A 72,089-nucleotide genomic window follows, 5' to 3' on the forward strand; every position below is an offset into this window, starting at 1 on the left:
TCAGCCACATTGTAGAATGTATTCAGAAGAAAGGAACTTCATTCCTTTCTTTCCAAGGCTGAATGATATATCGTATGAATATACCAATGTTACTTCTCCTGAGCTTATGGACTTTTGGTCTATTTTCCCTTTTTTTGCTATGTAAATAAGGCTGTGATAAAATTCTGTTGATGTGTATTTTGATTTCACTTGAGTATTTCTCCAGGAAGGAATGTTGTAGCATTTGGTAACTCTGTTTCATATTATAAGGAAATACCAGATTATTCTCCAAAATGCCTGCACCATGTCACATTCCTGCCAATGATATGAGTGTTTCAATTTCTCCACAGCCTCATCAGACTTGCTCTTGTCTGTCTTTTTGTTATAGCCTGTCCTAGTGAATGTGGGTCTGGTTCACAGGTGGAATTTCTTCTTCCAGGAAACCTCAGTTCTGCTTTTAGAGCCTTTTAACTGATAGTCCTTTCTGTCTTTCACCATTAGTATGCTGTTAGCTCTGAGTTTTGTTCTTGCTTATGCAGATATATTTTATAAAGACAGGATATTTGTTTCAGATTTACTGAGTGTGTGTGTGTCCATCTATCTATATATGTTTATCATAAAAAATGTTGGGGTTTTTTTCTTCATCTACTGAAAAGATCATACAATTCTTGTCCTTTATTCAATCATCAATAGATGGTCAGTTCTACATGCCAACAGCTTGGCTAGGGTGCAGTCCTCAGTTAGTCCATCAAACACTAATCCAGGTGCTGCTGTGAGGGTTATTTCACAGATGTGATTAAAATCTACAATCAGTTGACTTTAAGTAAAGGAGATTATCCTGAATAATTTGGATGAGCCTGATCCAATCAGTTAAAAGACTAAAAGTAGAAGTGAGGTTTCCCTGAAGAAGAAATTTCACCTGTGAACTACAGACAGCCTACTCTACAGATTTCAGACTTGCCTAGTTAATTCCCACAATCACATAAGCCAATCAATATCTTGAAATAAATATTAATAAACAAGGTTTGGGATAAGAGGCCTTGTGTTGGTCTTACTCTTTTTTTCCCCCTAGTATTTTTTTTTTTTTGGTTGGTCTTACTCTTCCATTTAATTTAGATGTAATCCAGCCTATCACACTGCAGCTAAGGGGATTTCCCATTTCTGATACCTGACATGGATCTTTGCATATTTATTTAGCTGAGTTCCTTACAAGAAGAGTGGCAGAGTATATTTGGTGTATGGAGATGTGATAATTCCCCATAACTGTTTATTGGCATTCTGTCTTGCCACAAATTACAAAGATGTTTCTTTTGTTAGAAAAATGAACAAACCTTAGAGGTGGGAAGTTTTGTTTTTGCTCTATCTTTGCTCATAAACAATGAATTCAACTATTCATCTAAAAACATGCAAAACAATTATTCTCCCACAAAACTTTACTGAATTGACTTTGAAGGTCTAAATTGCTTTAATTTCTTTGTCTAATTTCCTTTTTCTGTGATACCCATTTATGTCACATTTGAAATAGTTCAAAATAGGATTACTGAGTTCCTGTTTGGTGCAGAGCTTCTGTTTATGGCGAACAGTCGACTGATATCTGCTATGCAAACTGCTAGGGAAAAGGGGGGTCTAGGATTGCAGCCACACCTCTGAAACCCAAAGAAATTTGAAGATCTACATTCACTGTAAAATTCCTCATGATTTCCACAAATGTGAAATATAATACTTGTTGATTTAATTCGATCACTTTTTTGCTGTATGATTTGAGGAAAATAGCTTCTGAAATCTGAGAATTGTTTTTTTTTTTAACATTTTTATTGATTTATAATCATTTTACAATGTTGTGTCAAATTCCAGTGTTCAGCACAATTTTTCAATTATACATGAACATATAAATATTCATTGTCACATTTTTTACTCTGTGAGCTACCATAAGATCTTGTGTACATTTCCCTGTGCTATACAGTATAATCTTGTTTATCTATTCTACAATTTTGAAATCCCAGTATATCTCTTCCCACCCCCCCACCCCCTTGGCAACCACAAGTTTGTATTCTACGTCTATGAGTCTATTTCTGTTTTGTATTTATACTTTGTTTGTTTTTTGTTTGTTTGTTTGTTTTAGATTCCACATATGAGCGATCTCACATGGTATTTTTCTTTCTCTTTCTGGCTTACTTCACTTAGAATGGCATTCTCCAGGAGTATCCATGTTGCTGCAAATGGTGTTATATTCTCGGTTTTTATGGCTGAGTAGTATTCCATTGTATAAATATACCACTTCTTCTTTATCCAGTGATCTGTTGATGGACATTTAGGCTGTTTCCATGTTTTGGCTATTGTAAATAATGCTGCTGTGAACATTGGGGTGCAGGTGTCATTTTGAAGGAGGGTTCCTTCCGGATATATGCCCAGGAGCAGGATTCCTGGGTCATACGATAAGTGTATTCCTAGTCTTTTGAGGAATCTCCATACTGTTTTCCACAGTGGCTGCACCAAACTGCATCCCCACCATCAGTGAAGGAGGGTTCCCTTTTCTCGACAGCCTCTCCAGAATGAAATCTGAGAATTGTTATATAAGATTGTTTTGAAGGTGAATCAAAAAGCTTCCAGCTCCTTTTTTTACATTTTTGCTTTATTTTTATCTTCATTGACATCAAGTTTACACCTTGTAAAATCAATTTAAATAATTGTAATTTCAAGTTAATAAATTTCAAATCCCTCTTGCATAGGTGGTATATCCATTCCTCACTGCCCTCCACTGCCCTAGACACACCAGCAGATTGTCATCTGCCAAGGATTTTAGATTCTGAATTTATGCACGATATGAATTAAGCCTTTAAGGGACTGGACAATTTAACAACACTCCGCTGTAGTGAACACACATCACCTGAATGCACTTTTTCTTTCTGTTTTCTTTTTTTAAAGGTAACAGCCTAGAACCAGCTTTGGGCTTGCAGATTGCTAATTTGTTATAGCAGAGGCCTGTTTGTGCTGTCTCTTGGTTCACCAGATTGCATCTGGGATAGAAACTGTGGAACTCAGTCATTCTTAATGCTCCAAATAGAAAGAGAAGTTTGATAAACACTGATGTGCTGTATCAATGACTTTGCCAAATTAGGGTCATAGGATATGTCACAAACGGACTAATCATTTTCTGGCACTTATGGCATTTACAATTTCAAATCCTACTTACAGGTTTAATTATTTGATTTGGTCTTTATAGTTATTAATACTGACTACCCTTATGGTCCTCTGATCGGTCAGACAGATGACCCCAAGAATAAGGCTCCTTCTGTGTGTTCTAAGTCTTGGCAAGGCTCAGTCACTTAGAGCCCACAGAAGGACATCCTCCGTTTAATAGGAACATTGATTCAGGAAGGTGGGGGTGGATGGCTGCACAGTAGTTAGACTGAGAGCTAATGAACAGATGTGTTATAGTCTTGGCTTCCCAGGCTTTCGAAAAGTCTTTTCAAATTACCTCCCACATAAATTGATGTTAATGATTGTGCAAGACTCTCTTTAAGGATCACTATGCTTAGACTAAAAGGCATTTTCAATACGTTGGGGGAAACACTGTTCATCTATATTAAGAATAATTCTTTTCCTACCTATGCTGTAGCTGCCTTTCTGCAAAAGAGAATAAGCTGCTCTACATTTGTTTCTTGGTGCAAAGAGAGACATTTAATTTCTTAGGCAACGCGTGGTAACTTAGAGCAATGAGTAGACTCTAAAACGGAAAATGCGTGCAAATACAAGATGAGTGGACTGCCTCATCCGCAGACAATAACGCGTCCCTAATACTCATTTCCCTCTATATGAATTGAGAAATGTGACAAGGGTGTGGAATGCTTTTTTCTCACAAGAGAAAAAAAATTACCTGCAAAGATATGCTAATCATATTAGGCTGATGTATCCATTCCGCAGCATATCATTCTTTTTTCTCTATATTAGGAATCTGCCTTCCCATTGCGACTGTGCAACTAAGAGAAAGAAATAAAGAACAATTTTTTAATATGAATGTTTTATCATTGCTTTGCTGGAAGGGAGTGGAGTGAGAGCTCTGTAACTGCAAATTCAAACCTAAATGTCAAAAGTGTAAATCAGAATTAAGAAATGGCTATGTAGACTAACTTTCAATTATTAATGCTTTTATTAGGCTGTTAGAAGATAACCACTAGCTGGAACTCACATTAAGAACGAAGAGATTTTTTTTCAAGCCCTACATTTATGGAATTCTCTTATTTTGTATGTGAGTCGAGCTTTAATCTTTTATCTCTTTTCTTAAAACGCTTGCCCTTGAGAATCAGGGATTAAATACAAGATACTCTTCTCTGTTTCTCTTCATTCTCATCTGCACAGTATTTGGTGTGGACTCGGAAGCTGATTCCTTTCATTATGTTTTAGGCTCCCGGTCTACACTCTAATCAGGTTTTAAAACCATACTCCTGCATCAATATTATGTATGCGTGCACCAGGGCTGAGCTAATGGGCTAGGATGAGTCAGATCTCCATAGATTTTTATGGTATTTTTCCCCTTAGTTTGTCTTCATTTCAGATTGAAAACTCCCTTTACTTCGCCAATTTTTTTAAATGAACTTCATAAATCTCCTCACGTAAAGCACAAGCAGCAGAATTTATTTAAAGTGGAAAACTTTTTTTCTCCCAATACACTTTTGTAGATTTTGCTGTAAAGGGAAATCATTCTTAAACAGGCAGGACTGCTTTACAGTGAAAGAAAATTCAATTCTCGCATCCCTGTACATCCTGCACGCCTGATACGTTTTCCCTATGATTTCTACCTACGCGATCATCACTCAGCACTGAAGAAGCTTAGGGGCAAAGGAAGGTCAGGAAGGTATGAGGAGAGGAACAAAAATCAAGATGAACTGCAAATGACTTCATTTCCATACAAATTTCATCCGAAGGGTAGGCTCAAAAAAGAAAAGTGCTCACTCATCTCCCTTGTCACCGAAGCCTTCCCTGCAGCCACGCTTTAGGTAAATGAGGGCAAAATAGGCTTTGGCATTGAGTTCAGTTGACTTTCTCAGATCTGTTATCATAAAGAATTCTGTTTGCCGATGGCTCACTTGTCAATCGGAGATATCTAACAATTATAGTAATAGATAAATGAAGAGCATTTTACATTTATCAGGGCACATTACTAACTTGTGTAATTTAACTCTTGAAAAAAAAAACCACCACTAAAAAATACTAGTTTTTTTTATAGTTAAGGAATAAATAGTGACTCGAGTTAGCTAATTTGAACACAATCTAGTCAAGATTGATCAGTAGTAGACAAGGTTGGTTTTCAGATTCCAGATCCGTATTATCCCCAACACACCAACTGCTTTGAAAGATGCCCTTGCATATATTTGTACGTGTCAGTACTCATCTGTGGACTGAAAGATGTGTCTTTCCTGAAGCCCTTACACATTGCCGGGAGTCTTTGTTAATGAGACAACTCTTTGGCAGCTCTTGTCTACTTGGGTACTTCTGGCAGGAATATTGTGTACCTGTGGTTGAGGGTCCTTGTTTTTTCAACTTTAACTTCTTTATTTAACTAAAAAAGTAATATATTCTTAATCATCATAGAAAAAATGTAGAAAAATGAAAAAGAAAATTAGAATTATCTGTAACCCTACACAGGCACTTTTTCTGGGTTAACTTAAAAAAATAACTTTAGTCTTAGAGAAAAGTAGCAAAAATAGTACAGAGAGGGCTCTGCTAGAACCTTCAGCCTACTTTTCCCTAATGTTAACGAACATCTGATACCATAACTGTATCATTAACAAAATCAGAGAATCAACACTGGCGCAATGTTATTTACCTGTCTGCAGACCTTATTTCACCAATTTTTCAACTAATCGCTTTTCTGTTGCCCCAGATTCTGATCAGAGATCCCACGTGGCATCACTGTCATGTCCCCCTGGTCTCTTTCAGGCCTGTGTTCCTGGATCTTTCCTTGTCTTCTGTGAATCGAACACCAGGACCTGGATTGATCAAGTACCTCAGTTTTAGTTTGTCCGATGTTTTCTCATGATTAGGAGGAGGTAATACGTTTTTGGCAGAAACAGTGGTGGAAATGACATGCCCTTCTCAGTGTGTCATATCAGGGCATGTACGATGGGGACACATCCTACTGCTGGGAAATTAATCATGATCCACTGCTTAAGGTGGTGTCTGCTTCGGTTTCCCACTATAAAGTAACTCTTTTCCCTTGGTTTTATTTTTTATAACTTTATTTGGGGGGTGGGCAGGGGAGAAGTAATTAGGTTTATTTATTTATTTATTATTACTTTTTAAAAAAATTTAATGGAGGTACTGGGGATTGAACCCAGGATCTTATACACGCTAAGCATGCGCTCTACCACTGAGCTATACCCACCCCCTCCTTTTGTAATTAACGTATATGTTGAAGATTATTTTGAGACTATGCAAATATCATTTTCTCTTAAAAACTGGCTCACTAATTTTAACACCCATTGATAGATCTTGCATAAACATATATAATTTTTTAAATTTAAGTTATCTTATCAGCATATTATGAGAGGAAATGAAAAATAAAACACAATGTTTGCATATGAAGTATTATAACACACAGATAATATATACATATATATATGAATGAATCATCTCATTAATATTAAGAAAGAATACAGGAAAGTAAAAAGAATAAAAATAAAATTCAACAGGGAAAGAGACACCTTTTCCAGACCTTTCACTCTGAGAAAATAAAGTAGATGTCAGATGATTAATAAAATTTGATACCATAAGCACCACATAAAAACAATTTATGCAAATTTGATGATGGTAAAAATGCTGTATATGGTCATTTTCATTTGTTAGTGGCTTAAAGAAAGTCTTATCTGAAAGGTTCAGTTAAATCTCTGGATTCAGCAGTTGATTAATGGTTGGGTATTTCTTTTCACTGAATATCTTTTTTCCTCAATCTTATTCTTTTTCTCTTTCTTTTTATTAAGCTATTTTTCTTGTCAACAGATTCCACAGAAGGTGTTTAAGAGAAAGCATCCATAAATATATTTGCTTTGTTTGGCCTTCCACGTATTTTTAAGAATTTAAATGGGGGAAAGACATCACTTTAAAGCAAAAATCTGAGCTGGACAATACTTCTCACTGTCAGTATTGTTTTCAGGGGATTATTGGACATGTCTTGATCCCAAAACAGTCATCTCATTTCAATACTGTGTTCCAAAAGCAAGTCATCAGTAACTAGTAGTTTACTCTGCTATTTTGTGTTTGGCTCAGAGACAAGTAGAGTCACGTCCCTCAGTAACCACGGGGAACTTGGTCAGGGACCACACCTGCCCCAAGACAACTAAAATCCACAGGTGTTCAAGTCCTTGGTGAGTGCCCTCCCTGACCCAGTTGCCAGCAGATACTAGTGACAACTGTACATTAAGTCCCCAGAACTTATTCATCTTGTAACTGGAAGTTTTTATTCTTTGACCAGCATCTCACCTTTCCCCACATCTTCTCAGCTTCAATAACCACCATCCTAGTCACTGCTTCTGTGAGTTTGGCTTTTTCAGATTCCGCATATAAGCTGATATCATACAGTATTTGTTCTCTGTCGACTTATTTCTCTTTGCATAATGCCCTCATGTTCCATCCACAATGGTGAAAATGACAGAATGTCCTTTTTTCTCATGGATGAATAATATTCTATTATTCATCTTTTTTAATCCATTCATCCATAGAGGAGCATTTACATTGTTTTCACATCTTGGCTATCATGAATAATGCTACAGTGAAGATGTGGAGTGCAGATATCTCTATGAGATTCTGTTTTCATTTCTTTTGGAAGTACCCAGAAATGAGGTTGCTGGAGCATATGGTAGTTCTATTTTTAATTTTCTGAGTAATCTCCATATACAAATACAGTTGGGTGACCAGTTGGGGGTGGGGGGTTAACCCCTGCAATGATAACAGAATCCAACAGAAAGGAGAAAAACTCCTCTTCCTTCCTGGCAAAGACTCAGCCAATGAAAAGCCATAGTCTCTGTTTTCTGTCACCCTCCAAACTTCCCTTTCTTTTCTATAAAGACATTCTCCATCCCTTGGGGTGTGGGGACTTGCACATGGCTCACCATGTTTGCAGACCCTGAATTGCAATTCTTTGCCGATTCCAAATAAATCCATCTTTGCTAGAGACATATCTGGCAGTCTATTTCCGGTCAACATATGGAACTCTGCTGTTCTCCTACTAACATTTTACCTCCAGGCTACAATTTTCTCTCACCTAGACTCTTGTTCTATATGGTTACTCTGAATTGCTTGCTACTGGCTTCCTCCAATCTATTTTCCACAAAGGTGCTAAATGGACCATTCATTTCAAATTTAGCCATGTCACCCCTGTACTTTGAAGCCCCAATGGCTTCTCTTTACCTCTAAGTGAAGTCCAGAATCCTAACATGGTTTGCAAAGGTCCTTCCTGATCAAGTCTTATGCTGTGCCATCATTCTTTTGATTTCTTCTTTGCCAGGCATCGTAGGTTCTTTTCAGTATATGAAACTAACTCCCAGTTTTTCCAGCATAGTATGGTGGATACTGTGAGGTGTTGCCCAGATCCCATACCAGAATTAAAGATTTATTACTTCAGCCTCAGCTGTCAGCCTTTTTAGAGATTACATCAACTGAAAATCATTGCCTCACCCAAAGCCATGCCCCGTTTTGCTTGCACCCAATTACTCAATAACAACGGATATAAATGTTTGACTTTCTATGTGCTTCTCAACAATTCTGAAAGGTCTTTTTATTTCAGATTCCCCAGAAGGACCAGACAAGGCTTCTGTTGAAACTGCATCACAGCTTGACATCTTCTGCTTTTTCCAGTTTCTGTCCCCTCAACAGGTGTTAATGCCAAGAGCACTTCCTAATACTCTACTGCAGGCAGAATCTATTTCTCAGGGACGCAACCTGTGACATACGGTGTCACCCCTACTTAGAACGGTATATTCCACTTCCTTATTGTCTTCACTGACTTCTCACTGCATGTATCATGCTTTGGTGGACACATTTCCTCACTCCTAGGATTGGGGTAAATTCTTTTATGCTAGATTGTTTATAGCACCCTACACCTCCCAGCTCACAATACCCATCTTATGTTGAATTATTTGTTAGTTCTGCATTCTCAACTGGGTTTAACCTCCATCTCTCTCCACCTTCCATGCTGACCTTTCTCAGCTTTGTTTAGTTTGTAGTTCATGCCACCACCTGCTTCCAGTCCTCACATGACTGTCATGAGCTTCTAGCCCGCAGGAAGGGTTTCAGGTCCTTTCTTATAAAACTTTTTTCCGCCTCACTCCACTTAGCTAACTCTCACTCATCCTTTATATCTTTGCTTTAAAAAGGCCACGCTAGAGTTTCCTCCATCCCACTTGCATATGTTTATGTATTCTGACTATCAACAGCGTCTCTGAATACCCAAGAATGCAGGACCTATATAAACTTTTCCTTCCACTTTATCCTTAAGTCTTAGTACAGGCCTTTACACTTGGTGGATGTGAGTGACTGATCGGCTTGGCACCCACATATATATTACTTTACTTTAGGGTATGCACCTCTCAGAATGAACCATCTTTTGGTCCTTCAAACCAATTTATACCCAGGCCTGTACAGTTTCTATACTGATGATTAAAAAGTGGAAGTGGGGTAGAGATGAGGATTAGGGGCAGAGGCCACTGCTTACTGCCACTTCTCAAATAGATCTTCTGTCCAGGTCTCTCATGGAGTTAACACAAGCAGTTTGCCTCTCAGGACAGAGTAATGGTAGGGATGGTACAAAACCATTTCCTGCCATTTGTCAGGTAATCACTATTTTGTGCTGTGAAGCTATTTATGTCACAGTTATTTCTTACTTTAATTGGACTAAAGTAACTGTCACAAAATTAATTCAATACACTTCCTATTAACATAACTTAGATTTAATAGTAGATGAAGTTCTTTCTGAAACTTCATCAGTTAGTAAGAAATTGAGACAGTCCCCAAACTCCCTACAATTTCTAGAATTTGGTGGTATAATTGAGGATTTTATAATGGGTATAATAACCTCCATTTATTTACATATGTATGTTTTCTTTGGAAAAAAATAGTTTTATTTCTGTTTTTCAACCACATTTAATCACTTCTATAAATTGAGGCATTGAGGACTTTTGAATATAGAATGCTTGATTCAATTTTTTTAACCTAAAAACTATGCATCTGTCACCAAATTATATACTTTAATTCCTGTTTGACAGAGACTGTATTTTTTTTTTGTATTTGGTTACTGCAATTTGCTTGGAAGATAATTATACTTTTCTGCCCCAATGATGCCAGGCTGGGCCATGTGACTTACTATGGCCAATGCAATGTTAGGGAAACTGAAGATTCAACATGTGATTTGTTCTGTTCTTTTTTTTTTTTCTTGCCTTAATCTTGGAGTAGAGGGTGATTTCTGATCTATCAATCTACCTATCTAGAGAGTGAGAAACAGATGTGTGTATATAAATATATAATATAAATATAAATCGACACATTCATATTGTATAAGTACTATGTACACATACATACGCAAAACGAGCTCATTTTCACATGTCATGGAACGAAATATATTGGAACAGAAAGCAACATAAACAGAGCTTGTTATTCTCTCTACATGTTTTATTATTTTTTCAGCCTTTAAGCTTGTGATCTTCTCTAAAGTGTAGAATGACTGTCCCATTCACAGACTTAGAGAGGATCAGCCCTGGACAGGCTCTTACAGAACGGAGCAGGACCATCCCATGTGGCAGCAATGGAAATCACTGGCAAGGATTCTGCGGTCCCTCTGCCCATCCCCTGCCAGTCGCTCTTGTTGCCTTTTTTCCAGGTTATGTTTTAGAAAATGCAGAGGGAGAGACTTTAATCTTTGGAATAACTATTCCTAGGCACCATTCTTTCAGTTTGCCTGGAATATTCAAATTGCACCAAAATATCATTAACAGGGTCATTTTGATTTTTGTTAGCATAACTCTGTACAGCTTAGGTTTTGATAGTAATTTTTGGTTAGAGGAAAGATAAAATCAATTTCAAATTCTACTTACTATGGCAGTATTGAATATACTTCAGGAGAATAAATTTTAATATTAGCTAGATGTGTTGGCAAAATTATTGAGCCCTTTCCCAATACATGGTTTCTTGCTGGTTGCTTTTCCTCTCCTTGAATCTCCTTCCTTCACCAGAGACAATGTTCTGTGCCCCCAAATCCCATCCTTCTGTTGCAAAGAGAGCTCTTTAGCCATCCCCCCCCCTTTTTTTTTACAAGAAGTTAAATATTCATCTCAAATATGCATTCTCAACACCTACTAAGCTCTCCCACTTCCTACTAAGCACCTCTGCTAAAGAAAATAGACACCTTTGTGTGTTTTCAACCCTTGAGTAACACCAAGGACTGGAGCAGAGTTGAATTCAAATTTTTCCCTTAAATGATCAAATACTAGCGAGGGATCCCCCAAAATGCTACTCTCTATGAACAGAAGGGACACCATAGAAAAATATATTCCCTTCATCCAGAGAAAGCTCAAGAAGTCCTTGGTTTACACTTTTTCTTTCAATTGTATGGAGATTTAAAACTTGCTAAGGTCACATAAATAACCATCAGTAGTAATAACGTCTACCAATTTTCATTATCTACCATACAACTACGCATTTTAAAACACTCATCAGCCCTTCTCATATTTTTTCATCCTTTACAAACGAGGAAACCTTGGTCCTGTTTTAGACAAATTGCCCAAGGTCCCTGGAATATTGGATGATACACATAGGATTCTAAACTAAGTCTTTGTGGCTAGGAAAACACACTGGAAATGGAAGAGTGGGTTAGCATTTCTGGTGCTGTTACTATCTAGATTTGTGACCATTGGTATTTCTAGCACCTCTGAACTTCAGTTTAATCATCTAGAAAATAAAGGAATTAAAATAATCCTCAAAAATGAGTTTAAACTTCAAAATCTGTGCTTCTTCAGAAACTTGATTTAAGTATTACCATTGTAATAAACACGAAATTTTATCTATTGCTTAATATTTCTGAGCCATACTTGTTGCTTATCAATATTTACTAGACTATTTAAGTATGCTAATTTAATCAGCTCATAATACTGAGGGGAACTCACGAACATGTATCTGTCATCACTCTTTCTCAGACTACATTATGACGCTACTCAGACTTTAATCTTCTTTAAGTTTAGGTTTGCTGTTATATGAAACTGTGAAATTCTCTTTCCACTTAGGAATAACTTCTTGAACATTGCATTTTTAATTACTAATATCTAAAGTTCTTTTAAACCCTTGAGTTGGAGTATATCTACCAAGACTCTACAAAGGATTAAAACATTCGGACTGGAGTTCAACTCACAGTAGGTGAAGAAAACATTAGGTCAAGTGCCACAAGGTTAAAAATAATATTTAATAAATTAGATCGCCAACAATCTTCTTCAGTGTGATGAAGCCATGAGAGTCTCATCTTTGCACAAGGCGAGATGATCTCCAAACTAAGCATGCAGTTTACTAAATGGACATAATCATTTATTTTTTGATAAATGGAAATATACTTTTTCTTTCCATCTATTTTTTAAGCCAGTGCCTAACGAATTGCAAAAGAATTTGCTACTATCCAGCTACTGATTGTCAATAGACCCAAAGATTGGCGCACATGCTATCACATTGCAGGATGTAATGGAATGAGCATTATTTCCAAGTAAGTGATTGTAGCAATAGCCTCTTGAAAATTGCATAATTGAAATACTGGCTGTATATTGCTTCAAGCAGACACTGCTCAGAAACGGATAAAATAAAAATCCTTTTAAAACCGGGAAGTGTATTTTCTGATCTCCTCCCTTGCAGTCACCTCACATGGTTATGATTATTATAATTTAGCAATTATAGAACTTTTAAAATGGATTGTGCTTAAGCTGAGAACTATTATTACCACCATACTCTGAATTAAGAATCAAGCCCAGTGATTGCATCAGTGAGGCCTCTCAGCCACTCTCCCTTCTGTTAATATGAACACTAGGGGATGAAAAGGTCAAGCCCAACAGCCATACACAGTGAGCAGCTATTTAACACAGCAAGAGGACGGTTACAATCTGGGTACCAGGACCGCAGCCTGAGAATGCCGGGCCACCGGCGGCGCGGAAGTGCAACTTTCCAGACTTAATTAAAACTATACATGACGATACTGCGGACAATGAATCAGACACCATGGCAATTACCACAGGCTTTTGTGGTTGGAGAACAGAGGAAAGATATCACTCAGGGAAAAACGTATTCAGGAGGTAATACTGTAGAGCATGTTATTACTGGGTGAAAACTAAACGCCTTCTTGCCGTTTGCTGAATGCCTTTTGCCAGGATGGGACTAGATGGTGATTTAAGTGACATTTTTACATTCAAGTTCTTATTTTCCAAATAATTTTTATGGCATTCAACAGATGCATATATTCTGGGACACTATAATAATGACATTGCAATGCATATATAACAAGTTCTCTTTCCAGCTACCTTGCAATGAGGAAGCCTCTAAGTTACTAATAATTTCTATGGAAATATTTTTTAAAAGAGTATTTCTTTTTTTAAATTTAAATTTTTAAACTTTTTTTTATTGAGTTATAGTCATTTTACAATGTTGTGTCAAATTCCAGCGTAGAGCACAATTTTTCAGTTGTACATGAACATACATATATTCATTGTCACATTTTTTTTTCGCTGTGAGCGACCACAAGATCTTGTATATACTTCCCTGTGCTATACAGTGTAATCTTGTTTATTTATTCTACATTTTGAAATCCCAGTCTGTCCCTTCCCACCCCCTGACCCCTTGGCAACCACAAGTTTGTATTTTAAAAGAGTATTTCTAAATAATCCCCAATTGCTGTCTGATTACAATTATTCTTCAGCCTTAAAGTATGGTAAAGTGTAGTTCCCTATAATAGCATGTTTTCAGAGGTTATAAGTGACAGTAAGAATAATTTTAGAAAATTCATTCCCCTGATGAATTATTCTGTTACTGTCATTCTTATAATTTTAATACATTTCAATCATAAGAGATAGAGAAGACAAGCAAACAATTAAGACAGAATCTGTATCCTCTTAATCTCATCTCAGTTACTTCAACTAACAGAGTTAAAGTAAAAAGTAAAAGCAACTCTTATTTCAGAGAATATATGAAAGATCAATGTTATATTCACTTCAGTATTATTACTATTTAAAAGAAAAAAAGTTTAAGGACTTATAGTTAAGCAACATTATGAACAAAGAAAAAAATGCAGGAACTGCATTAAATTCAAATTTTCTGAGAGTTATTCTTAACACACAAAAATATAGAGGAGTCAGCTGTGCAGGTGTATGTATATGCAAGCAAATTATTTTCTTTTAAACCAAGCATAGTCCATGACAAACATAATCGAGCACCATTCTGTAATATAAGAGGTTAGAACAGTGATTCAATTTCAGTATGGGTAATTGATCTGTGCACATTTTCTATTTCTTCCCGGTTCTGTTTTGGGAGATTACTCCTTTCTGAGAATCTGTCCATTTCTTCTGGGCTGCCCATGGTATTGGAGTATATTTGCTCGTAGAAGTCTCTTACGATCCTTTTTATTTCTGTGATGTGGCAGTTGTTACTTCCCCTTTTTCGTTTCTGATTTTATTGTTTTGGGCCCTCTCCCTTTTTTTCTTGATGATTCTGGCTAATAGTTTATCAGTTTTGTTTATCTTTTCAAAGAACCAACTTTTAGTTTCATTGATCTTTTCTACTGTTTTTTTCAGTCTCTATTTCATTTACTTCTGCTCTGATCGTTATGATTTCTTTCCTTCTGCTAATCTTTGGTTTTGTTTTTTCTTCTTTCTCTAGTTACTTTAGGTGTAAAGTTAGAATGCTTATTTGAGATTTCTGTTGTTGTAAAATAGTAGCAACAATGCTATTTCACAAAACATCTTAAGAGAGGATTTGTTCCAGGCCTCTCTCCTGGGCTTGCAGATGGCCACCTTCAGGCTCATAGTGTGTCCCCCTGTATGCCTGTCTTTCTCCAAGTTTCCCCTTTTTATGAGGAGACTAGTCAATTTAGATTAGAGCCCACTCTAATGACCTATTTTAACTTGAATACCCCTGGAAAGACCCTTTCTCCAAATGAAGTTATAGTGTGAGGTACGAGGAGGTGGTGGGGGAGAGTGTTAGGACTTCAACATAGAAATTTTAGAGGGACACAAATTAATCCATGATAATGGAGTTTTACCTTTTTATTTTTAATGGTTTTAAGATCTTAACTGGAAATCTGAGGATTTCTTTAAGTGAATGGTTTATGTCCATGTTGTTGCCCTGGCTTAAAAACCCAGCTGAACAAAAAACATCTTTGTATAGTTCTACTCATCCCCTTTACCTTACAGACACCTCTCTTACATCCTTTTTAACACATTATGTAATGAACTCCTTATATTTTATTGGCTTTGTAATTTTCCCTAAGATACTTCAATATTAGGTATGTGCCCCTTAACAACAGGAAATGTTTAATCTTTTAAATGTAAATATCATCAGTAATAATAAAACTAATGGTTTTCAGGAAATTTTAGAAATATCTACTAAGAATCTTCATATATAACCAAGAAATGCATTCTCTATACTTATCTTCCACAGAAAGCTACAAAGTCATCAACTGTATATTTACTTTAAAAAATCAGCATATTGTAACAAACTTTTCCAGAACTTTGATAAAAGGGTTGACTAAAATAAAATGTACAAGGTTTTCCATGCTGCTAAAATTCTTTTGACTTTCGTGTAAATTACAACTTTCATTTTTAAACCTTTAATTTATCTAGCTTCTGTGCTTTGATCTATGGAAAAGTCAGTATTCAAAACAAGGGATACTTATATGCAAGGTGTACAACCTCTTTCTGGCAAGGTTCTTACCTTTTCAATAAACCATAGAATTTATTGCCTCTGTTTTTCCTTCAGGAGAAAACTTGACCTTGTTTCTTACTTGCTTTTACTTTTTACTTACCACACATTGTTTCTTACCACACATTGTTGACACTTAAGCTGTAATAGAAGAGCTTATTTCTTATAGCTGCTTTGTTTTGTAAAATTAAAAAGGAAACATCTCCCTACTGGTATCTAATTCTTCTTATTTTTTGCTATTTTTGTTATTGCCAAAAAATATATTCTCAAGGCCATCTTCAAAATTAAATCCCTGTAGGAGTCTTTTTACTTTATATAGCTCCAAGACAATTCTGTGTGCTGACTGTACAATTGAAAGGAAAAACAAAATTACAGACTAAAGAAGTAGAAAACTTGAGTTTTGTAAGAGCAAGGCAACTAACACGTTATTGTGGACCAAACACTCTTCTAAATACTTTACATATGTCATTCTGAGAGTTATTCTTAATACACAAAAATATAGAGGAGTTAGCTGAGCAGGTATATGTATATGTTATGTCTTTGACATTTATTTCAGGTGTAATAGAGTGAGCTTAAAATAGCATAGCACAGTCGTAAGATGTCAGGGTTTGCAAAGTGGTCGCCTAAAAGTTAACATGCAGGAGGTCAGCAAATGTTTTCAAATGTATAAATTACCTAGTATGTGTGTGGTAGAGATTTGGGTTCCAATTTCTGTTACCATATTGATTGCCATATTAATTTGAATGAACATATTATCTTAGATTGATTAAAAATCTGTCACACACAAGGTTAAGATTTATTTTGTTTCAACTTATTTTATCACTCATGTGTTGTTAATTGACAATTTCAATCAGAGCGAAGTGTGTTTATATACATGAAAGCTACTTTGAATGCTGACTTTTTTCATCCTCATTTTATGTAGCATTTCTTTATGATGACTGTTGGATTAAAACTGACCAACTGACAGGTCATTTGCTTAATACAGGTTTTTGGAGACACTCAAATCTGTGCTGATAATCTATGAAAGGATACACTCTTTCATGCCTGGGGACAGCTATCCCAAAGCCCCTGGATATCAGTGTCCCCCTATCCCTGGCTTTCTAAAGGGATAGTCTACAAAGTCTACTTCCCTTTTTACCAGGCTACCACCACTGACACTGTCTGGACATCACCTTTTCTGATCTTATAGTTTGTGGCTAAGCCCTTTGGAGCTCAGCATACAAACATCAAATTTCATGTAGGATATAAGTAAGTGAACCTCTCATTAAAATAGCAAATGATATTGTTAGCAAGAAACTGAAGGTGAGCTCTGTACACAAAGAGGGAAAAAATGGCTGGGGAAGTCAGGGTACATTTTGGCTGGTACCACTTCTAAAGAAAAGGGTAGAAGAGTCACTAAATTCACAGACTTTTAAAAAATGTCCAGCAATATTCATCCCACTTACTGGGGGGAGGGTATAGCTCAAGTGGCAGAGCACATGCTTAGCATGCACAAGGTCCTGGGTTCAATCCCCAGGACCGCCTCTAAAAATAAATAAATAAATAAACCTAATTACACCACCCCAAATATATATATATATTTTTTTTCATTCCACCTATTTATCACCTGGCTTTGCTACTGCAGGTTCTCCTCTTACTTTCTCTTTCTCTTAAGAAAGAAATTCAGTTTGACACCCCCTCCCGCAGCTTATTGACAAGCATCAGTCATTTCTCTAACGGGATTTCTCATTTCACACAACCCTTAGCAACCACGGTAGGTGTCTCTGTCTCCAGCCTCCACCCTAAGGAGGCACATGGTGATGGATCTCATAAACTCGTGTCGGCTTCCATGAGAACTGGATCCAAATCCTAATCATTTGCATTGTTGGAACTAATATTTTAAGCATTTCTTAAAAATATATTTGAGGGAGTTATGATTCTTTTTATCCCTTCACTCCCTTTGATCAGTTACAGAAGTCAAGAATACAGATCATTGTAATCGTCCCTCCCTCCATTCACTCTTCCATTAATATTTAATAACCCACTTTGATGCACACAGAACAAACCGGTCTCGAAACTGTAAAACTCTCCTAAGTGGACATTGAGATGGAACTTAAACCACAAATGGAGTGCATGCTACATAAAACTTGATAGTAAGTGGATGGAATTACAGGGAAAAAAATCATCATTTTCATGATCATAAATTTAAATCATGTTCATTGAAGAAAACGTGTATTCCGTTTCTTCGTTTTCTACATGTGGGCATACACGTATTTCTCAACATTGTGTTGTATATAAAGTTGCATATCTTCTGTTTGTTTGGTAATACATTGTAAATGCTTCCAGATGTTAGTTCCAGCTTCTGTAACACTTTCCTTAATAGCAGTGCCGCTTGATGGCTGTGGACTCTGGTGGCTGGCTGCTGGCAATAAGTCTGTGGTTGTCTGGTGGCAGGACCCTGTTCTCTCCGCACTAACAGCTGCTTTCGGGAACTCTCTGTAGTGTACATGAGCAACAGAGCTTTAAGGGAAATGCTTCTCTCTGGTATCTCTAGGCATGTCAGCTGTACCTGAGCCCCTTGGGTGGACTTCCCCGTGCGCTGCCCAGGATGCCACCACTCGCTGCATCCTCTCCAGCCTATTCCTCTGAGTGACAAGTGCTGTGCTGTGGGTTTCTTTCAAATCTCCTACAAATAGACCCACGAAACACTTTGCATAATGATACAAAATTATATCTTCTTACTTACTTTCTCAGTTTCATTTTGCCTAGTGGAAGCTTAAAACCTGACTCAACATTACAGCTCATGCTGAGATTTCCTATCCCTTTAAGTGTGTCTCTTCCCAGGTCTTTGTAGAGCCAACGATGACGTCATGGAGATTTCAAGATTGAGATTTTACATGCATTTGGCACTATCCCCACATTGATCTTCCCTTGAATTCTTTGTCTATTTCTCATCGTCCCGAAATACTACTGTGTGCAAATGGAATTCCAAGTACCTTCATGATTTTCTCGCAATTCCCCAAACTAGATTTATAAACTAATGTCTATGAATTGCCTGGTTTTTCAACTAGCACATCTTTCAAAGATGGCACCTTGGCGGGGTCAGCAGTTTCATGACAATGTCTTATGTTCTCTGGAGTAGCGCTGCCATGGGTCTTTGCTGTGTGATCTTGTACTGAGAAGTCTAGGAATTTACAAGCTCTTTGCTCCTAACATTTGGGAGAACAAGAAAATTGAATGACTAAATAGATGCAAAGGAGAGGCATAAATATGCATCAAATCGCGTGTGCTAGTGGTGAAAGCTGCCAAGCACGTGCGATGCATTTTAATTAGGTGTGGAAAACTGGACACATGAAAGAGCCAGAGCTCAGCAAGAGCAGATTTTTGTCTATTTGGTTCACTGATCTATCCTGGACACCGAGAGGGGTGCCTGGCACACAACAGGCATCCCCAAGAAGTATTTGTTAAATGAAGAAGTCATGGCTTAAAGAATCAAGTTCACCAGAATCTTTCAAAGAACCTTGGCAGTTGCTCTTTCCAACCCCTCATCTTATCACCTGTTATTTTCTTGTCCCTTGAAATATGTTCTGATTTTGCTTAAAGGGAAGGAAAAGCACCCCTTTTCCATGTGGCCAAAGTGACCCACAGTCACCATCAGCCATTTAGACTAATCCCTATGGCACCTAAGCATTCATTCCTCTCTGCCCTGTGTCTTACCTTGCATAAAACGTCTTTGAAAGGAAAGATGAAAAATAATAGACAAACACATTGTAACTATCTTATAAAATATTTCTAGCCTTGTGATATTGCCGTATAAAATGAAAATCCATTGCCCCCTTGCAGATAGGCTGTTCATTTCTAACTAGACTTTTTTTTTCACAAGTAGGCATCCTCAGAAGTTGCTGTCACATTTCATATTAATACCAAAGAAATAATTTATTATGTACAGAGCACCCAAAACTAGCAGTAGTTTCCTACCATTACTATTGAATTATTATCTAAATGCATTAGACTCACTGCTTTTACATGTTGTAAATTCTCTTGATAGTCTTAAACAATATTCACACACATGATAGTTGTCTGTAAGGGTCTTGGAAATAATCATTTCCCTAGTGACTTCAAGCAAGTAAAAACTTGGACTTAAATTATGTTACTAGTAATGCTCCTTCATAAAGAAGAAAAGAGGATTAATTTATTTCTGACAGATAGAGTCAATTTCCTTTACTCATGTATAAGTTCCCTGTATCTCTATTCACACTGAAAATTATTACAGCAGAGTTTTGTTAAATAAAACTAAACAAATGTGTCACTTCTTCTTACCTAAATCAGAGTGGCTCATTGAGATAGTTGTCCTCAATCACAACAACAACTAGCAAATAAAAATGACAACAGAACTGAAAGTTTCTAGTAAGGAAAAAATTGCTCAAGAAGAGAGAAAGATGAACCAGGTTGCAGCTTTTCCTCTGTACCACGGGATGCTGTAACATAATGTAAAACCCATAACTTGACATGAAAATAGGACTTTGACCCTAGAGTCTTAGGTCTGTTCAAGTAAGAGGAAATAACAAAGACATTTTTAGTTGTGCATGAAGACGCAGACCCCGTGGGTGCCCGTTTCTCAATCCACGTCCATTTCGTCTTCTTCGCAGGAAATGTGCTTCTTCCCCAAGGCTTTTATTTTCTGCTTCCACTTAACTTCCATTGCAATGTGCGAGGACTTTTCGTGGGCAACCACCTGAGTTATTAGAAATAAGAGGAAGGGGGCATATTATTTGAGGAGGGAGTGAAGCAAAGATTAATATATCCATAAATTTAATGACTTACAATTTATATGGCAGCTTGATTATACAATAACGCATAGACTTTGCAGTTAGAGAGGTTTGGATTTACTTGATAATTTATCCCTAATGCCCCTAATTCCTAGTGCTCAGTGATAAAAACATCTAACCCCAGGCATTGCTGTGAAGAGTTATACAACAAAACATGTGATGTGCCCTGCCCCTGGTCCAAAATGTTATAGTTAATTCATGGCAGCTTCTTTGCCAAACATCCATCAAGTAGTTAATTTTAGTCCAAAGGAAAATCATCTGTTCTTATATAATTATTTTAAGTGATTAAGAGCAGCAGGTTTGGATTGGAGGCACTGTTTTTGGAGGGAAAATATATTGAATTCAAAATTTACCCTCATTAGCTGTCAATGTTAACCCAATACAGCTCCAATTTCCAAGAGTATTTTCATTATTGACCATGGGATTCAAAGGCTTCTGAATTGGGTCACGGATAGATAAATAAATGATAGGTAGGTAGATAGATAGATAGATATTTTTATATATCTGTTCCATGGCTTTTGAAGCTTTCTCTAATCTTGCCCACTCTCCTTAGTAGATCTGTTTTGTTTTTTTTTTTTTTTTTTTACTGAAAACCAGTATGTTTCCTCTACCCTTTGGTTCCCTTAAGAAACAAAGCTACATCCAACTTATATGCATATGCTCCCCATATTCTACAAGTTCAGAATGGTTAATTTATCCAAACTTTATTCATATTGTTACCCCAAATCAAGTTTAAACTCTTTAAAGAAATACTCTTCTGAATTTTAAAACTTCTACCCACCTCACCTTCCTCTGAACTTCCCTGGTCAATTGCTAAAGATGTATGACTTTGCTGTCCTCTTGCTCTTGTTCCTTTTCATGCATTACTTTTGTCTTCTGAACTGTAAGACTGGGAAGATAGCTACACATGGCACCCAATTTGTACAGCACAGAGGTCTTAGCTTAATGTAAGTTCCACCACAGGTATTCTGTAATTTTTCTGTTATTATTTACTTCATGCTTTCTTTAAATTTTAAACAATAATTTTGATAATTAACACTTGATATGCTATTGTCAGTAATAATGTATTTATGTATACAAGTTCATCATGCAGTACAAAGTAAACATCATGACATCACTCTTGGAATAGCGATATACCCTAGAAATACGTGTATAATGCTGATTCTTAAGGCATCATAACCACTGAAATGTCACTCCTTCAACACTTAATAGCCCCAAATAATTCAATTTTTATATGCTATATTAAGCCAAACACTAAGCTTCGTTCATTTTACAAAGAACATAAAAATTATTCAGAGATAATGATTCGAGGAATTAATTAAAACCTATTTTTTCCTGTTGACTATAAATAAGCATAATATGTTAAGGAATAGAAGTGAACATGTTAAAGCTGGAACCACAAAAAGAGACTCTTGAATAAAAGCTTGTTACCCTGTGAGTCAGAATAGTAATTGCGAGAATTTGAGTATCTTGCATGCACAACAGTGTAGCATCACTTCAAATGAATTACACTATTTTCCCCTAAGAATTTGTAATAATGTCCAATAATAAATAATAACCTGTAGGGCAAATATAAATGGAGGTAGAATGTAGAGAAGTATTTTACCAGAAACTCAGCTCCACAGGCTAAATTGATCTATGCTGATTGCTTTTGCCTGTACAATTTGCTTCTGCAGATAATAGCATAAACTCCAGCCCTACCATCCCAACCTGCCAAACTCAACTGACTTCTTTGTTTGTAATGCATACTTTTTAGAAGCTGAAAAGGGAAACTATATTCGATCAACACTTCAGTCTATAGTATAAGCACCTTCTAAAAATAAATGCAATCTATTGAGAGAAAAAATATTACCATTTTATATAATTAAAGGCATTGTGATAACAGGTAAGAGCTTAGTCTTGTAGCACTTAGAGCTTTTTTGTAACTACATTTATTAGGGATATAACCCACAAGAATGCACCTTCAGACCTCACGGGAAATTTTTCATGGAAAAGTTGGAATTTTTGTTTTTTAATATGGTCTAAAATGCATCTTTTAAAATTTATGTTTGATCTCTCGATTACCGATCATTAATAAATGAAGACATATTTGTACAATTTCATATAAATGTTATATTAGAGGTAGGTCTTCTATGGCTTATTTCAGTTCTCGGAATAACCCTAGAGAGAAATAGAAGGAAATTGGTCAAAAATATGTGTGACTTTTAAAAAGTTCCACATTGCCACCAACCTAAACCAATACTCTCAAAAAAAAAAAAAAAAAAAGAAAGAAAGAAAAGCTACTACTTCTGACTAGTATAGAAAATGTTGAGTAGCCATTATTTGTATATAAGCATGCAATCTTATAATATGCTATTTCTGTTCTTCCTTGGTGTGCGCAAAGTTTAAAGACCTCTATAGATAGATGATAGATAGATATTTCTAAAGCCTACTTTTTTTCCATTTCATTATTTAAGCATTTGAATGGATCCTATTTATGACTGAAATTGGGTACTGAACATCAGAGAAGGAAATCCAAAAGAGAGAAAACTCCCGAACTTATAGCCCAGCTAGCAGTTTTGTGTATTAAGGTATATTACAGTTTAACTTCCTTTTTAAAAAAAAATTTGCCCCACCCACAACTGTCAAATTCCTCTATATATCTCAAATGCAGATACCGTCTTATTTAGTATACCCACAATAGGATGCAGCGTATGGCTTTTTATTTAGAAATCGCTCATATACTGAATGCTTAGTGAATGATTTGCACTTCAACAATGGGCATAATCTATGTTCACTGTGTGTGGACAGCCAACTGCTTGCTGCTGTGACGAGTATCCCCAAGCTTCTACGGTTTGAGGGAAAGAGTGTTTATGTCTCAACAAAGAGTAACCCAGGACGGGCACTCCTGGTTGTAGGTGGGATGGGATGCTCTTCACAGCTGTTCAGGGACTCAGGCTGATGCAAAATCTTATGAAGCTCCAGACCTGCTACAACATCCTCCATGAAGGTTTCGCCCTTAGTAAGCGAGTCCAATCTCGGTAATGTCTGTCATGAATTCTCTCTGTGATCTGGTTTGTGGTTACTTTTAGTTTGCTCCTATCCTGGGTCTCCTTTTCTCCTTACAGCAGCCCACTGACCCGTTTCCACCTACTGAATGGGCTGGACTCTTTCATGCAGCTTTAGACATCTTCCTTCAGGCTTTCCTTCTATGCGTGTTGTCCCTTGGTATGGAATCTCCCTCCTTTATTTTTATGAGGATAGGTTTTATAAATCTTGCATGTTTCAGCCTAGATGTCACTTCTTGGAATTCCAGAAGTGACCTCCCCTCCTCTATTTCACAAGACTTCGTGTGCCCCATAACACACAGTATACTAGCATCATTGTAGCATCTATGTTATCCTCTAATTCCTTCTTTGCTTCTTGGTGATATGCTTAAAGGATAAAATATTTGAAGGCCTGGATTATATCTTATACTCCAATTTATCCCCAGGATATAACACATGACTAGCTTACAATAGACATCAGGATAGAAATACTGAATAAATGAATAGGGAAAATGCTTTTGTACTGTAACAAAGACATAAGTCACAGATTGATTACTATTAATTGTAAAAATAGAAAATATAGAAGAAATAGAACAAAATATATGTGAATTTTTAACATAATTCTAAATGAAAATGGAAGTGAAGCATATCATTAATAAAAAACACAAAAGATATGAAAGATAGAAGGGTTTACATTAACATTTTAAACTGATGTTCATTTTAAAAGTTACATGTGAAACTGAAACATTGAAGGCAAACAGGGAACATTTTGGTAACAGATTTAATGGTCAAGCCATATTTTTCACTTAAGTAAAGTTCTTACAAAGCACTATAAACTCTTAAACAAATTAGAAAAAAATAGACTTTTCTTTAAAAAAAATCATTACAAATTGACAAAAGTTTTTTTTTTTTTTTAAGTGGTACATCTTCTCTGGCAGTTAAAAAAATAACTATAAACTTTTGCCCATTAAACTGTCCAAAAGAAAACAAACAGGGAAAAAAGATACTGGTGCCAGGAGTATAGTGAGATAATCACACATTTGTGTTGGGTTCAAAATTGACCAAACTTTCCCAGAAAGCACATGTCCCTGTGCATCAAGAGACTTAAAAATGTGTATACCCCTTCATTCTGGATTTCCAAATGGAAGAATTTAAGTAAACAATGGAGGCTGCATTTGAAAATAAATACATAAATTGCATCTTAAAGTAGTATTTATTATAACAAACATGGGAAACCAACTAAATTTTCAAAAATAGGTACATGATGAAATAAAATACAGTGTGTAATCTGACAAAATATCATTCAGTAACTAGGAAAATATTTAAGGGCCTAAAGAAATTTTTTTTTCATATTTAAGAAGAGAAATATGGCATTGTTTTTCCTTTGTGGTGTCTTCCTTTTTTTCAGTTGCTTAAGTGGCCTGAAAACTTGATGCCATGGTAGAGTTTGCCCTCCATTCAGAGCTGCCCCAGTCCCGGGGCTGTGTTCAGAGCTGAGGCAACAGACAATGAGGGAGGATGGGCCCACCTCTCCTTTCCCCTCCCCCACAAATTGTTTATGTTCACTCTTAGATTTTGGCTTTTGAAAGAAAAAAAAAAAATCCAAGAAGAGATGTATTCTCTTTCCGTGATTTGGTGTGCCACGATCCTTCTCAAAATGGAGAGCCAGGTGTCTGTTCGGTATGCATAATGCAAAGGATGAAACATAGGGAAAAAAGAAAAAATAAATAATATCCAAAAGCCTTATTACCCTTATTTTGAAAGGCTTTCCCAAACCAAGATCAGATAAACATGCACTTTTTTTTTAATTTTTATGACACCACTAAAATTAACTGTAATGTATGTGATATTTTTGACATATCATGAGAAAATTGTTTATTTGTTGAGAAAATCAGCTTTGCAATACCGTCTCTTAAATAGTAATCAGCTTTTCCATTAATTTGAAATGTCAAATCTAACATATACCAGAAAAATGCCCAGTATAAGCCAAAGTATTTATCTTTATTTATATTCATATATTTTAATTTTGTTTCATTGATCTATATCTTTATTATTTCTGTAGTGTTCATTAGTAATTCTTTACGATATGCTTTTCTATTAAAATAAATTGACATAACCATACAGTTTTTATTACTCAGTCATAAAAAAACAAAATATTTTTGTTTTCTTTAGATATTCCAAAAGGCATATGCACCCAATATTCATAATAGCATTATTTACAATAGCCAAAATATGGAAGCAACCTAAGTGTCTGTCAACAGATGAATGGATGGAGAAGATGTGGTATATGTATACAATGAAGTAATACTCAGTTCTGAAAAAGGATGAAATTTTATCATTTGCAATAATGTAGATAGTCTTGGAGGGTATTACACTAAGAGAAATAAGTCAGATAAAGAAATACAAATACTGTATGTTTTCACTTATGTGTGGGATAATTTGAAAAATAAACAAATGAGCATAGCAAAACAGAAACAGACTCAAAGATACAGAGAACAAATTAGTGCTTATTAAGTGGGGAAAGGGGTAGGGAGAGGGACACAATAAGAAGGAGATTAAGAGGTACAAATTACTAGGTATAAAATAAATAAGATACAAGGATATAATGCACAACAAAGGGAATATACCCAATATTTATAGTAATTTTAAATGGAGTATAATCTGTAAATGTATCAACTCACTCTGTTGTACATCTAAAACAATATAACATTGTAAATCAACGGTACTTCAGTTAAAAAAAAAAAAAAGAGAGAGAGAGAATGAAATCTTGCCATTTGCAACAACATGGATGGACCTGGAAGGTATTAAGCTTAGTGAAATAAGTCAGACAGAGAAATACAAATCCTGCACGTTTTCACTTATACGTAGAATCTAAAAAACAAAACAGATGGACAAATACAACAAAACGGAAACAGACTTATAGGTACAGAGAAAGAAAAACTAGTGATTGTCAGAGATGGTGAAGGGATGGGTGAAATGGGTGAAGGGGATCAAGAGGTACAAACTACCTGTTATAAAATAAATGTCACAGAGATGTACAGCACAAGGAATATAGTCAATAATATAATACCTTATAAGGTGCGTATTCCATAAAAATATTGAATCACTATGTTGTACACCTGAAACTAATTAAATATTTAAGTCACCTCTAATTCAGTAAAAAGAAAATGCCTTGTTAGTGTTGATAACAAATAAGGTTATATTTTTTGCTCATCACATTTTTTAAAACAAGGATATTTTCTGAGAAAGGATGTTAGATATGCTGTTTCATCACCACCATGAGTATCACTAATATTCTCTGTCTTTGGTGTATATTAATGTTTAATTTTAATATGTACTGCAATTGATACAAACTCATTGAGATCACAAGAAATGTTTCCTTCTTCCTTCTTTTTTGCCTACAGCTTTTATGCAGACCTTCCTGGCAAATTATACTCTTATTTTAAATCTATAGAGTTTGTTCATTTCAAAGCAGGGCCTCTGTGACAGCTGTTCACAAACCCTAACAAGGGAATTCATTCATTTAGATGCAGCCTCTTCTGAATAACTTCACTTGCCTGAGGTTGCCAAGTGTTCTAAAGTGTAACTCCTACGTACTGGGAATGGCCTGAAACTTTTACATTAAACTAAGCTTGAGGGTTTCAGGGAATCAACTAGATTGGTCAAGTATTATGCAATAATCCACTCAGGGAGGCAGCTTCCTAGGACCACTAGAATTAAGGGCAATTTTGTAAGAAGTTTCCATTTATAAGGCAGTCCACACTCTTGTACTTGTGTCATGCTTGACATCATAGCTAGGATATCCTTTTGAAAAGATGTGAGAACTGCTTTACAATGAGAACCACATATTTTCCAATGGTAGCATGACTGTAATCTAATGTTAATATACTCAACGAAAAATCCCAGCCATGCTTCTTTCTTCCAAACCCCAGTTCAGAATGACTGTCTACTCAATAAAGTAGGCATGGTCAGCCAGCATAATTGAACCAACCAGTACCAATAACAAGAGAATAGAGGGAACAGCACTGAGTATGACACTAAACGTTTTAGTCGCATCTATTACTCACAAAAATTCTAACAGGGAGATGCTGTTCTCACCACCTCCCCATTTTGAAGATGAGGTAAATGGAGGTTTAAGAGGTTAAATAATTTGTCATTGTCACATGCTAATATGTTGTGGATGTAACACTGGAATGCTAGTCTATCTGACTGAGTACCAAGCACTGTATAAATATTTAGCCAAATACTTCAAGGCGGTGACATTTGAATTGTCATTTCTGAACTGAATTTGATTTCAGTCATCTTAGAAAAATACATTTCAGAATGTCTTTTTAAATGTCTCTTTCTCAGTGGTGTTGATTAATGGTTTGCATGTTTAATATCTTTCTAATACCTAGTCCCAAATGTTCTTATGGAACTTTAGGCCTATTCCATTTATTAAAGGGGTATCAAATAGGTGCTTGCCACCAGACATATGTCTACAGGTAGCTGTAGCACAGGGTAACCTTACCTCAAGTGAAAAATATTCTGGAAAAGTGAGTGTTGAAATTAACACTGTTCCCCTTCCTTTTACATACACTAATGATGAAAAATATGCCCCAAGGGCCACATTTTCCAGGATAGCTCATCAAATTTGTGATTGTTTCAGGGATAAAGACTTGAGGTCACAGGAAACGGTGCTGCAGAGGGCTGGTCTCCCTGGATTGTCAAAAACTGAGAGTAAAAGCTTAATTATCTTTGATTTACAATAAAAATGGGCCATGATATCTGCAACCTAGGGCCATACATGGGAGAATTTGCTGTCTTAATTAGTGTCATACAGGGAAATAATTTACTGATAAAGAAAAAAAGTAGCAAAAGGAAACAAGGAAAACTTAGATGGAAATAAAGCAGTCTAAAGTCATTGCCCAATAGTTTAATATGTTGACAGTTGTGTTGAAGCATAAGATATTAGAATATTTGAGTCACGGTAGAATATTAATGTCATGTCTGATCACTACTCTGTTGAGAGTCACAAAGAGGTATGTTTCTGTGTGCAGCTGGTCTCAGCGCTGCAATACTTTGAATACTTTGTGATCTTGGGAACACCATTGCTTTCCTTTTTTTCTATTGATGTAGTAATTTTTCTGCAAATATGAATATTTTTTCTTTTTTAATGTCACCTTCCTCTGTCTCATTCTTTCTCATTTTCAACACTGCCTTAATTAAGCCATGTGCTGTATCACTGATGATCCATTGCTATGGCATCTTAACCTGTTTTAGTACTTTCACTCTTATCCCATCCTTGGCGTTTTAAGACAATTTGAATTTTCCATGAACCACAATGTCAGTGGTTCTTTCCACCTCTGATGTGCTCCAGCCTTGAATTTCTCTCCACCTGGCTCCAAAACACCTGCCACCAAGATTTCTATTTTGGATGAATTTTGATTCGGTATCTCCAGGATATTCTCAATTGTCAGATTTTTTTCCTAACAGACTTTAACTTCAGTTGTGACTCTGATTCCTCAGGTCCCTTGTTTCTTTCAGCAGGAATCCCACACTCCGTGTCCGGTTCTATAAAACTAAGACATGTGAATGAGCTCAACATTCTAGTCAGGTTGCCTCCAACACACATTCTCTGTGCAATTTACCCTGTGCATTATCACCAGATTGAATCTTTTCCAAGCCCCACTTTTCACGAAACATCTTCCTACTAAAGCATTACAGTAATTTTCCATGACATCTCCCCTGCCCCAAATCCATTTGTTAAGGCATTTTGTCTCAGGGTTCCACCAGAGAAACAGAACCAGTGTGAAATAAATATTAAGAGACTTGTTGTAAGGAATTGGCTTCTATGATTGGGAGGGGGCTGGCTACGTAAGTTGGAAATCTGAAATCAGCTATCAGGAAGGGCAGGCTGGAACTCTCAGGCACTGAATCGAATTTCTTCTTCCTCTGGGAAGCAGGTATTAGGCTCTTTAATACAAAACACCTGCACAGCAACAGCAAGATCAGTGCTTGATTGAACAACTGGGGACTATAACCAAGTCCCCAGTTGATATACAAAATGGACCATCACCTATTCCAAATTGAATGAATGAATGCATGAAAACCCATTTACGCACTAGCAAACTAATAATTGTAGAGAATAAGCCATCACGACTGGGAGAGAAAGGAAATCAAAGCCAAAAGTGACTAATTCTGGCCCAATACAAGGAATACCAGTTTTCTGTCCAGTGGAACTCCTCTCTTCATCAAAATGATCCACCCATTATCTCTCTGGCTTGGCCTACACACCATGCCTCCTGACCCTTACTCAGTATCACCACTCCCTGGGAACACCTTCTCCTACCCTGAATTCTAAACTAAAGCCTTCCTTCAAAGCTCAACTCAAGCACTGCTTTCAAAGTGAAGCTTGCCTAGATGTCAGTTTGTTCTGGACTTTCATAGCAGGTAGGGTTTGCAGTACGAATTTAGCAAGTCCCAGCCACACCTTGTACTATCATGCATCTTTAGAACTATTCCCCTAGCTAGACTAGAACAATGAGTCCACATGCAATTTTGTGTTCCATAGATAGGCAATGGGTCAAAAACATTTATGACCACATTCATCCTTGTCAGACAAAGAGAATAGTTTCATAAGCTAGTCTATTTTTCTATTATTAAAAGATCATCCTAAATAAACAACAAGGTCCTACTGTATAGCACAGGGAAGTAGATTTAATAGCTTGTAATAACCTATAATGAAAAGAACATGAAAAAGAATATATATATGTATAACTGAATCACTATGCTGTACACCAGAAACTAACACAAGACTGTAAACCAACTATGTCAATAATACTTTAAATAAATAAACAGATAAATAAATAAATACATAAATAAATAAATTTATACTGATGGCCGAGTGCAACTGCCTCTTGTTGGGCAGTGGAATCTGTCTGGGTGGCATCTGCTTCAGTTTCATCTCCTTTTTCAGTTCCTGTTTCCTCCTCTCTCCTTCTCACTGCATGTGCCCACCCCTCCACGGAGCTGTACCAGTATCTCGTGAGAAGTTCATTGTCTGCAGCTGTTCCCAGGACTCCTAGGCCTGCTGCACTGCTTGATGCTATGTTTTAGCAAAACTCACAGTAACAAGACTCAGCTCAGGACCTGTCACCTTGGGTTGCTTGCGTGCCTTTCTAGAAACATGCTTGATTCCTGCCAGTGCTGCTGGGAGTTATTTACAAGTGTACGATTAAGGAATAATTCCCTGCAGACATCACAAATGACACTCACTCTTCAAATCTTTTTATTGTTGTTGTTTAGTTACTTAATGAAGCACTGTTCTCAATTTGAGTATCATGGATTCTAGGATATTAAAGCAGGAAAATGCTACTTACACCTTATAATCCCTGTGAAGATGTGATGATCCTTGTGGTCCATATCTTAGAATAGCCAGACCCTAACTTACCACTAGTTGTTTAACCATATTAAACTCTCAAGTCATTTGTCTGGAAACTTGTATGTTTTTCCCATTGAAATGATGTTACTAATGTCAGTTAATTTCCTGAAATAGGCTAAAAAGATCTCAAAGCAGACTTAATTCAGCAAATTAAGCTCAGTATATTATAAGTAATTTGAGGGGGTTTTCTTCTCCCAGTACCCTGTATTGAAAATGTAGCTGTGATTTATAGCACAAGTTTCCCTTTGGGATGGTGGGAACTTATCTCCCTTATGGGGGAAGGCCACTGGATAGCAATGTGGACACTTTGTAGTTGTAGATTTCATCCACTGGATGTTTAAATGAAGCATGGACATAATTCATATATTTTCTGAATGGATAAATAAAGTAATGAATAAGCAGATACCCTTTCTCCTGTGTACCATGACAGAGGGAAAATGTTAATAATTACCTCTCAATAAGAAGCAGCAGAACCACAGGGAATGTTGGATCTCATCCTTTCACTGAATGCTTCTCTTTTGTTAAAATAAAATTTTTAAAACTCTAACCTTTCCTTGACATTGTATGGATAAACTCACCCCCAAATCAGGTAATTAAAGGTCAGGTGCTGGTTTGATAGAAGCTGTCTATATTTAAATAGTTTGTTCAAATTAAGACTAGCATTAAACATTCTACCAGGAGAGTTGACCCTGTCTGTCCTTCCAAAAATCTCAGATTTCTTTCTGCTCCCTTTTTAGAAGACTTGATTTTAAAATGCAGAGCATTTAAAATATACACTCAGCTGGAGAAGGAAGATAGAGAAAACAAGAGAAAGCTTCCTTGCCTGGTGCAAGGGAGAGGAATGCTTGCTTTTTACATATAAAATCTTGACACTAATTATGTTAAAGGCATATTCAGTAACATCATTTCATAATTTTTCCAGGATACTTGTGAGTAATTTTAATATATACCATTTAACCTACACCTCATGTTCCATTATACATAATTATTCTACTTGCTTATTATACCCTTTAAATTACAATGATTAATCATACACATTGCATAATTAAATTGTGAAAAAGGATTAATCATCATTATATTATTGTTTAATTATACTACATATTTCATTTTAACTAGAAAATGCAAAGTGCTTTAACTCGTAGACTAACCACATTGTTATATGGATAATTAGCCTAGACTTTATTATAGGTAAAGAAAAATAAGGTCCCAGTTAAGTGACTTATCCAAGGTGAAACTAGAATATTTATTGAACCAAAAATAGCTTAGAATATAGAACTTTTAGTCAATTTCACAAAACCAAACCAAAGGAAAAAAAAAGTTTTTCTCTTTAATGAATAATATATTGAATCTTAAAGAATATGTGATCGTTTTGCCCAGAATCATATGGTTCATAAAGGGTTTTATAGAACATGGTCAATAAGTATGTCAGTTAACCACCTATTGGCATTAAGTCTGGCTTAACCTAACATCTTAGTCCCAGCCTCTGACCCTACGCAGTTCCAGCAACCTGGAATAGTCCCAGGATGTCTCACTTCATAAATGGCCTCCAGACAGATATTGTCACCAGATGGCATCATCAGAGACTTGTGATCCAAGGTGTAAATACACCATGTTTTCTTTCCTATCATAATACTTATTTATTGCTGGAGAGGGTATAGAGAAAAAGGATCAGTCCTGTACTGTTGGTGGGAATGCAAGTTGGTGCAGCCACTTATGGAAAACAGCATGGAAGTTCCTTAAAAAACTAAAAATAAACTTGGCCTATGATCCAGCAATCCCACTCCTGGGCATATATCTGGAAGAAACTATAATTAGAAAAGACACCTGCACCCCAATGTTCACAGCAGCACCATTTACAACAGGCAAGATATGGAAACAACCGAAATGTCCATCGACAGACGACTGGGTAAAGAAGATGTGATACACACACACACACACACACACACTGGAATATTACTCAGCTACAAAAAAGAATGAAACAATGCCATTTACAGCATCACGTATGGACCTAGAGATTAACATACTATGTGAAGTAAGTCAAACAGAAAAAGATAAATATTAGATGATATCAATATGTGGAATCTAAAAAAAATGATACAAATCCTATTTATAAACCAAAAGCAGACTCAACAGACCTAGAAAACAAACTATGGTCACCAAAGGAAAGGGCAGGGATGGATAAATTAAGAGTTTGGGATTAACAGATATATATTACTGTATATAAAACAGATAAGCAACAAGGGCCTATTGCATAGCACTGGAAAATATATTCAATTTCTTGTAATAACATATAATGGAAAAGAATCTGAAAAGAAAAAAATTATATGTATGCATATGTATAACTGAATCACTTTGCTGTACACCTGAAACTAACATTGTAAATCAACTACAATAGAAAAATTTAAAAATACCTATTTATAATATGAATTGGACAAAAAAGAAAAAAAAAGAACTGGAGGGAATTACTTTAAATCACAAGGCAGCTTGTCTCTGTTCCGTAAGGAAGTAGTTAAATGCCTTCTTGAGTAAATTGCATCTTTAAGTCCATTGGTGGATTTTTGGATTATTGTAAAAATGAAGACTCAAGCCTTAACCAGGAAAAAACAGGACACAAGTCAATGAATGTTGAAAACAACGAGGACAAAATTGGTCCTTGGTTTCATCTCTTGTGTGAAGTCACATTCAGAATTCCTGAGAGAAAAAGTCTTATTGCTTAAGACTAGATCACGGGACTGCCCAACCCGCAAGTTTGACTGTGGGGACGGGAGAGCACTGATAGCAGCGATTTGGCCGAAGGAGTTTGCAGGAACCCCTCTACATTCTACCGACTAGAGGTAGAGCACCTGGGTTAATTTCCCCAACAAAACATCAGTGAATGGAAAACATTCCTAAAGGTAGATTGGAAAATTGTCAGAATCAGACAGTGAGCAGCAAAAAGTAAAACTAAAAACAGACTCCACCACAGAGTCTGATCAACACACTGGGATTTTTTTTTTAATGCTTTGGTATCTGTTATTTACAAACGTTACATTTATATTTTACGTGTGTACGTGCACACATGTGTGTGTCTTTTATCAAAATCCACAAACTGGAAAGATACAGCTCAATTACTCCTCCCTGTATGTCTCTCTTAATCAAGAAACATAGGAAAATCCAGCTGATATATTTTTACTTGAAGAGAAACTAAAAAACCAAGATTCATGTTTAAAGCATACTAACATGCTTGTCCTTATTTTTCTGGTAAGAGCTCTGGTAAATAAGAAATTCCCTGAAGTATTTTTTTCAATATAATACATGCCTTTATTATATACAATCTTTTTATGTGCTCTCACAATTTGCCCCTTTTAGAGTTCCTGAGTATACACAACAGAGCCAAGAAATAATCCTTCTATTGATGTTTCTGGATCCAGCATCTAACTGCAGATACCATGGTTACAACGCCGAGTGTTAGGCATGAAATCGCAGGCTTTAAAAAGCAGCAAATTAATATATTGGTTTTTCAGGATACTCAGCCACATCTATACCAGATCACATATTTGTTTATGAAGAAATGATTGTCTGTAAGGTAAGATGATGTAGACCATTCATTATAGATGGAAGTCAGAAGATAAGGAAAAAGATGATTATTTATATAACCCAGTTCTGTACCAGAATGCTGTACCATTCAAGAACTAATAAAACTGCTCTAATGACTTTAAGCCCAGGAGATAATTTACATTTTATTAGATGGAGGAGATTTAAAATTGTTTGTTGCAGAAGATTAAAAAGAGGGGAAATAAAGAGAGAGAAAGAGACTGAAGCTGGAAGGAAAAATGAGATTCATGATTTTCCTTTTGATCACAGAATAGCAACTGTCTGTACTGCATTATAACTTCATATGATTTCCCATCAGGTGTCTGAAAACTGCCTCTTTAAATGTGATGATGCTGAAAAATGGTGTCTAAAAAAAAGTTTTTTTTAACATTACTGTCTCCTGCAGCATTTTTACTAATGAGATACACAATAAAATTATATCACTCATGCATTATTTAACATCATATCCCCCGGCTTTCCATCTCCTGATTTTAGATGACTCATGTGCCTGAAAACCAAACAGCCCCAGGCAATTTAGGTTTTGAATATAAATCACCTATGTAACTTAAGAATGTTATTTTAAATAAAATACTCAATTCTCTGCCTCAATTATATGTGAAAGAGAATATGTATTTTTGCATCCTTATAACTTCATTTGCATATTGCAGAATTTTATTTGTTCCTCGAACAACTTTTTATCAACTGCCCACAAGGTGCCATGATAGGGACGTTTGATAATATTTAATTTAATTAAGAAATCATTACTCCTGGCACATTTCACACTTCTCATGCAGGCTATTGGCAGAAATACTTTGATAACTTGCTGGCGTAAATTAAGAGATTTACAGAGATAAGATATTCTTATTATATTCAAAATGACCCAGGACTTTAATATTTGAGCTGCAGATGGAAATATACATTTATGTGCCCAAACCTGGTTTTCTACAGTGGTGTGCTGAAGTCAGATTATTTTGGCTCCAGAGGATGATTCTAAGCATCTCTTTTCAAATCCACATTTCATAATGTCAAATTGGCCACAGTGGAAGTATTTACACCGGAGAAATTGTAAATGCAGCAAACCAATGGTTTTTATTTGGTTTTGTTGTTTTCAGACAGTCAACTGTTAGAACATCTACCAGAACAGCCCTGGATTTATGCAATGTTGTTTCAGAACTACACACACAAATAAAATGCTGTCTTGAAAGAGCAATCTTTTATTGAAAGATTTCTAATATTGTAATAAATGTATTAAAATAATATTTGCAAGTTAATATATTTAGCATTTGCTTTAAAATAATCCAACCCTCATAAAAAATGAGTTGGTGGGAGAACAGGGAATGGGTTAAACATAACAAGTAAAAATATTAAAATTTCTCAAGTTGGGGGATTGGTATACAGGATTATTTTGCATTTTTATATTTATAAAGCTTTCCATAAAATGATGTTAAAAATAACCATCAAATGTTAAGTCATTCTACTTTACTTGCCTATTTTTCATCAACTCTGTTTCCTTTCCTTTCCTTCAGTTATTAGCTGGTGTAGATGGATAGTCTTTCATTTGTCATTGGGTTTGTTGTGATCTGAGCAGTTCTTTCATATCACTTTTATTGACTTCACAGAATATTGCATCTTTTACAATAGTCACCCTTTCACTTTGCAAAAGCTTTATATTATTTTCTATTGTATCGTTGAATATCTAACAATTTGCAAAACCACTCCCTGTCTCATGGCAAAGACAGATTGTAATATTAAACCTCAAATGTGAAATCGGCAAGAGCAAAAAAAAAAATCAAAAATAAATATACATACACATATATATTCTCTTACATGTGTATGTATATATATTTATATTTTTCATGAAATACATATGTGTTTAAAGACCATATGTACTTATACAGCATATAGATATTCAATTGTTTCCTTAGTATGTTTCTGTATCAGAAAGTTATGGCTTGTAGTTTAATTATGTAAAGAAAATTTTTCATTAATCTCAATTATTTCCTTAACTGTGATTCAAGCTTTTTCGGGGCATGAAAAGAAGTAAGGAACCAAATTCTCTTCTTAAGTAAATTTAAGACCAAATCAACAAAGGATATAGTTTAATATACTTTAATAGAGGTACTGAGGGCTCGTGCAGTTCGCATCCCTTGCATACTACCAAGTCCAACCATTTTATTTTGTAAATTATAAAAAAAGAATAAACTCAAAAAGGATGAAGGACTTCTTCAAAGTGAATCAAGCTCTTGCTACCCAAAGACCAACATCACCTAGGAACTTGTAGGAAAGTCTGAATCTCGCTCCTACCCCAGGACTACTGAAAGAGAAACTGCAGTTTAACAGGACCCCCGGGTGATTTACAATACACTTAATAAAAATTGAGAAGCACCAAACTAGGCTGTAACAGATTTGGGCTAGAAATCAGGTCTTCTAGCTCTTTGATTCCCCCCACCGCATTACACCACAATCCCTAGCAAGTGGATGAACTTCTTTTTGCTAATCTTAGCAACAGGAGGCTAGCCTTTCCTCATTCTGTTTATGCACATACTGCAGAAGCACCAGAAGACTTCTGCCAGGTTTTGCCCCCTTCCTTCAATCTTGGATTGGTCATTTTATCCAAGGAAAAGGTTGATATTCTGAAATTCCATAGAAGTTAGACACAGCGAGACTCAGCAACAGATACAGCAGTGATCTGTGATGATGCTGATAAAGATCTCTCTACTCTGAGACAGAGTCACATCCACTCTTGAAGATTCACTCAGGAATAGGTGTGAGAAGAACTGAAAATGTTGTGTGAATCACTCTACAGTGCCCTTCCGTGAGCACATACCCTTTCCTCTGAACTCAGTAGCACTTGATCTGAAGAGCTGCATGTGGAGGTCAAACGGTGTCAAGGCCAGCGGAGCTTAGACAGACAGCCGCTGCGCTAATGCAGGTGTGCGGGAGCCGCTGCAGGTTAAACCAATGACCCTCCACTAAACTAAACAGGAATAATTTATAGAAGCCAAGGCATGTTCCTTGAATAATGAATCACTTAGACGGAAGAATAAAATACATGTGGATTGATCAGTAGAAAGCAAACAAAAGATTGAAGAGAGCTTAGGAGGACTTGAGTACCTTGAAGCTTGAAGCCACTAAATAAAGAACTTCATTGAAAAAGAAAAAAATTTTAAAATAAAATAAAGCAAATAAATAAAAAAGAGCTTAATGGCAGTAGGATATCAAACATTGGAGCAAGAAATGGAAGGAGGGCGTTAAAGCCTAGAGCGTGGTCTGGCTTGCAACAGGTGTTTGTGTTTGTGTTCAATTCTTTCACGAAAGTAGGCTATTGGACTAAGATAATTTTAATGTATTTTAAACAATGTTCTTTAAATACTGTTTTCCCCCTTGGGCACGCCACCCCCAAGAAATTAAGACAGCTATCACTCCAGTGTTTGGAACGCACTGGCGTGGGGAGCATTAGTTAATTTCTTCCAAGTCTTCAGAAGCTATTCGGGCTCCATTTGAGGGGAAGACTGGTGAGAAAGAGGAGTTATGCCTGATCATCAGGCCAACAGAAACTGGTACAAAATTAAGCATAAATCTGAGTGCAATGTCAGAGGGAGCTCTGGTTAAATAGCTTTAGTGCAATTAAACCAACTAAAGAATGTGACAACGTTAAGCGAAGAGAGAATAACAAAACACTCCATTGAGTTAAGATCTGCTGTCCTGCTGGTATGTCATTGAAAATACAATTCTTTTATCTAAGAAACATCTTTACTACTTTTTGAAGCAGAGAATTATTTAGAAATGTTAAGTTTTGTCCCTTTTTAAACATGGTAGGACCTGGTCACCATTTTCTAGTTCTCAAACTCTCTCCAAATTCTGGGGTTCCTGGTAAAATATCTGACACCCTGACTTGAGTCTTTAGCTGATGTTAGCATGGAAGATTTCCAGAACCTCTGTCTTCCCTGGGAGACAGCAGGGAGTAGTAAAAAGAGCTCAGCAGTCAGAGAAAATTCTGGATCTGTCGCTCCTTAGCTACTAACCACAAGAATAACTCCCGCTAATCTTCAGCCTCCTCATGCTCTTTGCATCTCAGATTATCCTTCATCAGTTTTGTTGTGAAGATTAAATGAGGTCATAAAAGTAGGCTCTTTTGTACAATGCCTGGCACATAAACGCAGAAAAGCAGTGGGAGCTTTTTTCTCACTTTTCTCCATCTGTGGTGGAAGATTTCCTCAAACCGAAATCACCCCAAACTGGCTAAACTAGGTAATTCATGGGAAAACAGTAACTTCCTCCATTCTAAATAATTTATTGCTATGACTTCTATTGAGAAGGTGTTACTATCACCACCTAGCTAGCTAGTCCCAAACAAAAGAGGACATACGTACTCTCATTTAAAAAAAAAAAGTTAAAACAGGAAATCCAGGTAAAACAACATGTAATAGAAACAAAAGCCAAAATTACAGAAAATGTAATTTGAGTTGCATGGTTTTCTTAATTGTTCAGGGTTTATTTCCGCCCCCCACACACACCCCTCTTACCCCTGCCCCGCGACTCCCACTACATTCTGTCTTTGTCAGCAAGGCTGGCCTCAATTCAGTGATCGTTCTCACTCATAATGACCTTCTCTTTGTGGAAAACTGCTTTGGATTTTCTTAAGGTAATAGCCATTCTAGTGTAAACATACACTGTGATTTGTTTTGGCCCTTGCTTTGCCAGGAGAGGCTGTGTGTGCTTTCAGAAAGAATCTTTCTCCCTCGCTGCTTGTTTTTCCTAAGAGGTCAGCCTGACAGTGTTATTTTATGGGTTACTTTATGCTTTGTGATTCTTCTGTGATTGACTTCTTGCACTTAAGCAAAAGGGATTTATTGATGTTCACGGAGATTGTTTCATTCCTGTGAAAGCTCAGGCTTTAACTGGGTGGATCTCAGACTGATAAAGATGCTTCACCTTTTCTACTGTGTCGGGATATGCATAGAATTTTACAGCAGGGGGTATGGAAAACAGCTAGGAAAAGTAGAGCGAATCCACATTTGTTAACATCATTGTTCTCACTGTATATTTTCAGAGTTTATTAAGAAGGTATTTCTTGGCCTTAAGAGTATTAATGAATTGACTATTTTTTGTGCCACAGTTGCCTCATTCTAAAGTAAAATACTTGAACTAGACGACTAAATGAATTAATAATTGTGAAAACTTTCATCAGATATAAAGCATCTGTAAATGTACATTAGCCAGACTCTGTGCTGGCCCCAGGAATCCCTGTCTCCTGGGGTGCATGTCCCTGTCCAGTGTGTGTCCACATCAAACAGGACTGGCCTGTTTAACCTACAGGATGCTATGGAAATGATGGTGTGTGATTTCCAAGACTAGACTGTAAGGTACCGCGGCTCTGCCTTGTTCTCTTTGGGATATTTGCTCTAGGGGAAGTCAGCTCCTATGATGTGACCACGCACAAGGAGTTCCAAGAACAGATCCAAACATCTTGATTATAACCTCATAAGAGATGCTGAACCCAAACCACCCAACTAAGTCAATTCCAAATTCATGGCCCACAGATACTGTCCAAGATAATCAACCTCTATTGTTGGCTTAAGCCAGTAAGTTTTGGGGTAACTTGCTATGTGACTATAGTTAACAAACAGAGAATGGTGGTTCACTCATTCATTTGTCCAGTGTTTCTAGAGTGTCTTGTACCAGGCACTGTGCTAGAAAACTGGATACAAAGATAAACAGGTATGCGATTCACCGAGACAGAAATAATGTAAAAATAAAACCAAAAAATGCTTTTCTTGACATACTGAATTATACTGACTTTAATTGTAAAAGCACCAGTGCTGTAATTCTTTAACCTATGACTAAGTAGCACACGCTTATAAAATCCTTGGGCAAACACAAAGTGGAAGGAAAGACATTTCCCTCAGCAACCTGGATAAATGCATTGAGATTATTACAACTTTCATTTTCTTTCAAAATGTGTCCAGGCTAACTAATTAATTTGACCAAAAGCATATCTCATGAACCAGAATCAAATGCCCAATCCTTGGCCAGTGGGCTTCTGTGCCACGGCCCAAACCAAAGCCCCTTACCTTGGCTTCCTTCTTCACCAAAGACAGACCAAGGGAAGGTGTCACAATTTGTTCTGTGAGCAGGAAGAAAAAAAAAACAGAACAAAACTAAATGCAAACAAAAGAAAATACAGAGAGCAAACAAACTCACCTATTGTGCACATCTTACTAAATCTTGAAACCCTCTAGAGTGAGTTAAAATAGTTACATAAAACTGAGTTTCAAGAATTAAGAATTAGAAAGGTCTGTGCCCACAGGCCCCTCATGGACCAATGGCCTTACAGATACTGCAAAAGCTCCTTACAAAGCAGCTCACCCTCAGGCAGAGAATTGTTAATTCAAGAAGCAGAAATATAATGCAGAATTCCAATGCAGATGACTTTCCAAACTCCCTAAGGGGCATCTTTGGCAGTTTGAGAATCACCAGGAGCAGCAATGTGGCTGAACTCACTGCTCCCTACATGAACTCTAAGTTATGCTGATGCCATCAACTCCCTGCTGCTCCCTTAAAGGAGTGTCACACGTCTGTTGTATGACAAAGAGTAAAATAATTCCTTTCTTATGGCACAAAAAGACAGAACCTTGTGAAATTTGACAATGTCACAGCAGAAAGCTGCGTAATAAGTCCTTTGAAACCACACTTTAGGGAGCACGCAAGATAGAGACCTCGCCACAGGGCAAAGAGGCCCTAAAGCGTAACTTCTCAAACAGCAGCGGTTCCCACACTGAAAGTCAAAACGCAAGAGCTGGTGACTGCTCTTGAAAATGAGGGGCTGGAGCTGGGTGTCCTTTCATATTCAGAACTCTTTCATAGGAAGAAACTGACAGCATCTGACAACAGCACCTGTCAGAGTTTGTACCGTTTGATATCGCTGGGGAGGTAAGATCTCAAAGCCTGGAATCGCAAGTTTCATGTGTCTGTTTCATAACAAAACTTAAGGCTACAGCATGGTGTCAAAATGAATTTCATGATGCCCATGATTGCTTTATTCATAGAGAGTGCTATCTACAGTTTCTTAGATTTAAAATTAATACTCAATATCTGAAAGAAACAGGGAAATAGGGCTTTCTTCATAATTTCAGTGTACAAATAGTGTTATTGCATTTATTAATCTAATTAATCTAAATCAATCTTCATTTTTTCCTTTACTTGATTAGTTCAATTTAAACAAGCTAAACACCCTCAGAAAAATGTTATTTACAACCTACTTATAATTCACATTTGAATCCATCTAAAGATTTAATCATTTTATTTTATTTTTATTTTCTTCAAATGTATGATTTAACAAGCAAAACCTTCCCAAGTACTTCAAAATAACTTTTGAGAATCTAGTAAATTAAACTTATAAATACAGTTACTCAAGTTACTTTGATTATCCCAATACAGTTTAGGATGTTGGGCAAATTCTTTTGTATTTTTCATCTTGAACTCGTAAGTCTAAAATCAACTGCACATTTTAAATTGTAAATTTTACTCTAATAAAGTCTGTCTAATTTCAAGTTCTCTTAAACAGTATAAACACTTAAAGGGCCAATTTCATATATTAATACTAACTCTAACACCTGTTGACTGAAATAAATGCACAGCCTAAAAGTTGAGAGTTATGTTTTATTTGACGGGAGGACTCGAGCTGGGATGACAGCCTCTCAGATCTCCCTGAGGGGCTGCTCCCAAGAGGTAGGGGAGGAGCTAGGATATATGGGGGCTTTACAACAAAGACCAGGTAGTTGCAACAATAAAAGATTACTTGTTAACTAAACAAAGCCAGGCATCTCAAGTTAAAGAATTTAGTCCTTTTCTTTGTATGGGAGGAAGCAAACACTTGGGCTCACTGAATTCATTCCTTTGACAAGCACCTGGCTACCTAGGGCCAGTGTCCTGTCCTTTCTTGTTCTGAGTCCCCTCAGGGTGCACCACTGTGAGTGGCTGCAGAGGCCGGGCTGCAGGCTTGTCTTCACTGGGGGGTGGCGGCAGCTGCTGATGACTTGATGGTTTCAGCGTTCTTTGTTTACTGACACGGTTTGCAGTAGTTTTTGTTCCCACATCAAGGTAGGTTTGATTTATTATGTTATTTCTATTTTCAATTCTAACCTTTTCATATTGGAAAGATACCTGTCCAACAAGGGAACATTTTCATCACTTCACGTGTGCTGGTTATCATCTCAACAAACTGGAGGCACCAACCAGTCACTGAAGTGATTTGAGGAGGGGGCCTACGTGTATCCGGAGCGATTCCTTCTCCCGCAAAGCGGGATACACTGAGCTGTTTCTCATACTCACTTTGCCACCTGAGGACTCCACCGCATACTTTTCAGATAGGATGCTCCAGTGCATACTTTCACAAGCTAAGGGTCAAAATGTTATAATTCAGTCTTTTATTTCACCATATGAATATCCACATACTGCTAAAATTGCAAATAACCGTTTTTACTGAATTTCGTATTTTCTCATTTATCTTCATTTTTCCTATTCACAGGTCTTACAGTACCTTAATGACATTCGATTGTATTTCCCACCTGCCTCATAACCTTGGCGATGCACGACGCTGATGTCATCAAAGGAACTGTAGAAGAGAGATCTGTAAAATGATCAATCCACAAGTGCAGAAAGTAATGACATACACAACCCTAGGACTTTCAGTACATTTTAAATTTTATTTTATTTTTTGCATGTTATATTTTTTTTTATTTACAATGTTGTATTAGTTCCTGGTGTACAGCATAGTGATTCAGTTATACATACATATATATATATTCTTTTTCATGTTCTTTTTCATTACAAGTCACTACAAGCCATTGAATGTAATTCGTTATGCTGTAAAGTAGGACCTTTTTGTTTATCTGTTCTGTACATAAGTTTGTATCTGCCAATCCCAAACTCCCAGTTTATCCCTCCCCCTTTTCCCAAGCTTATGAATTTAATCTTAAAGCAAATCTTGACGGAGTTGACTACTGTCTACATGGTAAAAGGAAAAAATGGAAATTAAATTATATGTAATAGGTGACATTTCTAGTGCCGTTTCAGTGACAAGGAACAATTTCTTAAAAGAGATTGTCCTGCTGAGAATGTTGTCCTGGGAAATAAGCCACTTTTACTACCAACAGGGCGACCAGCAGATCTATTTGCCTCCCTCTCGTGTTAGTTCCTTTGGGCTGCCACGACAGGGTGCTACACACTGAGTGACTTAAACAACAGAAACTTCTTTTGTCACAGTTCTGGAAACTGAAAGTCCATGAGCAAGTTGTCAGCAGGACTCTGATCCCTCGGAAGGCTCCAGGGAAGTCTGTTCCAGACCTCTCTCCTGGCTTCAGGTAGCTCCTTGGCTGCCCAGTGGAACTAACTCCGTGTGTGCTCATCTCTCTCTGGGTCCAAATTTTCTCTTTTTACAAGAACAACAGTCACATGGGATTAAGCCTATCTAATGGCCTCAGCTTCATTAATTAACGCCTGCAACAACCTTATTCCCAAATAAGGTCACAGTCTGAGGTACTGGGAGTTAGGACTTCAACATATGAACTTTGGCGTGGGGCACATAACTCGAGCCGTAACACCTCTCCAGACTGTCTAAGAGCAGAAGGTCCTCCAGAGCACTTTGAGACTGAATAGGAGCTAGTGGCAAGTCATCGTCACTCTGGGAGTGGAATGTCTTGAAACTCGAGATTTAAGCATCTTTCCTGAGGGTAGAAGATCGAATGCAAGGGTGCTGGAGATGCTCTTGAGCAACAAGTCACTGACTCACATGTGAGGGGATGTTTAAGAAAGCAGTCATTCTGAGACAGGAAGAGGGCAGGGCACAGCCATTCAAGGAACACTACAGCAATTAACATCAAAGCGGTGAAACCCCCGGGAGGCCTTGACGCTCAGGATGGTGGGCGATTTGACTTCTAGCAGATCTTAAGCTTCATTATACCCCCATTGTAATATATTAACATGGTGAATAACACGCCCACAGGCACTAGGGCAGTCCCAAGGCTGGCCACAACAGGTCAACGAGTGGGAAATGGCCAACTTCCTGGGAATCCCAGCCCCTTCCCCAGGCTAGTTAGACTGGTCCTTCCACTTATTAGCACACGAAGCCACTGAGCCCATAAAAACTGGCAACAGGATGCCTCACGGCTGCCGCCCCCTCTCTCTCCCTCTTCAGAGACGGCCCACACTCTGCCTATGGAGTGTGTACCTACTTTTAATCTGAGCACCCAACCCCCACACCTCATGGCCTTTCTCTTGCCTTTCAATGTTTCTCTTTGAATAAATCTACTTTTACTCAACTGTGGCTCACTCTTGAATTCTTTCCTGCGCAAAGCCAAGGACCCACACTTGGCAGGGCATGTCCCAGGGGCTCAACCAAAGCCTGGGACATGGCCCTTCTCATGCCCCACATCTGTTTTCCCTGCATCAATTCAAAATATCTGCCCATAGATGAAGAAAATGTTTTCATAGTCTAGAAAGAGTTTAAGGAGACAGAAAGTTTTCCTAAAGATAACCTTACCACCTCCAATTCTCAGCCTAGTTCCAACATAGCTTATGATCTCAGAGAAAGAGGTTTGTCTTCCCTTTTAGCTGATGTCCTTCTGGAAGCAGGTAAATGCGGTTACCATAAGAAAAAGAACTTTAATTACCTACCATTGGCTCTAATAAAACATTACTGAATAAGAGAAATTAAACTAAGATCCCTCTAACTACCAGAATAGGATGCATCTCTAAAGCATAAACATCAGGATATGGTAAAATCTGAGTTCTGCCATTAGAATTTTACTTCATTTTTATCCCATGACCTATTTCGTCCAATTAAATCAAGAGAACTGAAAGATGTAATGCACTTTGATTCAACAGAGTCAGGGCATATGATTCTGCCCTCAGCCTAATTCCTAGGGTTCCCTGCTCCCACTGCCCCCAAACATACTTTGTACATCCTTCAGTTGACATCCTTAACCTTGCCCTATTCATACGCATTGCACAGATTACGATCAAGGATTCGTTTGTGTCAGTAAAGGACCATTTATACTGGTAACTCATGGAGGAAACAGTTAGCTCTTGTGTCCTTTCCCAACCAATCTGCATCTCTGGGGAAGTCCAAGGTCTAGTCTCACTTGCCCTGTAAAATACCTTCAGGAGGTGGCACCCAGATTTCTGGATTTGGGACTAGTGCTCTGCTGCCCCCTACTGGCCCTAGGCCATACTTTCACTGAGGAACAACCTAGTCAAAAGCCAAGCATTTTTAATGTCTAAGGAACTCATCTTCCAAGAATTCAGTCAAAGGTCTGTAAAGTTACCTAAGGAAAAGAAAGGTCCCAATATTTATTGAGAACTTAAATTCCCAGATACTATACTTGGCCTTTTGTACATATTCATGATTTAATCTTAACCTATTTGTGATATCATTGTTACTATAACTCAGTAGATGAATTGTTCTAAGGGTAAACTGGATAGATTTACATAATGCGCTCAAGAAATTAAGCATCTCTTATGCCTGGGTTTTGCTTTTTGCTTTTTTTTTTGTAGTTGTCGATGCAGGCTTTTCTTTGACTCAAGTCACAGATTCACTATTTTCTTTACTTCAGGGTAAATTCTCAAATGTCCCAAATACCATTTTACTATCTTCATTCATAGGGTTAAAATTCACATATCTATGACTCTGGGCTACAATTCTGATTCCTTTTTTTTTCCCCTTAGGACACAGAGCAATGCTGTAATAGAAAACAGGCCTTTGGATCCAAAGTCAAAAAGCCTGGATATACATTTCAGACTACTCCTTGGCCAAGTCACCAGCGCGAGGCAGTCTCCCCAGACACAGAAAGGAAAGCACGGCTCTTTCTACAAGCAAGGGCTTGTGTGGCTCGCACACAGTGTGTTGTGAGCCTAGCGTGTGCTCTACAGAAAGAAGTACCTGGGCTTCCTGCATATCTCATTCCAGAGTCCCCAGCGGACATACGCGCGGTGACTTTAATAAGATCACAGATTACTGCATGAGGGAAAGAATGCCAGTATTTCCTAATGATCAACAGTATATTTACATTAAAAATTCAAGCAATAATTATATTATCTCAATCAATTTGCAAGGGAAGCTGTCACCAGTAGAAAGGAAAATAATTCCTGAAGCAAGAGCTTACACAGATGAGCAGACATGAACGTAAATGCTTTTTCATTTTATTATTGTAATTCAAATATAATCTAATTTTCCTTACCAAATAATCTCTAACAAAACCACCATGGCTACTATGCTACTACTACTTTTATAAAATAGAAAAGGGAAGAAATCACATTATTTATTTTGCCCATACATGTGTAATTATCGTATAGGACGTTCACAAATTTTCTACAAAAACATATAGAAATCATCATAATGGTAATACAATATGAAGTCACCTCTTTCTTTCTGGGAAATATGACCAGCAACGATGTCCATTTTCTTCTCCCATTTCTGCTCTGCCCGGGAGAATTCGTGCCCTCTAGTAATTTTTTTTCTTCTCACTGAAGTTTTAAAATGTAAAATAAGCAAGGGAAATAAGTAGCATTTCAAACATCTGTAAATTAATCCTTATAAATAGAGCGCATCGCAATCTGTATTATCCAGTGCAATTTTCAGTAGGTTCATAAGCTGTTTTCTGCCTCCCAACTTATTTCTCTCAACCTATTTTGCCCAAAGAGACCTGTTCAAAATCTAAACCAACCAATTCCCTCCCTTTAAAAAAAAAAAAACTTTTAATTTATATCCATCACCCACAAGGTAGAGGCAAATCTCCTTCAAGGGACATACAATTCTTCACACGATCATGCTGTCGCTTATCTCTTTAGTGTTCCTTTCAGTCTCCACCTTGCACTTTGCAATTCAGTCATATGAAACTGATGATAGTTCAACATTATAATGTCACATCCATTTGTCTCTGTCACCTGCTCTTCCCCCTCCATTCCCAGGCTTCTCTACAACCCCTTTCTTCATTTGGAGAATTTTTATTCAGCCTTCAAGAGCCAGAATAATCTCTGCAAGAGAGATTTCCCAGAAGTCGTCCCTAACCAATCTAAGCTCCACTGGTCACAATGATGCATTATATTTGGTTAATAATATAATTCTAGTTCTAGGCTAAGCACGTCACACACATTAATTATGGAATCCAGACAACCACCATACGCAGTAGTTAATATTATTATCCTTTCTTGCCTAATGGAATAGAAATACAGAAAGGTTAATCAACTTGCAAAAGACCACACAGCTAGTCAGTTGCAAAGCTGAGAATCCAAATTCAGTTAGTCTGACTCCAGAGTCTTTTAGCTTTAACATCTCTGCAGCTGCTATTTATCATGATAAACACTGTGCTAAAATGATGCCTTCATATATTCATCTCCTTACCAAGATTTACCAGGGGGGAAGAAATCGGGTCATTCATATTTCTATCTACAAGACGTTATATGTGATAGCGTTTGATAAATGTTTATTAAACCTAACCATGCTTATTTTTTAATTATGTTATTTTTTAATTACTTAAAGCTTTTCAAGGGGGAAAATATGTATTTATTGGAGTAAAGAATATGCAATATAAATTGTTCTTCTAGAAAGAATTTGAGGTACATCAATAAAAGCCCTGTACATAATAAGGCAATTAAATGTGCAGATAATAAAATGCAATTTTTTCAATGCTTTTATAAATCATGCAATAATACAATGAAAAATTTTCATGAACACAGACTCTAACATCCCTTCCTAAGGGAGGCTTGTCTTTGCTTGGCTGTTTAGAATCAATGATGAAGAAAAAGCAAATAGATCAACCCCTAAGACTAATGATTCAACATTAAGTCTAAATCTGAACTTCTTGGTAACAAAAGCAAAAGTCCAAAATACGTTATGCCTAATACATTATGCTCATCATAATCTTTCTTTACAAACGTATATTATAAGAAATGCTAATTTCTATTTCTCTGCCTCCTATTAATTTTTTCCTAACTTGATTCATCTATGTCATTTCCCTAGCCTAATTTGTTTTGCTGATTTTGAGTGGCCTTTTGTATCAATTTACATAAAGTTTTCTCTCCCATCTGCTCTAAGTTACTCTGATATTACAAAATTGTTGATATTTCTATCATTTTATTGATGACAAAATTAATATACATTGAGTTGAAAGGTGACAATCTGTTCAAACTATTTCTTTAATTTTGCCTTGGATCCCAGAAATTTATAGTAGAAATAATAAATACAAAAAAAGTACATTCTGTGTTAGCAAGTTTTAAGTACAATGTAAAACAAAACAAAGCAAACAAAAACAAACAAGCAAACGAACACACAAAAAGTCAATTCAGGTTAAGATATCCAGAGAGAGAGAAAGAGAGAGTCACCCCTTGTATCTCAGGAATAATTCTGGTAGTTTGGCAGCCGCTAACATGTCCTTGTCTGCATGTGTTCTCTTGAAGAAGGCACAGTAGCTCACAGAATTCCATAACTAGTTTATTGGTAAAATGCCTTTGTATTATTATACACACCAAACAGGTGAAATATTTAGTCAAGAATTAGCAAGCCTGGTATTTAAAAGCAGAAAATCAAAATGTATAACTAATGAGATATAATATTAATCCAACACAATTAATTATATACTCATTTTGATGAAAACAAAGCCAGAAACAAATGACATTAATATGCAAAGGTCAAGGTCCTAAATCATCAAAGAACCAAGTTCTAGAAGAAAAACATCAATTCAGTTAAGGACTATCTTATGTTCTTATTTTAATAAGAATTGAATGTTCTTAATATTTTCAGGTTTAAAACTTATCATACAGACTTGAATTTAGATGACAGAAATAACTTTAGGTTTGGGATGATTTCAGACAAACCTAAAGATAATTCTCTTCTCAATTATTATTCCCAGGTCTCTGGTAGAGTGATCACTTTTTTTCCCTGAAATTTAAAATATTCATCTTTATGTATGGATGGGGCTGATTTACATTTCTCACACTCTTCGAACCAACTTAATTAAAGAATGTCAAAGGAATTTAAATTACATACAAAAAATAATTCTGAAAAGAAGAGTTTGGCTCTATCCTTTTAAAACAAAAGAAAGAAATATAAATGGATAGATATCACTGAAGGAAAAGTAGACTTAAGAGTTTGAGTGAAGTAGGAGCCATTGTATGTGTGTGTGTGTGTCTGTGTGTGTTTCTGTGTGTCTGTGTCTTTGTGTGATGGAGAGAAGAATTGGGAATCCTTGGAATATAGTCATGGTAACTCAGTCAATGAGGACAAGGATGTCCAATAAGAAAGTCACCCGGACATTGTTTTGCTGTGAGCAGGTCACCCAGAAACCAGGTAGCTGGTTAGTTAAGAACTGAATCTCAGGAAAGCACACAGTCACCAACGAGCTGAAGTCTGAGAGACCAGCCGAGACACCCACCAAGGCTGACTAGCAACAAAACAAAGATGAGCACTAGCGGAACAAAAGAATCATTATCTAATCCTGCTGCTTGGAGTGTGCTTAAACTTGGAGTAAAGTGGATTCAGAAGCCAAGATTAGAAGGATCGTGAGAGAACGTCAGAGACGGGAGAGAAAGGACCGGGAAAGATGGGAAGACGGACCAGACAGTAAGACCACCTTGATACTGGTTGTCTAGGTGCCTCTCCTCCCCCTAACTGACTGGGACTCCCTAGGCTTATTTCACTTCAAAACTTCTCTTAATTTTGGCAATTAATCAATAAAAAGAATTCTAAGGACAAGTGAATCAAACATTTAAAAGATGAGTCGTTATTTTTAAATCACACTTACTTGTCCCTATGTATTTTGCAATAAGCAAAGTTGTTTGATAAGCACTGTCTGACCATGGAACTAACAATTTCATAGGTAGACAAAACCAAAATTTATGTTAGCTAGCAGAGCATTTGCATTTATTTGAATTTATTAGTGTTATGAAGCAGTAGTCCATTTTGATCAGCTTTCATTATTTATATGAATATATGACCCAGATGAAATTTCCTGGAAATTCATATATAAATATCTCTGGGGGTTGCAATGAACAATGATAAACATTACGCTGCTATGTGCTGGACAGTAAAATTCATGCATTTAACTACAGGGCCCTTTAGGAAGAGAAAAAACTGAAAATGTGTGAAAAAGACATTTCTCTGTAGTTTTTTTATTTTGCCCACACAGACACTAGTTCAAACTTTTATCAAGAGGTTCATAATCTTTTCTTTTGTCACAAAGGAAGCAAGGAAAAGAGTAAGACTAAAGCAGTGTGTACCACTTCTCTTGAGCCAGATAGGGTCAATCAGTGTCAAAAGTGACAAGAGAAGACACCAAAGCAATATAGCTTATCGGAGCTGATCTTTGGGGACCTCAAATGAGAAAATCTTGTGAGAGCAATGAAAGAGAGAGTGAGAGGCAGACTGACACATATAACGTAGGGACACATAAAATAGTATTGATTTGATTTTTTTAAGTAAATACTGTGTCTGTATTATGAGACTTAGTGGAAGCAGAGGTCTAACTTCAGGCTGATTGTCTGCTAATCTTAACTATCTGAATATTTAAGTTTCTTTACTCTTGTGTGATCACTCATTGACACAGCTGTGCTTTTATCTAGTAATAAAATAAGGTTGAAAGTCTCTTTTTTACAACTGCTTTATTGAAGTACATACACAGTACTGTAAGTATTTAATGTATACGACTTGATCAGTTTGGAGACAAGTATGCACCAATGAAACCATCACCACAATCTACGCCATAACATAGCCATCACCCCCCTGCAGCTTCCTACTGTCCTCTGTATTTATTACTATTATTTGTGATAACTACATTTAAGATCTACCCCCTTAACAAATTTCTTAGTATACAATACAGTATTATTAACTACAGACACTGTCCTGTACCCAGGGTTTCTAGGTCTTATTCATCTTGTATAACTGACACTTAGTAGCTTTGGTTAATATCTTCCCCTATTTCCACCTTGCATCTTCTGGCAACTGCCTATCTATTCTCTGGTTCTGAGTTTGACCATTTTAGACTCCTCATCTAAAGGGTATGTGCAGTACTTGTCCTTCTGAAATAGCTTATTTCACTTAGTTATTAGGTCCTCGAGGTTCATCCATGTTGCCACCAATGGAAGAATGCCCTTTTTAAGGCTGAATAATATTCCATTGCATGTATATATTGTATTTTCTTTATCCATTCTTTTGCTGGTGGGCATTAATGTTGCATCAATGTTCTGGCCATCATGAGTAATGTGACAGTGAACATGGATGTGCATTATTGTGGTCATGTATTTTTAATTCTACATAGATTTTATTATTATTTACTTTTTATTGAAGTATAGTCAGTTAACAATGTTAATTCTACATATGTTTTAAATCAACATATGGTATTATGGTTTTTACAGCCAGTATTCGTTTATATTTACCCATCTATTTATCTTTCCCATTGTTTTTAATTTCTTCTTCAATTCTTGTGTTTTCATCTGGGATCATTTTCCTTCTCTCTATAAAACTCCTTTTGTATTTCACAAAGTGCACATCTGCTAGCTATGAAATCTTATTTTTGTTTGTCTGAGATATTTTTATTTCACCTTCATTTCTAAAGAAATTGCTGCTGGTTACAGAATTCTATGCTGGAAGCTGTTCCCTTTAGCACAAGTAAAGTTAGCATGCTATTGCTTCCTGACTTGCAAACATAGTGTCCTCAGAAGGTCAGTCCTCAGTCTTAATGTTAACCATTTGATGATAATAAATCTGACTACTTTGAGTATAATTTATATTTGATATTTAACAGATTCATTAAGATATGCCTAAGTATTTTGAATTCCTAGAGCTTCTTAAACTTGTGTTGTTTATGTCTCTCTTCAGTTTTGGAAAATTGACTAGAAGGAACTCAAATACAGCTTTTGTCAATTCTTCCTCTCTTCTTCCAAGATTCAATTAAAATTATATTAATGCTTTTTTACCATAATCTACACATCTCTTACAATCATTTTTGTATTTTCCTTCCTTTTATTTCTACATTTCCATAAAGATAGCTTTTTTATTTTTCCTTTTTTCTTTTTATTTATAGGTGATTTATAATATTGTTAGTCTCAGGTGTACAGCAAAGTGATTTGGTCATACATTTAAACATATTCTTTTTATTGATTCTTTTCCATCATAGGTTATCATAAGATATTAAATATATTTCCCTGTGTTATACTGTAAATCTTTATTGTTTATCTATTTTATATATGGTAATGTGTATCTTTTAATCCTATACCCCTAATGTATCCCTATTCCCTTCACCTTTGGTAACCATAAATTTGTTCTCTATGCCTGTGAGTCTGTTTCTGTTTTGTAAATAAGCTTATTTTATTATCTTTCAGATTCCACATACAAGTGATATCATATGATATTTTTGTTTCTCTGTCTGACTTCACTTAATATGATAATCCCTAGGTCTATCCATGTTGTGGCAGATGGCATTATTTCATTCTTTTTTATGTAATATTCCATTGTAATATATATACACATCTTCTTTATCCACTCATCTGTTTATAGACATTTAGGTTGCTTCCAAGACTTGGCTATTGTAAATAGTGCCACAATGAATATTGGGGTGCATATGTCTTTTCAAACTAGAACCTTCATCTTTTCAGGATATATGCCCAAGAGTGGGATTGTTGGATCATATAGTAACTCTATTTTTAATTTTTTAAGGAAGCTCCATACTGTTTTCCACGTGGCTGCACCAAATTACACTCCCACCAGCAATGGAGGAAGGCTCCCTTTTCTCCACACCCTCTCCAGGATTTATCATTTGTGGACTTTTTAATGATGGTTATTCTGACTGGTGTGAGATGATACCTCATTGCCTCAGATTCTATAGTCAATTAAACTTCAACAAAGTAGGCAAGAATACACAAAAAGACAGTCTCTTCAGCTAGTGGTCTTGGGAAAACTGTACAGCCACATGTAAATCAATGTATTTGGAACACTGCCACATACCAAACACAAAAATAAACTCAAAATGGCTTAAAGACTTAAATATAAGACCAGACACTATAATAAATCTCTTAGAAGAAAAAAATAGGCAAAACATTCTCTGACATAAATTTTAACAATGCTCTTCTAGGGCAGTCTACCCAGGCCATAGAAATAAAAGCAAAAATAAACAAATGGGACCTAATGAAACTTACAAGCTTTTGTGCAGCAAAGGAAATCATAAGCAAAACAAATCGACAACCTATGGAATAGGAGAAAGTATTTGTAAATGATGTGACCGACAAAGGTTTAATTTCCAGAGTATATAAACAGCTCATACAACTTAATAACAAAAACAAACAAACAAAAAACCAACCCAATCCAAAGTAAGCAAAAGACCTAAACAAGCAATTCTTGAGTGAAAACGTACAAATGGCCAATAGACACTGAAAAATACTCAATATCACTAATTATCAGAGAAATGCAAGTCAAAACTACAATGAGGTGTCATGCTATCTAGATAATAATCCATTAATATTAAAATCTTTTTCGTAATGATTGTTTTGAGCTGTGTTTTGATTTTGTGTTCACTTTTTAAATTGTTGGCTCTTTTAATAAAGGAATTTTCTGTTTGTTTTTGTACTTACCTCATTTGCTTATGCTATGCAAATATTTATTTTCTTTCCCCAAGGGGTCAGTTAGGCCTCAGTGCTTAATATCCTTCTTAGCCTTACTGCATATATTTTCCAACTCTACCATACGTTCCAAAATTCACCTTGTCATTTGTCAAGTGTCACCATAAACTCCTCATTGAAAGTTGGCGCTAAGATCACTTATTCTAATATTATTTATGACTAAAACAACACAAAAAAATTCTGAAAGGGACTTTAAACAATTTTTGTCAATTCTTCACTATCGATGATTAACTGTGCCGTAGAGGCCATTAGCAAACTGGGCTATATGTATATGGTAGTGTTTCAGAGTTCAGACTGAACTGGCTTTGAGTTTCAGCACCTGTGTGTAAATTTGACACCTTACACTTAGCCACTCTAAGCCTTAGTTTCTGAACCTATAAAATGTTCTATGGTTGCTGTGAGAATCAGAAAACATATAACAAATCTGCCATAGTACCTGCACATGGTAAGCAGATTGGCTATTATTTTATCACAATTATTATTACAGCTGATTTTACCAATAGAAGTGAAAAAAAATATGTATTTGGTTCCGTGGAAAATTACCTCATATATTTACGGCAGGGCCTGAGCATGTATATAGCATGTAAATCTCTTAAACTCATCCCGCCCATCTGGTCCAATATGAATAACCCCAATCAGCATCTCTACTTACAACTTCCCACTTACACAATTTTGCGAGAATAATGTTAATACTTGTGAACACCTATGGCAATTTCATTATTTTTATGTTTCGTAAAAAATAGAATCATACTCCAGATATAACACAACAACTTGACTCCTTCAGTTACCACGAATGTCTTTCCAGTTCAATATGTATTTGTTGCTACTGTTGATCACACCACCAACTAGTCAATCACCAAAGCTAGAAAACTAAAAAATTATTCTTCATCTCTTTGTCCCATCCCTACATTTGATTTCATCACCAGATTTTAACTCCTAAATATTTGCCAGATCAAATCTTCTGTCTTTGTTATAACTACTTGATTTCACTCCCTAAAAAATTTATTTTCATAAACCATTGCATTATCTCCCTCATGGACTCCTTCCACCCAGGTGTTTGTACCAAGTAAAAATACTCAACCATATTTTTATTAAATCGCATCTCTGACTTTATTACTCTTTGCCTAAGTGGCTTCAAATCCTCTCCTGAGATGATAAAGTCTAAGTCAGTCAAGGCCTTTCATAATGCAATTCCTCTTTCTCCAACTTAGCTACCATACTTCCTACCTTAAACTTTATTCTCAAGCAAACCATGCTGCTTATAAATTTTCCTACATATACCCCTGCCCTTTTATCTCTCCAGCTTATCCTTTTTACATGGAATTCCCACCCCCTAAATGCATCATTGGCTAACTCAATTGAAGCATGCATGGTTCAGTTGAAGCAACACCACCATCTCCCATACCAGTCCCCTTGATATAACCTAGGTGATATTTTTATGAGTCCAGTGACATCCTCTGTATAACTTTAATCATTTTTATGCCCTATTAAATTGCAATTTTCTGTTCACAGGCATAATTAAGAATAGTTGGAAGTAGAGAAAAAATTTTTTGAATTACATTCATTGTATGTTTCTAGTACATATATAGGTAGTAAGTTCTTTTTTAAATCAAAAATTTTAAGTCAAAGGTGAATTTCAGAGGTCGAATGAACATCAGTTGGTTACTTTTTAGGTCTGAGGAATTGAGAAAGAGAATGAGAGAGAGAAAATGTCAATGATTTCTATTTTTTTGGTAACCACAGTATATTGTTCTAATCTGTGTTGAGGATATAGAAGAAAGATCAAATCTTGGTAAAAGCATGAAAAATTCAGTTGAATGAGAGATAGCTACACTGAACTCAAATGGTGATATGTGACAGAAGTGAGATACAGAAGCCTAAACATCAAAGAAAATAAAGAGAAAGATGGTCTAGAGATAGACATGTAAGACTTTTCACTGCAAAGTTGAGCTTAGAAGCCTCCTAGAAAGATTTTGTGGGATGAGAAGAAGGCCTTTCACAATGCAGTCCTATCTGCTTTTCCACATAGGAACACCTTCATTTAAGGAATGTAGAAGTGATGCAATGTTTAAATAAGAATTCAAAATTAAAAAAAAAAAAAAACTCAATATAAACAACCTAAAGGTAGTATTAAGCAACTCACAAAAGATCACATATCAATAGCCTAAAAGTAGTCAGGACTTATACACAAAAGAGAAAAGTGAGCCTCATGAAAAAAATTCTGATAATATAGTGTCATATTTTGTTCTTAGTTCTGCCTATGTCATTGTGTTTCAGTGTCAGAAAAACACAAAGGATTGGGTTACTGAAAATAGAATATCTTATGTCAAGGAGACAGCAACTCTTCAGCACTATTTGATGACTTTCGCACAGACTTGGAATCTTTCTTGCCCAGTATTCCCACTTTTCAAAAGAAGCTGGGAATCCAGATTTTTTCCCCTATTTTATTTATTTTATTTTTAACATTTTTTACTGAGTAATAGTCATTTTACAATGTTGTGTCAAATTCCAGGGTAGAGCACAATTTTTCAGTTATACATGAACATACATATATTCATTGTCACATTTTTTTTCATTGTGAGCTACCACAAGATCTTGTATATATTTCCCTGTGCTATACAGTATAATCTTGTTTATCTATTCTACATTTTGAAGTCCCAATCTGTCCCTTACCACCCCCCACCCTTTTGGCAACCACAAGTTTGTATTCTATGTCTATGAGTCTGTTTCTGTTTTGTATTTATTTATTTTTTTTTTAGATTCCACATATTAATGATCTCATACGGTATTTTTCTTTCTCTTTCTGGCTTACTTCACTTAGAATGACATTCTCCAGGAACATCCATGTTGCTACAAATGGCGTTATGTTGTCAGTTTTTATGGCTGAATAGTATTCCATTGTATAAATATACCACTTCTTCTTTATCCACTCATCTGTTGATGGACATTTAGGCTGTTTCCATGTCTTGGCTATTGTAAATAATGCTGCTATGAACATTGGGGTGCAGGTGTCATTTTGAAGGAGGGTTCCTTCTGATATACTCCCAGGAGTGGGATTCCCGGGTCATATGATAAGTGTGTTCCTAGTCTTTTGAGGAATCTCCATACTGTTTGCCACAGTGGCTGCACCAACCTGCATTCCCACCAGCAGTGTAGGAGGGTTCCCTTTTCTCCACAGCCTCTCCAGCATTTGTCATTTGTGGACTTTTGAATGCTGGCCATTCTTACTGGTATGAGGTGATAACTCATTGTAGTTTTGATTTGCATTTCTCTGATAATTAGTGGTATTGAGCATTTTTTCATGTGCCTATTGATCATTTGTATGTCTTCCTTGGAGAATTGCTTTTTTAGGTCTTTTCCCCATTTTTGGATTGGGTTGTTTGTTTTTTTCTTATCAAGTTTTATAAGCTGCTTACATATTCTGGAGATCAAGCCTTTGTTAGTTTCATTTGCAAAAAATTTCTCATTCCGTAGTCTGTCGTTTTGTTTTACTTATGGTTTCCTTTGCTGTGCAGAAGCTTGTAAGTTTAATTAGGCCCCATTTGTTTATTCTTGCCTTTATTACTATTGCTTGGGTAGACTGTCCTAGGAGAACATTTTTGAGATGTATGTCAGATAATGTTTTGACTATATTTTCTTCTAGGAGGTTTATTGTAGCTTGTCTTATGTTTAAATCTTTGATCCATTTTGAGTTTTTTTTCCCATTTTAAAATATTAAACAGTGCATGAAACAAACAAAGGATATTTCCAGGTTCAATTCCAGCTAATGACCACGATTTTGGAAACTGTAACACCTGGATAAAGTCTATGTTAAAGAGAGTATAGAAGTATCTGACATAAAGTTCTGAATATAGGCAGTGATTTTCTTAACATTTGTATGAAACACTGAAATTTATGTGACAGCAATATAGCTGAAAGATGGCCAGACTGGGTTTCAGAAAACCCGTTCTTTCATCCTGATTATATTACTTAATAGATAAATGGGAACATCATTTACTCATCACTCTTTGATGAGAATAAAATGAGAGAAAGAAAATGCTTTTGAAGTCAAAAGTATTTTTAAAATCCATAGCATCATGATTAAATTATATTAATAATAATGATTAATTTTTAATAAATAACTTTAATGTGGTTCTTTGTAATTCACATGAATGTATATGAAATTAGACAATATTTTGGGGATAGATAACATTTGGGTCCAAAGTTTGGGCCCCAGACTTACTGCAAACTTATTTTACAAGGGTGTTTTTTAATGTATTATTCTTAGCATTAATTGTTAGTGAGAACGACACTGCATATATTAATCATAGGAAATGAAAATCCCTTAAAACAGGTGTAAATAATTTCATAACCATAACAGGTAATTTATATTAAATATTCTCCAAGATACAAGTAATGTACATTAATACACTGAATTCTTTATAAGAATATACCACTAATCAGTTAGAGAAATGAAAGTGATCACATTTGATAATTTCCGGTAAAAGGATGAAACATCCTTTGAACTCTTGTTAGTCATCTACCAACCCAAATCCCCAAATCATAAAAGATTGATTTCTATATGACCTCGATGTCGTATTTGGTAAGCTAGAACCAGATGAGAAATATTCTCTAGCTTCAGAAGAATTAAAAAGAAAAAACAAACTTCAAAGAGAAAATGTAATCATCTGAAAAAGTGTGATAAAGTACGTTCGTTGGAATTGAAATGGTCCCCGGTTAAAAAGTTTAAGAAAGTAAATTAAAATGCCAAGCACAACGGGTAACTTTAGCAATGAAGAATGTTTCACTCTCACTCGCACTGTAAAAGGAAAAGAGTTCAGTCCAATTAAATATTCATGAAACAAAAGATCAAGGCTTTAAGTCTTAGATCAAGTTCAAGACTGGGCATGAACTAATGATCCAACAGTTTATATGAATATTAAATACTTAATAGAGGAATAACTCAGAACTAGACTTTGGAATGGATTCCTTTTTACTTTGACTGATAGTTAATTCTACCAATTCTGAGTAAGAAACTGATTGACAGTTAACATAATTATATCCAAGATCATACATAGAGCATTAGTCAACTGATGAGTTACCCCAAATTTCAGTAGTAATAGAGGCACTTTTATTATTTTGTGATTATAGTTGTTCTTTCCACAAATCTTTTACTGTCTCAAACATGAAAATCAAATATCAGTTGATAAGCAGAGATACGCAAATTACCATACTTTGCCCCTAAACTTAGTTTAAAGAGGTAAATCTATGTAGGATTTTTAGCATTCATTGTTAGTGAGGAAGACACTGCATTTCCTAATCATTTGAAATGAAAACTCCATCCTGAAACTTCCTTAGAAACAGGTATAAGCAATTTCATTTCAAAACACTGATGGAATAGAAATAGAAACACAAGGAAGCTTCGACCAATTTGACATCCTCCTTCTAAAGATCCAAGAAAAAGTGAGGTTAATCCAGCCACAGGCAGAATGCCTCCTCTGAGTGTGTATAAACTGGTGAGATGTGCAGGAGGCCTGAGAAGCAGCCGAGAGGTCCAGTGAAAATAATCATGGACTCTTCACGCCGAGAGGTAACACACTCCACAGGTAAGATAAAGTTCCAGACTTTAAATCTGTCTTCAGTGCAGCCAGCCTGCAGCCATACTTCCCTCAAGTACACGCCTCGTCCATCACTACAATCAGTTCAACCGAAGCATTTTATCCATTTATTTATTTTCAAGTTGTCATCGACGTTTTAGAAAGCAAAGCCAGAAAAAGTTTCTTCTGAAAAGCCTAAGGGATCTGTTATTCCTTTTGAGCAAAATAACCTGTAGACATTTTTGCAAAACCACTAATGAAAAGAAGCTGTGAGTACCAATACGCTGGCTGAACCAAAATAAAGCCTGTCCCACTACAAGCTGGTGTTAAGTACCAGTGCAGTGTGATGACAGGTGAAATTCAGAAAAGAAAAACACGAAGGGGACTAGAGAGGCTAGGGAGAGTATCTTAACTTCTTGTTACACGAATTCATTCTCATTTGTCCAGACTAGCGTTTATTTTGATATCAGGAACTTTTAGTAATAAAATGGTATTTGAAATTAGACCATGCACTGTCACTAAAATACTCAAAGAAAGAAGTGAAGATAAGAATTCGTATATCCTCATCAACAGATGTGTATTTTAACATCTACATTCAACTATTTTACACCAAGAGCATCTAAAGTGTATGGGTGTTGATGGCTCTTTTCTGTGCACACAGTACGTTTCACAGCCATTGTCATGATGGGTATTGAGTAAATATTTGTTAGCTTTCAATAAATAATATTGAGATCGAAGGGCCTTAACTTTGAGTCAATAGAGAATATTTAACAGATCCATGAACTCCTAAAAGTCCATTTTACTTCTGTGGAGAACATCCACATATTTCATCATATTTCCAAAGGGCATGATGACTTCCTCTCATAAATTATTGCTTCTTTTCTTTAATAATATATTAAGACATAGTCTTTCAAGGCAGTATTTTTTAACAGAAAAGTCTAGGACTTTCCCAGATCCCTCCAAAAATCCTCATACTTTACAGTGATTTGTAAGAAACATGTCTGTTAAGTGAAAAAGAAAACAAATAGGTTGATTGGGATCATTTGTTTTCAACATTGCAATGAGGTTTTATTCAACGCAGTAATAAAAACAAATTAAACAGTAATGAGAGGTGTGAAGGTTGAAAACAATCATAAAGAGTATTATTATGTACACGTGATTTGATCATTTATATAACAACATGGGATAATGTGTAGACAATAATTAGAATATGAAAGCTCAACAATATTGTCAGAGAACAATGTCTAGAACGATGGCAAAGAAATGACATCTGAAATGAACCAAAATCAGAAGAAATGTTCCCACCAACAGATCCTCATTAAAGGCAAACCTGAAAGATGTATTTCAGGCAGAAGTGATTCCAAGGGAACCACTGGAGCTTGTGAGAAGGAAACAATAATAAAATAAGTGATAAATATGTAGTAAATCTAAATGATCTTTAATCTCTTAAAAACAAATAATGTTTTGTGAAGTTTTAAGGGCCCAGAATAGAATTAAAACAAACACAACAATGTTTATACATATATATATGTGAGGAAAAGTAGTAACTGAGGTCCTTGTATAATCATAGAAGAGAATAAGTTTATTGATTAATTTTCAATGTTGATAAATTATGTATGTGTGTTGCAATTTCTAGACTACCCTTAAAAGAATAGAATAGGTGGCATATAGTCTACATAGGGAAGGAAAAAAGAATAGAATGTGAGAAGAAATAGACACTCAAATAAATGAAAAGAGCAACTGAAAGGCAATCATGGAGAGATGAAAAAAACACAGGAGAAATAAAATAAAAGTGTGAAATAAGATGATAAACCTAAATATGTCTTAATTAAATTTAATGTGAATGGAATATATGTTCCAAGTGAATTTTTTTTAAAAAAAGCTGCAAAACCCCATGAATTCCAATCATACACTATTTAAATGATTATACCTAAAATATTAGAAATCAGAGAATTAAAAGCAAAAAGGTGAAAAATAACACAATGCTGTCTGGCATGACTGTTAATATGATGCAAAATACATGTAAAGCAAAAATCATCACCAGACATAAAGAAGACAGAATATTTAAATAATTTGAAATTTATAACAATTGTTACTTTACAGACAGTATAACAGCCTGAAACAGCTCTTAATTGACAGAAGCAGCACATTGAAGGTACCATTATTCTTTGACTTAACTACCGCTACTGCTGATACCAGGAAGTTGTCAGACTAATTGATGCTTCTAGAATCTGTGGATTGGTGTATTTCTTTATTTCCAGAAATATCCCAAGTATTGTTTATTCCAATATTATTTAATGTTTCATGTTTCTCTTTCCTGTCTTTCTAGAGCTCCAAGTAGACATATGTTGGACTTTCTTATGTCGATTTCCTGCTGTTTCACACATGCTTGGTGTTAGTGCTTCCAGCTCTATGGTTGCTACCAAAGAATGCCCTCCTCCAGCAAACCAGCTTTGCCTCCTCACTCTTCTCCTCTTTCCTGACTACAGACTAAAAACTTAAACTCAGATTCTCCAAGTTTGGCAAAATGATTCATTTGCTCAGCACAAGATTCTGAGTGTCTACTTTCATTAAAATTTTGTCTGATAATGTGTTGGCAGCCTGTAAGCTTCTCAATGTTTTTCGCATGATTGAAAGATATATAGATATTCATGATTTTAAACTTTTCAGCACAAAGTTGTCAAGTCCCCACGTAACAGCAGTAACCACAACTGCTAGGTCAGCTTGCCACAGCTCCATAGAACAGACTGGAAAGGAGCCTGCAAGCCCAAATGGACTTAAACAGCTCATTATTTGTGCCACAGCCAGCAACACTAACTTCACGTCTACACTGGATACCCTTGCCCTCTGCCCAGCTCCCATGGGGTAATGCAGAAGCAGGTCAAGGTGACCATCACATACATACGGGTCTTCGTCTTAGCTAAGGAATATCAACATTAGGAAACTCTTGATCTTTCAAAGATTTTTAAAACTATCCAGCCTTTGCCCACAAGGAATCATTATCTTTAAATTACTGGTCAGAAAAAAAATTCTGCCTCTGATCTGGAGAAAAACATGTCTCTACCTTCCCAAGGTGTCTGCATTTCAAACATAATTGACAAAACCTGTCAGTGCCCTTGGTTCAGAAGACATACAGATAAAACAGAATTATCTCAGATAAGAAGGTAAGTCCCAATTCAAGCCAGTCATATTAACCATGATACAAAGCATTTTTCAAAAGTGTAATGTTATTTATACACAAAAGAAAATATGTAATATCATATGTGAATAGTAAGACAAGATAAAATAAGGAACACTCATGTACCCGACCCCCATTAGCCCATAGTTCTGAAGGAAAAAAAAATTCAGTAGAAAAGAACAACCTCTTTCAATTCAGCAAGAATCATTTCAGTCATTCATAAAGTTAAAAATCATTTATCAAGCCCCTGCATTGTGCTCGATTCTGGTGATAAAACAATTAGAAAAGGACTTATTATCAAATTATCGAATAAACATATATGTTGAGCATTTAACTGCAACATAAGGAAGGAACATGGTTCTTTGAAAGCACATTAAAAAGATACGTAAAAACTAAACTTGACTGGAATGGTGATGAGGTGATCAAGGAGACTGCTCTGGGGAAGTGATGCTTCTGCTGAAAGCTGTAGGCGCAGCAGGACTCATTGGCTTCAAATTCTTTACTTATTTTTCTGGAAATATATAACTTGTCATAAGATTTTCAAATGCAAGTTTCATGGGAATTAGGACAGGTTTTTTTTAACATAGCCTCACTTTTGGGAAGTTAGGATCTTGCTAATTTAGAATATGGTCTTCAGACGCCTTGGTCCCGGGCTCCTCACACCGAGTAACATTTCCAGGTATTCTCTCTGAATCATTCACGCACACGCAGCGAGATCAACTTGCATATATCCCTGTCAGACCAGTGGGAGGACGTCCACACTTAACATTTGATGTTACGATATTTTCTGCAAGACTGAGTCTTATTTTATTTATTCTAATTTAATTAACAATGTCCTAATAAAAAGAATCAGTCCATTGTGCTGATTTAATGGATAAAATAACTTACAATGAATTACATTTAAGAAGCAAAGTGAAGTAATAATCCAAAACCAAAGGCAAATGCTGTACAGTACCCACATGGAAAAATATAAATACCACAAAGTTTGAAAAATCTTTAGGACCTGGACCTGGAGATGGTCATTCTAAGTGAAGTAAGCCAGAAAGAAAAGGAAAATACCATATGATATCACTCATATCAGAAATCTAAAAGAAAAAAAAAAGACAAAAATGAACTTATTTACAAAAACAGAAATAAACTCACAGACATAGAAAACAAACTTATGGTCACCAGGAAGGAAAAGGGGTGGGAAGGGATAAATTGGGAATTCAAGATTTGCAAATACTAGCTACTATATGTGTAAAATAGATAAACAAGTTTCCTCTGTATAGCACAGGGAACTATATTCAATATCTTGTAGTAACCTATAATGAAAAAGAATATGAAAAGGAATATATGTATGACTGAAACATTAGGCTGTACACAGGAAATTAACACAACATTGTAAAGTGACTATACTTCAATTTAGATGAAAAATATTTAGGTGCGCTTTGAAAGCAAATCTTATGGGTGTATATGTGTGTGTTCCAAAACAGACAGATGTTCTTTGATAACTGTATTTTTCTTTTATCTGTTTGCTTCTTTAGAAAAAATCTACTTGGCTAATTCAAGCAGGCTAGGTTGAGCCAAAGAATAACCTCAAAATCTTAAAAATATATAGTCCAAATCATTTAAAGATTCTTTTACAGAGAACAATACTGGAAGGTTTTTCATTACTATATGTACACAAAAATAATTAATCCACAGAGTGATTATTTTTAATTAAAAACATTTAATATTCTAAGCTTTTAATCATTACCTGTTTAACTCTTATGAAGTATTCATCCCTGATACCTGTATGATTTAAAAATACTGATTTGGGATCTCTTTGTAGACAATGTTAATCTGAAAGGATAAGTCATTTGAATTGTTTTACTAGACTGATGGCTCTCTCTAAGATTTTTCCTCTTCTCTACCTAATAAAAATCTGGGTGCATTGTATAACTTGGGGTGTCTTAAGGGCCATGACATGTTATGAATCAGTGGAGACGCTTGACAGAGCTTATGAAAATCACCCTGCAATTGTCCTCTGGGCTGTACTTTCTCCTTTATGTTCCAAAGAGGGTTAGAGAAGCAGGGAGCAGCCGCGCTACACATTTGTTCTTGTTAACCTGATGCCAAAACAAGTAGGCAGTTAAATTAATAGCTATGCGGAGGAATGAAGTGTGAGTGGAAGAATCCATCTCTGCCTCATAATTTAATGTTGTGTAGAAAGGACACCCTGATGTTTGTCACACCTTATCACACTTCAACCAGTTTTTTATTTACATTCACATTTTTCACTTTGCTACATACTTGTAAGGCTCAGAGTGGCTTTCAAAAATACAAGTAGCACACAAAACCAAATGAATTTAAATAGTTTAAAATTTGAGGCATAGAAATATATGGTATTGCAGTAAGATTGAAAAAAGTTTCCTATGACATTTCAAAGAGAAGACTCCATATTATGTACTAAACAATATCAACCACTCAAAATAATGGCAGCAATGACCTTCAGAGAAGTTTCTTCTAATATGTCTCAGGATGAGATAATGGCCACTCCACAAACAACTCGGTAGCAGGCAATTGCTTGGGGAACCAATGCGATCCAGATACACACAACTCTCGGAGGCTCTTGACAGGTACTTAGAATGTCTAGAGAACTGGGTGGATCAGCGAGACTTAAGCAAATAAAGTTGTTTTCAAAGTGATTTCTATAGCTATTGAGCAGCTCTGAGGTCCAGATTTTACTCCCTTGTAAGTATCTAAAGTGCAATTACAATTACGTACAATCCCTTGTGTACTAACAATCGAGAGGATAGATGTTTTCTTGAGGCAAGTGAGAAGTTTAACAAGTGTACTCTAATTCCAGAGTACCCTCAGGAAATTTTTTTTTTCGACCTTAGCACTGACCAAAAAATTCATCAATAATTTTAACCATCAATAATTTTAATGTATGTTTCAGGTTCTACTATTAAAAGTCCTAAAGCCCCACGTAACAATTGAAGGACACATGGATCTTTATGTCAGAGTTCTTTTCAGGAAGGTACAAGCCTAAAACTCTTATAAAGAGCATGTTCAGTATAGACAGAATTTATGCATTTGACTTTATTATTCTAGGCAGTAGACTATATTATCTTGAAATTTCTGCTTCTGTAAAAATAAGACATCCATATCTATAATTTTTATAGATAAATGCAATTAACAAATAAAGTAAGAAACTATTAGGATTAATGTGTTCAGGCCAGTGTCATGGTTGGATGAATTTCCAAACATGGAAACTATAAATGGAGACATCTAGTGAGTTAGGCTATTTTATCATTAAACGTATATCAAGAATATCAATAAAGAATGAAATCTACAATGCACTGAATTAGGGAAATTGTCACTGTTTCAACAATTCTAGTGCTAGGAATATATCCTTCATAGAGACATGCAAGTTGTAGCTGTTACCTCAAAGCACTCAGTAACAAACCATTCTAAAGTTCAGTCACTGTGCAACAATGGTAGTTTATCCTCATCCAACTGTTAGTTGGCTGAGAGAAGACTGGTCTAGGCTGAGCTCAACTAGGCAGTTCTGCTGATTGAAACTAGGCTTACTCATGCGTCAGAGGGTCTTTTTGTCTGACCAAGGCTGAATTTAGCTAGAAAGGTTTGGCTCTGCTCCCTGCACATCTTATCCCTTCCCTAGATCCACATGCCAGTCTCGGCATTTTCTTCTTAGGGTAATAGTAGAAGTTCCAGAGAGCAAGCAGAAACATGCAAGACTTCTTAGGGTCTGGGCTGGGAATCGGCCCACAGTCACTTCTGCCCATTCTGTTGACCAAAGCAAGTCATATACGGCTGAATCCAAAAATCAAAAAGGAGAAAACATGCTGACCCCATGAAGATAAGAGGAAGAGAATAAATATGTTTCATAATAAACTAATCAAATACAATTAAATATACAAACACATCGCAGCAGTTTCTGTCAACAAACTCTTGAGATGTCCGTCTATAGTGAATACATTCTATAAAACGGCGTGTTTGCATATAACAGGCAAACCATATAACCATTTTAAAAAGTGTTATTTCTAAAGGTTCTTATATCAAACCCATTACACGTATCTTAAATAGCATTAAAGAAAAGTCTCAACAGTGTTGTGAAACACGAGTCGCAGCAGCAGATCTTCAGTCTACTCACACCTTGTACCTAAGGAGGGGTTTTGGTGGGAAACGCTCCTAGAAAAGAAAGAAGGCATGTAGTCCAGTCTGATCTCCTTGTAAATATGTTAAATGTTTTTTGATAGGAATAGATTCCTCTTCTTCAGTATGCTTTTCTCAGAATGTACCTGGTTTTCAAAGATTTGATAAAGCTATGATAAACAAATGTGTCATCTACAATCTCATTGGGCAGAGCTCCCTGGAAAGTGTCACAAAACAGTATAAGATATATATGAGCATGTATTGGTGTTCTGGGACTGCTGTAACAAACCAACACAGACTGGGCAGCTGAAACAGAAACTTACTTTCCCAGAGTTCTGGAGGCTGGGATCCATGATCAAGGCGTCAGCAGATTCAGTTCCTGGTGAGAGCTCTCCTCTCAGCTTGTAACTGGCTTAGCCTTCTTGCTGGGCCCTCCTCGCATGCTCTTTACTCATCCGGAGAGAGAGTTCTCTGGTGTCTTTTCTTATAAGGCTACTAATCCTACGGGATCAGGGCCCCACCATTACAACCTCATTTAACCTGAATTAGTTCTTAGAGGCCCCGACTCCAAATATAGCATTTACTAGGGGTTAGAGTTTCAAACACATGGATTTAGAAGGAACATTTAGTTCATAACAGAGCTCAAAGTTAAGATCTTTCCTGGCTCAGAATGTTCTATCTTATCTCCATATTAGACATCTTACCTCTGTAACCTGAGTTAGCGTGCATCCAATGAAAGAACGAGGGGCTGGGGTCATACTGGGGGATTTGAACATCTTGTTCCCCTGTGTCTCCTGACTATTGAGTAAGTATTAATAAACACATCCTGAGTAAGATCTTTGCTTTATTGGACTTAACAATTTGATCCTTTGTGTCATCTCCAGGGCATATAGTGTTTTAGCAATTATGGAGAATTTATAAACAAAACAGTAAATGAAATGATGAATAAGAACATAAATTCTCATCATATTTTAGTCAGCCTTTTAAAGATATTCAGATACCAATGAGCAAGTCCCAACATCAAAATTCCACTCTTCATAGAACGCTTGTGCTTAGTTAAAAGGCCTCTAAGAATTAATTTCATCAATCCTAGATGAACAAAATAGAATTCATAGCTTAAAATATGTGTCTAGCACATAGAAAATTTAGAAACAAATAAAAATTAAAATAGATGTGGTGGGAAAAAATAATAATAGCCTGAGTGAGAAAGAAGGAATTATAATGGTCATAATAATCTTTGTTTTCAATTAGATTGTACAATAAATAGCATGATGTAAGCAAAAAAAAAAAAAAAAAGATAGTCTGAATTGTGTTTGTTAAATTTCATCTCACCTACTGTGTTACATTGACAAGTGCTAGTATCATAACCAAGTGTTAATTAATAAATCTTAATTCTCACTGTGGGATGCATTTCTTGACACATGCTAATTTCCAAGAAAAAACACAGAAAATGTAAAATATTTTCAAATCTGTAAGCCAGAACTTCTAATCAAAAGTTCTGCTCTATGCTCCATAATATGGAGGTCTCCAAAAACCTCTGCACAGAGGTTGGAAGGGTGCAAAGTTCTCACTGATGAAAAACTCTGCTTTGTCATCAGGTGGTGTTTATCTAGATCAGCAGATCAAACTGAGAATAGAAACTTGTCTTTTGAACTGTCAAATTTCTGATAAGTGAAGCATACAATCCTTGCTCAGTGCAACAACAAGGTTTTTCTTCCTACGTGTTAAATATTCACTGGAGAATTCAATCTTGGGATATTTGTAATCCAGCCATGCAAAGTCTTACTGGATCATATTAGCATATGCTAATTATTATTTTGTCATTATACTCCAAGTTGTATTTTTAAACATAAATAAATAAAATATTTTTCTTCAGTGCCCTTAGAGAATCTGTTTTTGAAATATTTTCTTAAAGCATCATTCACTGTAACACAACATCCCTAATAAGAAGCCCATTTTATGAACTGCATAGTTGAGGGTTCTCTTCACACAAGCTTCCACCCATCCACATCCTTTCTTAGAATCTAAGCTTTTGAATCAACAGATAAATTGAGCAAAACCATAAATTTTGTGCCTAGTTTCCCAAAATTTATGAATTGTATAATAATTATCTCACTTACAGGCCTACTAAGTAATCTAGAGTCCGCATTGTTTTTTATTTAATTGTGCTACAGTTGGGTTGTATAAGTACTACTTGAAATCCTTTTTAAAGTGAGAATAAAATCAAGGTATAAACATAATTTTGCTTTCTTTTACATTTGGGTGCAAAATATACTTTGCTCTGATGCACAAGGAGACTATTTGGCTTAAGGGATGCAATTCAGAAACACAGCTCTGCTCTATGAGCATGGTAACAAGCCTTCATTGTTCCCTAACACTCCAAAGTGAGCCCATGATTTATTTATCAAAACAAAGGAATTTACATCAAAGAGATCTTGAAATCACACTGAATAGCTATATAACCCAAATTAAGAGTATTTTCTATTCCCAGTTAGTATCAACTATATTTAATATCTTGTAGTAACCTACAGTGGAAAAGAATATGAAAAGGAATATATGTATGTTCATGTATGACTGAAGCATTGTGCTGTACACCAGAAATTGACACAACATTGTAAACTGACTGTATTTCAATTTAAAAAAGGGGTGGGGGAGAAAGAGCTCCAGTCTCAGCCCTAAATCCCCCTGGAAATTATGAAGACACCACTGAAGAGAAGCTCCACAAATCTTCTCTGTAACACTGGTGTAATAATGTAATCTCAGCCCCTTTGCCCTTAACTTGAGAACAAGAATACCCAGTTTCCTGGCACAGCTGTTACTTAGACCTAAAAAATCCTAGACCTAAAAATATCAAGCAGCATCTTCTGTTAATAACCTTCAATTTTAGAAGGCAATAAAGTGAGTTTTTTGAAGTAAAAATTGTTGCTAATTCATTGAAATCATAATTCCAGTTTTTAAAACATGTACATTGGGTGATTATATGCAAAATCCTCAGTGAAGGAGGATCCTATATTTAAATGCCAATTTGTGGAATCTGGATACCACTGCCACTTAAGTGCTTCACTTAAGATCAAAGTCATTCTGTAGTAGGGAAAGTTCTAGAAGAAACACAATATAAAGCAAAAGGAGGAACTGTCATCACTTTTGATTGCCTTGTGGTGTTTTAAAAAGTATTTTTGATATATATTTTTGATATTGCATATGAAGATTACTAGCTATGAATTCTCAGTGAAAACAAATATTTAAACAAGGTGTTTGGAAGTCCCTTCCCTCTTGATTTTGATTCATCAAAATACAAAATCCTATATCATCCAATGTACATAATGAAGAATGTTTTAGCCACAGAGCAGAAGGGAAAAAAATATAGCAAGAATAAGGAGTAGAGGGATATGAATGGAGTAAAAATTAATAATGCTTTGAAAAAGTGCTTTGGATTTGAGGAAGGGAAATATTAATGTATATAGTGGATTTCAATTCACTTCTTATATAGCATTTTAAGAGATACTATTAAGTTTAGTGAATTTCATTTAGCTTTACCTGTTTTCCAGAATTCTTATAAAATATCAAAACAATTAAAAGAAAAAAGTACCATGTGTCAGCATTACATCTAGACTGAGACAAATATTTACAATATGTTCCCAATTAACATAATTTATTTTTAACTAATGATATATGAGCATCATTAAATTAAATATGCATTTAATATTTAATTTTTTCATTTTTCAAATATCTATATATCTACATAATATATATCATAGATACTCAAGATATATATCATATTTGTCAAAGGGGAAAATTGAGAAAAGAATCATTACAACTGAAAGAAACAGGAGGCGAAAAGATCTTTAAAGAATCATTTACAGGCTTAAACATATACCAGATCAAAAGCCCTGGGACTCTGACAAAGCAATAACTCAAATTCCAGTTGCAATAAACCACTTAAAATCGTAAAATGATTTTCACTACCCCCAGAGAAAGGAAAAATCCGGTACCATCAGCAATTTATTTATTTATTTATTTTTACATCTTTTGCATGTAGCACTGAGAAAACATCATCAAAGTCATTTTTCTGAGTTTATTATTTTAACAAGAAGGAATGCTTCCACAAGGCTTTTGTTATTAAAGAATGTGCTTATAGTATGATAATTTATGTTGAGTTCATTAAGCAGGTGTTCTGGGCAAGATAATATAGGGGAAATGGCAAATATGACACACTGCTTTCCATTAACCCCTCTGGCACTGACAGTCTGAAGCTCCCCTTCTGAAGACTAATCCATTTTGCTTAATGCTTAGCATTTTCAGATCCTAGCTCTGGGTAAGAGAGAGGTTTTATGTTTGAAGTACAAGAAAAGTATGTGGCAGTTCAGAGCACCTAGTTAGTTATCCCTTATGAAAATCAATTGCTAAAAGCCCAAAGCATCCAGAGTAGAAAGGCTTCGTACAGTCAGTTTATACCAAACCCAGATGCTTTATAAGCTGTCATTGGAGCAGATGCTGTAAATTCCTTTTCATCAAATTGAAGGAAAGCTTTTTTTTTTTTTTTTTAATATGACGGCTATTGTCACCCATTAGAAGACTCCCTAACTCCCACTTACATTCATTTCAAAGCCTGTTATTTGGGGAAGGTAGGATTAAAATTAAGAATATTATAAATATGATTACTCATAATATCTAAACAAAGGGTCACAGGATCATGAACTGCCTCTCCTCCGTGGTCAAATTTAGCTCACAAACATGCTTTATCACTCTGGATTTAGGTGGATTTGCACATTATACAGAAGC

This window comes from Camelus ferus, chromosome 29, assembly GCF_009834535.1.
Source record: "Camelus ferus isolate YT-003-E chromosome 29, BCGSAC_Cfer_1.0, whole genome shotgun sequence".
Lineage (NCBI taxonomy): Eukaryota > Metazoa > Chordata > Mammalia > Artiodactyla > Camelidae > Camelus > Camelus ferus.